General features: G+C 61.3%; 4 protein-coding genes across 19 annotated transcripts in view; 1 reads left to right on the plus strand and 3 right to left on the minus strand.

Annotated features, from left to right (window-relative positions):
- Window positions 1–20,965, minus strand: part of SCYL1 (SCY1 like pseudokinase 1) — a 30,401-nt gene extending 9,436 nt beyond the window's left edge. For 8 of the 13 annotated variants that reach the window (XM_053277445.1, XM_053277442.1, XM_053277440.1 and 5 more), the window contains exons 1-18: window positions 19,006–20,964; window positions 18,464–18,601; window positions 16,874–16,996; window positions 15,813–16,036; window positions 13,640–13,736; window positions 13,221–13,376; window positions 12,195–12,845; window positions 11,020–11,133; window positions 10,499–10,654; window positions 10,157–10,345; window positions 9,790–9,865; window positions 9,249–9,437; window positions 8,951–9,108; window positions 8,726–8,827; window positions 8,100–8,366; window positions 7,069–7,150; window positions 2,407–6,984; window positions 1–1,936 (exon numbers count right to left, since the gene is read on the minus strand). The exon at window positions 1–1,936 is cut by the window's left edge. In XM_053277445.1, coding sequence (XP_053133420.1) covers window positions 6,857–6,984; window positions 7,069–7,150; window positions 8,100–8,366; window positions 8,726–8,827; window positions 8,951–9,108; window positions 9,249–9,437; window positions 9,790–9,865; window positions 10,157–10,345; window positions 10,499–10,654; window positions 11,020–11,133; window positions 12,195–12,845; window positions 13,221–13,376; window positions 13,640–13,736; window positions 15,813–16,036; window positions 16,874–16,996; window positions 18,464–18,601; window positions 19,006–19,113 — 2,958 coding nt within the window. In that variant the 5' untranslated portion in view covers window positions 19,114–20,964 and the 3' untranslated portion in view covers window positions 1–1,936; window positions 2,407–6,856. Of the gene's footprint in view, window positions 1,937–2,406; window positions 6,985–7,068; window positions 7,151–8,099; window positions 8,367–8,725; window positions 8,828–8,950; window positions 9,109–9,248; window positions 9,438–9,789; window positions 9,866–10,156; window positions 10,346–10,498; window positions 10,655–11,019; window positions 11,134–12,194; window positions 12,846–13,220; window positions 13,377–13,639; window positions 13,737–15,812; window positions 16,037–16,873; window positions 16,997–18,463; window positions 18,602–19,005 lie in introns of all 13 variants that reach the window. The other 5 variants (XM_053277444.1, XM_053277443.1, XM_053277435.1 and 2 more) reach the window with 5 other exon arrangements.
- A 16,263-nt stretch (window positions 20,966–37,228) lies between these two features.
- FRMD8 (FERM domain containing 8) lies at window positions 37,229–45,586 on the minus strand. Of its 4 annotated transcripts, none has more exons than XM_053278646.1 (11): window positions 45,325–45,586; window positions 44,958–45,042; window positions 44,619–44,786; window positions 44,205–44,306; window positions 42,552–42,610; window positions 42,290–42,456; window positions 40,784–41,017; window positions 40,376–40,499; window positions 39,721–39,867; window positions 38,697–38,922; window positions 37,229–38,536 (listed from the first exon to the last, which is right to left on the minus strand). In XM_053278646.1, the coding sequence occupies exons 2-11, from the start codon at window positions 45,040–45,042 to the stop codon at window positions 38,418–38,420; spliced, it is 1,431 nt and encodes a 476-aa protein (XP_053134621.1). In that variant the 5' UTR covers window positions 45,325–45,586; the 3' UTR covers window positions 37,229–38,417. The 4 variants fall into 4 exon arrangements, with proteins under 4 accessions (XP_053134621.1, XP_053134620.1, XP_053134619.1 ...); XM_053278645.1 differs by lacking the exon at window positions 45,325–45,586 and adding an exon at window positions 45,180–45,318 and having other exon boundaries at window positions 40,784–40,975; XM_053278644.1 differs by lacking the exon at window positions 45,325–45,586 and adding an exon at window positions 45,180–45,318.
- Window positions 45,587–47,673: 2,087 nt separating this feature from the next.
- SLC25A45 (solute carrier family 25 member 45) lies at window positions 47,674–50,967 on the plus strand. The gene is made up of 6 exons (XM_053278648.1): window positions 47,674–47,710; window positions 48,251–48,294; window positions 48,653–48,724; window positions 49,195–49,380; window positions 49,547–49,817; window positions 50,122–50,967. Exons 1-6 carry the CDS (start codon window positions 47,674–47,676, stop codon window positions 50,406–50,408), a joined length of 897 nt encoding a protein of 298 aa, XP_053134623.1. The 3' UTR covers window positions 50,409–50,967.
- A 756-nt stretch (window positions 50,968–51,723) lies between these two features.
- On the minus strand, window positions 51,724–58,615 carry NPAS4 (neuronal PAS domain protein 4). The gene is made up of 8 exons (XM_053277230.1): window positions 58,379–58,615; window positions 57,951–58,105; window positions 57,647–57,749; window positions 56,911–57,160; window positions 56,599–56,708; window positions 56,343–56,481; window positions 54,245–55,608; window positions 51,724–53,886 (listed from the first exon to the last, which is right to left on the minus strand). The coding sequence occupies exons 1-8, from the start codon at window positions 58,551–58,553 to the stop codon at window positions 53,858–53,860; spliced, it is 2,325 nt and encodes a 774-aa protein (XP_053133205.1). The 5' UTR covers window positions 58,554–58,615; the 3' UTR covers window positions 51,724–53,857.
- Window positions 58,616–65,274: the final 6,659 nt, after the last annotated feature.

Below are 65,274 nucleotides of genomic sequence, written 5' to 3' on the forward strand. Positions count from 1 at the left end.
GGGCCAAGGATAAAATCAGCTCACGCTTGAAGCCTCTATTTGCAGCAGCCAGCCACTGGTTTTGAGACTAATCTTCTGAAAACAAGACCTAAAAGGGTAATGCAGTTTTGCTTGGCATGGCTTGTCTCTTGTCGCCTCCACTGGTCTGTTTTTGAAATCTTTTGGGAAAGAACAAGTTACATAATTTATTTGAAGTGTGAGCAAATCCACGTGATGTTAGAGTATGAGACATTTATGAAGGATGACACCTTAGATTTCCTGAGTAATACATTTTCAGAGTTTCATTTTTATATTCTCCTGTGACAATCGGTATGTAATAAATAAGTATGCTCAGTATTTGTATACATCTTTATATTTTGTATATGTTCTTCAGTTCTCTGATGAAGCCTCATCACGAAAGAGATTGAAACAGCTTGTCTTTGTAACTGTCCTTGCTCCTTAGGCTCTTTCCTGAAATCTGCTGGGAAAGAACAAGTCAAGTCATTTATTTGAAGTGTGAGCAAGACTTGGTGAATATACTTTTCACAGTTTCACTTTTACATTCTTTTGTGATGATCAGTGTGAAAGAAATATGTATGCTCAATATTTACACATATTTATATTTTGAATAAAATTGAAGAACTATAATGAACAAAACTGAATAACTATGTTGAATAGTTCTTCAATTCTCGGACATTGCGCCTCCTCGTCACAAGATTGATCAGGTCAGCTTGTCTTGTCTTCTGTGTCCTCCTCATTCCTTATGCTCTTTCTTGAAACCCACTGGAAGAGAAAAAGGCATGTCATTGATTTTAAAGTGTGAGCAATACCACATTCTTCTGTTAGAATATGAGAAGTTCACTAAGGATGAAATCTTTGATTTCTTGGTAACTAGTTTCACAGCTGTTTCATCTCATCTTGCAAAAATCAATGCATAATGAATACTGGCTGACATCCTGGCCAAATTACCCAATGCGACCCCTATTGAAATTGAGTCCTCCTTTAGAGTAACCATTGAGGGATAACTACTGAGAAACCTAGTCTGCTTGTCAGCCATAACAATACTTATTTGGTATAGATTCTTCAGTGCTCTGCTGAAGAGCCTCATCATAGCAGGCATTAGTCTAGTTCCTGTTCAATTGTCTCTTACACCACCCTGGGAGTTCTATTTTTGACAGGGGTGGGATCCCTTTACCTTGGGTCCAGTCCCTGTCTTTGATCCTGCCTCCCACACAGGCCTCTTGGGAGGAGAACACATTCCAAAATCACCACTCCGGCATGGAGGTCATTGCAAATGTGTGCCAACTCTGTTTCTTCTTTCCAAACATGGCACAAAGGGCTGCTGAGCATGCAGCACACATGAAGTGTGTCCTGTTAAAGGCAGTCTCCATCTTAGAGGATATCCAGCTTGACAAGGCTGTTGGGAGAATGAAGATGCCTGAAGCTTGTAACATACATGAAGCGTGTTTCATTCCAGGCAGCCACAGAATGAGAGATCATGCTGCCTTCCACAGGTGGTGAGAGAACAAAGCAGCCTGAAGTTTCTACTGATGGCCTGTGGATTGACAGAGCATTCAGGGCGGTGAGGAACACAACCCTTGCTTTGGCTATCTTGTGCATCCTTGTCGGCTCTTTTAATTCCTTTGTGGCTTCTGTGTCGCTGCCGGTTGCATATTTGCTGCTGTTTTGTGTTGTGATGTGTTTGTCGTTTTGTATGTGCTCTTATTGGACGTTTTTCAATGTTGTGTTGTGAGCCGCCCAGAGGACGATTTGTTATGGGGTGGCTCACAAATAAAGTGTGTGATGATGATGATGTTTGGGACAAGAGAGAAGCCTGAAGCTTGTACGCAGCCCCTGGGTTGTGGTTTGGTTTGGCTCGCCCTGTGTGTCTGTGTCTTTGGCCCCTTTCACGTCTTCTTGGCTTCTGTGATGTCGCCTGTCAGTTGTTTCTTGAAATCTGTTGGAAAAGAGCAAATTGTGCCACTTATTCTGAAGTGGGAGCAATGTGTCATTTCTTAATCTTATGAGGATTTGGCCAAAGGATTGAGAGCCAGCATGATGTCGTGGTTAGAGTGCTGGACTAGGACCAGGGAGACTAGAGTTCAAATCCCCATTCAGCCATGAGACTTGCTGGGTGGCTCTGGGCCAGTCACTTCTCTCTCAGCCTAGCCTACTTCACAGGGCTGTTGTGAGAAAGAAACCTAAGTCTGTAGTACACCGCTTTGGGCTCCTTGGAGGAAGAGCGGGATATAAAATGGAAAAAATAAAATAATCCATAATATATAATATATATCGGAGGAACATTTGAGGTACCCTTTTTTCAGTCCTCTGAGGAAAGCCTCATCCCAAAAGGCAATGATACAGCTAGGGATTCTATTCTGGTAGACTTTCTCCTGTACAATTAGCATTCTCTTTTTGGAGCCTTACCTGCCACGTTGGTCCCTGGGGAGGAAAAAATGCTCCAAGAGCACCACTCCGGTCCGTGGGTCGTAGGGACACATGCACCAACTCCGTTTCTTTTTGCTAAATTGTTCTCCAAGCGATATTGTGGGGATAGAACACATGAAAAATGTTCAGTTAAAGATAGGTGCTAAATTTGAGATTATCCTTCCCTATAAAGTTGGCAGTTATAAATCATCCTGGTGCTTCTATCATACATACAAGCCAGCCCCCATTTTAGAGATTATGCTGACTCCCACAGCTGTTTTATTTATTCACCCCCTCATCCAGATAGCTCTATGCCATTCACAAATATGAAAAGCTATAACTCATTAAAAAGAACTTGAGAGAATATAAAGAGAACCCTCTCTTCTCTTGAGAGAATTAAGAAGCCTGAAGCATGTTCCATACAAGCCTGCCTGAAAATTAGAGCTTATGCTGCCTCAGAAAAGTGTTCTGAGTATCTAGAAGCCTAAGCCTTTTAATGCGCAGGGAGGGTGTTCCATTCAAGCCAGCCACTCTCTTAGGAATTATGCTGCCATACACAGCTGTCGGGAGCATAAAGGAGCCTCAGGTCGCACCCAGTTTTCTCAGACTAAAAGGGCCAGTCTGTAGTTGCACAGCAGCCCCTGGCCTCAGGGAATTTCCTGCTACAGCCCCTGTGCCGTTGCGCTCAGAAGTCCTGCCCTACGCGGTCCATAGTTCTAGCATTTGTCTGCACAGAGCAAGAACGCGCTAAGAGTGGACAGGTTTTCACCGTGATGCAGAAGACTGTGGCGCCCCAGTGTTCTGAGGACGGGGAGAATCTGTCGCGTGTTGCCCGCGGCAGACAAATGCTACAAGTGTGGGCAGTGAGGTGGCCGGGCTTTTGCACACGTCAGCACGGCTGCAGCATCCACCGAAGGGGTTTGAGTTCTTTTGGCAAGATGAAGCCAAAGCAGAGCGATGAACTCCCCACTCAGAAACTTCACTTCCCCTCAGAGACTGGCTTTTGGCAGGGGTCTTCAAGACCGTGTTCCCACCACTCTCCCACAAAGCATTCTTTTAAAAAGCCCGAGCCTGGCTGAGTAGCACGGCTTGAGTGGTTTCCGCCTCCTTTTTCTGAAGCAACAGAGATTTATTATCCTTATTTTGGTGAGGTCAAAGCCAAGGCTGGGCACAGAGCCCTTCCCCCAGAGGGTCAGAAGCAAGCCTGGAGGCAGCTTTTCCTCCGTGACTATTGATTGATTATTCTCACTAAAATGCTGAGGTGAAAGCCGCTGCCGGGCATGGAGTCCAGCCTTCCCTCAGAGCATTTCTCCGCGGGATGGAAGGAGAGCGGCGGCGGCTGCCCCTTGGAGGCCCTCAGCAGCCGAGTGGGGGCAGTGTGGGGCGTGCGGCCCCCTCGTTCCCTGCGGAGAGCCTCGCCTCTCCCCCTCAGCCCTCCTGCCGCCGCCGCCGCCCCCTCCGCTCTCTCAACTGCTTCGTCAAACGGGGCGCGCTCGAGGCCGCGTCGCGAGCTTCAGCTGCGGGAGGGTCAGCTGTCCAGCTGCTCGCCAATCAGCGATGCGCCTGCCACCCGCCAACCAATCAGAGAGGTGGGCTCGGCTCCCCGGGGCGCGCGTGGGGGAGGGCGTGGGAGCGCAGAAAGCCCGCCAGAATCCCCCCGCGAAGGTTTTGCGGCTCTGCGCATGTCTGCACCGGCTGCTGCGCACGCCCAGTGGCCCGCCCTGCACCACTTCATCCCCGGAGAGCCGCTAAGAGCACGCGGTGGTAGTCGCAGAACTGCCCGCCCCGCGGAGCGCGAACAGCGGCGGGCCCGGACCCCTGGAGACGGAGGAAGGCCGGGGGACAGGAGGGCGGCTGGGCAAGGGGCGGCAGAGCGCGGCGTAGGCCAGGACACTTTCGGTCGCTATGGTTACCTGCGGCCCAGGGAGCCAGGAGCACCGCCCCGGAAACAAACGCGTTTCAACCGCCAGCACAGACGCTCACCTGCTGGTTCTTGGCGGAAGTGACGAAAAGGAAGCGTGTAGAGCGGCTTTTGTCATTCACGACGCCTGGTTTCCGGTGCGTGTGAGCATGCTCAGTAGGGTCAAATGAAGCTCCGTTCTGTTTTCTGCCAACCACCCCTATCCCCACCTTTTAATTCCTTCTTAAAATATTAAAGCAAGGCAATCCAAGTTATCAAAAAAAGCATCAGATGTTGTTGTATGTATTATTTACATCAAGGTAACCGAGAAACCTAAAAAAGAATGACTACACGTACACTAGTGCATCCAAAGGACATGATCTGTGAAGTTCTGTGAAACGCCTGGAGCATGCTCAGTCTCTCCAGTTGAAGCCAATGCCCTTACCCTGAACACCAATCTGTCAGAAACTTGATCTTGTGCAAGGACATTTTGAATGCTGGCAAGCAGAGAAACATCAGAAGCTCTTACCCCTTAAACTTGCATGGCACCATGCTAAATTGCTCCCTGGTTTTATTGAGATAAAATATATAAAGACATTTTAACTTCTCATTTAAATACTGGAATCCTGTATCACATTATTTAAGTAATATAGTGCAGTATTATATTGGAGCAGCATCTTGCAGAGCATTCTTTGAAGGATTCCCTTGTCCCAACAGCACAGCCTGGGTGTTCAGAACTTCAGAGTTAGTGAAGAGACTTGTGTAGCCCCCAAGTTTGCAAGTCATTGTCTGTGAACCCAGCAGAACTTCTTGGGAACACCTTCAGCTATCAGAAGTTTGGCTATTAACACGATAAACATTTAGTGCTCCTGACAGGGCCTGTGATCCTTTATTAGCAGGTGAGGAGCTCTCATTATGTGGGATTACAGCACACGGACCATGGTGCCTGCCTATGGGGAGGAACACCATAGACCAAGCAAGAGTATAGAGGGAGGGCAATACTGCCACAGAGTTGTGGATACAACTAACACCATAGATTTTTATCTGCCTAGACAGAACAAAACCATGGACATGGCACTGCCTAGAGTGGCTAAATAAAACAACCTAGAGAGCACATGACTGCACCATAGAGAAAGCCTAGATCGCCAGCTGCCTAGCTTCCTTCTGTGCCTCACCTGCATATTTAGAACCAATGTCGCTTTCTCCTGCATCAGAGGGGTGGGGGTTTCCCCCTTGCAAAGGCTCTTTCTTTGGCTCCCAGAAGCTCAAGAAATGGGGGCAAACAGTGACTCTACTGGGAAAGAAGGGAGGGGTGGGAGCCCCCACACTGGATAGGGAAGACACGGTGAGATATCTCCCCCCCACCCCCAGGAAGGGACCTTCAGGGCAGTTGGTGACCTGAGCAAATCCCTCTGCAGAGTCCCCCAGTCCACAGTTGGTGGCCTCTTGTGAAAACCAGGCACAAGCTCTGCTTCTCTTTCTGCAGCAGGGCCAGAGCTGAAGCAGTGCCCGGGGGGTGGGGGTGGGGATGTGGGGAGATCAGGAGGGCTTCCACTCTGCCTGTGGGCACAGGACCTGCTCAGAAGGCCAGAGCAAGAATCAAACTACATCTTCCGTGAAACATGACTGGAGGATCAGCACACCCGATTTTTTAATTTTGGAAACAGCAGCTGTGTTGGGTTCCCTTCCACGGATCAGGGCTCTGGCAAGGGAGGGCATCGGCCCTGCTCCCCTCCCAATTTGTGAGCTGCTGCTTCTCTCTCAGGGCACATGGCTGGAGAAGTCAGCCCACAAGATGCACCTTGCACAAGGGGTAACAGCGCCCTTCTTCGGGCCAGCTAAACGTGCACGCACGCTCTCCCCATGGAAAGTACAGCGGTACAGGTGGCCTTGTCTTCTTTCTTGGGGAGAAAGTAACGGAGAAGAGGTCCAAAAGCAGATTGGGCTGTGTTTGGTGGTCTCCTAAAAGTACTGCTGGTAGGAAGAGAGGCTGGCCTGCTCTGAAGCTGGAAACCGGAAGGGTGTGGAAAGAACAGCCCCCCCTGCCCCAGTCCGAAAGGGGGAAAGCCAGCTGTTCATCCCCCCCCCCACCTGCAGCATCTCACCCTCTCCGTCAAAGGCAACCAAGGCCCAGACCAGGGATGGAGCGGGAAGGTTTGGTTCATGCCTGGACCCTGCTCCTGTTACGGTTTGATTTATTTCTGCCATCTGCAGAATCGACCAATAAAAACAAGCCAGAGTTACACCACCACCACCCCCCCCCGGCCGCTCACTGACAGCCACAGAGCGATGCAGCACAACTTGCCTTCGAAGCAAGGAGGCTCCCTTTGGACTTCCTGCACCAGAGGAGGGAGGGAGGGGCCGGCCGGCCTCCTGGAGCCCCTCCCTGGGGGGCACAGCCTGGCCCCGGCTGGCAGCGCTCACTCCCCACAGGCAGGCAGGCAGGCAGGCAGGCAGGCGCTGCTGGCAGCTGCGGGAAGCGAGTTCCGGGCAGTCCGCGCAGAGTCCCCGCGGCCCCTCCTCTCCGCCCTGCTCCCCCCAGCGGAGGGGTCAGTCCAGTTTCCTGGCTCCCAGCTTCATGGGGCCCCTGGGCACCGCCTTCCGCTCGGCTCGCCTGGCCTCCATCTCCTGCCGCCTCTCTTCCCGCTTCTTCCGGGCCAGCTCGGCCTTGCTGGGTCCTGAGCAGGGGGCAAGAGAGACTCCGTGGCAGCGCCTGCCCCAACACTCGGGGGCCCCGGCAGCGGCGGAAGGGCCCGACTCACCTTGGCCGGAGGACTCCAGGGCCTCCCAGGGCTCCTCCAAGCCCCAGTCTCCAAGCGCCTCGGCGGCGGCGGCGGCGTCTCTCTAGAACCCAACAGCGGGGCGGGTCACACGCAGGCACACTCCTCTCCCTCTCCCGGCGCAGAAGAGGGCAAAGGGCAGCCCCAGGAGAGAGGCGGCCAGCAGCCCGGGCCAAGCGGGGCGGCCTTCTCCAGGAGCCCACCCCATTTCCCAGAGGGGCCCGAGGGGGGGGGGGGACGGGCTGGGGTGGCGCATGGGATCCCTGCAGGTCGCTCTAGCTCAGGGCTACTCGGCTACTCAGCCCCCCAGCCAAGGTGGCCAATGGCCAGGGATGATGTAGGCTAACCTCTGCGCAAGCGGAGTAGCCCTGCCTAGCGCCTCTGCTGGGCAACCCCCTTCAGCCACACGCTGCCAGCAAAGCCCTGAGCAGAAGCCGCCCTGCAGCGTCCCGGGCAGGGGCAGGGGGGGAGCCAAGGACCCCCCATGCCTGGAGTCAGCCACGAGGAGGAGGAGGAGGAGGACCTGGCAGTCCAAGCCAGCTGGCTTCTTGATTCCCTGTGGCTCAATGGGGGGGTGGGGTGGGGGGTCTCTTGACTTTTCTACCCCGCTGTCCCCGTCCCCCCAGCCCTTGTTCAAGGCCAGGCCCTCCCCGCTTCCCGAGAATAAGTCACCTTCTGATTTCGTCACTGCTGGTCTGCGCTTGGTCTGCCTGACCCTCCAACTCCCCACAGCCGAGCTTGGAAAAGGGGGTCGCTCTGGGGCAAGCGCTGCCCTACCCAGTCAGGGGGACCCTCTCCCGCCGTTGCAGCGGCCCCAGAAGGGTGGAGGCAGGAGGTAGCCATCAAGCCCAGCGGGGACCGACAGGAGGCCTGTCCTCCATGAGTCCCCCCCATTCACTCTGAAGGCCATTTAGGCAGCAGCCCTTCCTTGGGGTCTCCTGGCCAAAGGCCATGGGGCAGCCTAGCCCTCATTTGAGTTCAGCGGGGGGGGGCCGCGGGGGGGGCTGACACACCTGGCTCTCTGCTGCTGCTGCCGGCGGCTTCTCAAGGAGCAGAGAAAAGGGGTCCGGCTTCTTGCGGAGAGTGCCGGGGCTCTCCCAGTTGTACTCGCTGGCCAGCTTGGTCCCTTCGGGGGCAGCCTTCTTCGGCAGACCCTCTTGGCTGCTGGCCCCGGCGTCCCCCACAGCGGCACTGGGCCCCTTCTTGTGGCTCCTGGAGGACTCCCGGTCCCAGGCAGAGACACTCCAGTCCGACTCCTGCATCGTGGAGGAGCTGCTTGCCTGTGAAGGACGCCAAGGAAAGGCAGGGTGGGCTCAGCCCCAGCAGGGACTTCGGGAGAGCAAGGTGGGCGAGGGAGGACTCTTGATGCTCATAAATATCTGGCGTTGTTCTTGGGCAGAAGTCTGGGCGGCCATTTAAAAGGCGGCTGGCGGGGAGGACAGAGTCTTCTGCTCCGTCCCGATGGCGGCTTCCACAGGCCCGGGGTGGGGCGGGGCAGGCCAGACCTTCAGGGGCCTCCTGAGCAACACGCAGCACATCTGGGCGCCTGGTGGCCGCTGCCTTTCCCCCCTTGGGGGGCTGCTGCTGCTGCTGCTCCCGGGGGGGGGGGGGGGCTCAGGCTCTGGCCACGGAGACTCACCGTCCTGCCTCCAGGCGGCTTGGCCTCCGCGGCTGCCTCCAACCAGCCTGGACTGTTCCAGTCGTCCGGGCTGGCCTGCTGCTCGGGCTGCTCAGCCTCCTGCTGCCAAGAGAAGGGCAGGCCCTCAGGCAAGCGGGGGGGGGGGGACGGACAGACACGCAGCCACAGGGAGCCCCCCCCCTCCCTCCCTCCCCCCCCAGGGCCTGCTGGCCTCCCCCTTCACACCTCCAGGCTCCCCCAGTCCTCCTCGTCCCATCGGTCCACCACGACCTCCTCCTCCTCGGCTGCCACGTCGTCCTGCAGCTCCCACTGGCTGGCGGAGACGGGAGCTGCTGCTGCTGCTGCTGCTGCTGCCGCTGCCTCCGGGGGTGGGGGCTGCCCGGCTGCGGAGGGAGGGAGGCGGCAGGAGGTCTCAGCCACGATCCGCTGCCTGGGCAGGAGACCCCTCCCAGGAGCCCCTTCTCCTCTGGCAGCCCCAGCCTCACCAGCCCAGCCGCCCCGGTGGCTTCCAGTTCCCACTGACCTGGCCGGGGTGGCTTCGGCATGGAGCTGGCGGGGAGCCCTCCCGGCCCGGGATCAGCCGATGGTGGTGCCGCCGCCCCAGCGTTGGTCCGGATCAGCTTGGAGGTGAGGGAGGAGACCCCCGTCACGGCCCAGCCGGCCCAGCCGGCAGCCCCACCGGGGCTGGTGGAGGCAGCCTGGACGTCCTTCTCTGGAGGGGGAAGAGGGGGGGGTCAGTGCTGCCGGCCCAGCCAAGCAGCCCCCGCTCGGCCCCCCTGCTGGAGATGCAGCAGCCTTACTGGACCACACGGGGGGGGGGATGAGGAGCAGAGAGAGAGAGCAGGGGACCCCCCCCCGGCCCCCTCCTCCTGGCCCCAGAGGGTCCGGCCTCCCTCTTCTCCCTCCCCGGACAGACTGAGCAGCCGGCCTGGAGGCGTCTTTCCGCTCTCCCTGACAGGCTTCCTCAGCCCACTCCTTGGCCCAGAACTTTCCCTCCGTGTCTCCTTCCTGCTGTGGGGCAGGCAAGGCACCGGACCCTGACTGGGCCCCCCGAGACCCCTCACCAAGCTCAGAGAGTTGAGACGGGTCTTCCGAGACGGTTTCCAGTTTGGCCATGAAGCTCCGGATGGCCTTGAATGCCTGCAAGGGGGGGGGGGGTTAAGCGGGAGACCCACCGGCAGCCCCCCAACCCCTGCCCCACAGAGTGACCCGTCTGCCTCTCATGGGGTCGGGGCGGAGGCTGCCTTCGGGTGAGGGTGAGGGTGCTCTGACTGGCAGCCGCTCTCCAGGGTCTTCCCAGCCGGCCCTACCTGGCGATGCCGGCCGGGCCCCTTGAAGCGGGGCCCTCCTGTGTGCGGCTAAGGGCCCCCCCCCACTGACCTGCAGCACCCCACGGCTTCTTCCGCCCCCGCCCAGCAGGAGGCCGCTCACCTGCTCCCGGACCGTCTTCTCGGAGTCCAGGGTCAGCGTGCAGAGCGCCGGCAGGATCCTGAAGGCGCAGTCCCTCATCGAGTAGAAGTTGTGGGTGGCTGCAAAGCCCAGGACGCCAGCCGCCCGCGAGGGGCCAAAGGGGTCCTTGGTGGCGCGGCTGAAGGCGGAGATCAGTACACTCTGCCTCGTCTGCAGAGAGCAAGGCCGGCCGCTGACGCACGGAGCCCCCCCCCCCGGACCCCCACGCCGTGTGCAGCCCCCGCCCCTCCCCGAGGGCTGGCAGGGAGCAGAGGGGGAGACCCCGCCTCGCGCCCCCCCCCCCCATCCCGGGTCGCCACTCACACTGGCGCTGAGGTAGGGCCCGATCTTGCCCAGGCAGACGGTGGTGTTGCAGCGGATGGGGCCCTGCTCGTCCCGGGCCTGCAGGCGGGCAAAGTGCTTCATGAGCTCCAGGTTGAGGTTGTGCTCGTTCAGCTTGGGGGCCAGAAGCAGCATGGACTGCAAGGGGGAGACCGGCGAGGCGGCTCAGGAGGGCGGCAGAGGCCCCAGGAAGAGGAAGAGGAGGAGGAGGAGGAGGAGGAGGAGGAGGGGGGGGGCTGGGAGAGCACCACCCTGGCTGCCAGCTTGTCATTGGCCGGGGGTGGGGGGGGGAGAGGCCGGAGGACGCCCGATGGAGCCCACGTTTGGAGGTGGGGGGGTCCCCCTGCCTCAGCCACAGAGAGGGGCCGGGGGGGGGGCCGGGGTGTGTTCCCTGGCGGTGGGAGCTCTCTGGGAGGGGCCGCCCCCCCCCCCGCCGAAGCCCAGCCCCAGAGAGCAGCAGGAGACCCCCCCCCCCGGCCGGGAGCCCTGCCCTGCCCCGCTACCTTCACCGTCTGCTCACGGATGGCGGGGTTCGTGTCCAGGAAACCGTGCACCACGTGGGGGAAGATCTGGGTGTTGACCGTGGGCTCGTTCAGGTACTGGATGAAGTGCTCCATCTGGCAGAGGGAGGCCGGCGTGAGCCGAGGGGTGGCCGGGGCAGCCCACGGCCCCCCCCCAGGGTCTCAGCCCCCCCCCGTTCCCCGCCTCGGGGTGGCGTTTCCCTTGCAGCAGCAGCGGCAGCAGCCCAGACCCACGGCCACAGCCCATGGGGAGCCGGGCCCTGCTGCTGCCCCCGGGCCCTCGTCTTGCGCCGGGGTCACCAACGTCTCCCGACTGGCTTCAGGAGAGAGCCCCCCCACCCCCCGCGCCCCCCACACGCTGCAGGGCTCCCCCCCCCGGGACCCCCCACTCCTGGCTCTTGGCCGATGGATGCTCTGAGCCCCAGAGCCAGGGGGCCCTATGAGGCCCCCCCAGAAAGAGACACACGGCAGCTTCCAGGGTCTTTGGCAGATGCTCTGGAGGCGTTTCTGACTAGATCCTGGACAAGGAAATAATCCCCTTCCACATATGCGAGGACCTCAACCAGCAGGTCAAAGTAGGGTTAGGGTGGTGGTGGGGATTTGGCCCCCCAAGTGCTGGCTTGGGACACCTTTGTGGTCTCCCCTGAGCTGTAGCGGGGCTGTCCTCCCTGCTGTTTTCCACCCGAGTCGTGACATTTAGATGGTGGGGAGGGTCCCCCTTTCTCTCTGGGCAGAATCAGGGCCCATCTCTCCCTCCTTGGGGCAGGGCTGAAGGCTGAGATCAGGTCGCTCCGCCCCGTCTGAAAAGAGCAAGGCCGGCAGGAGGGCCACCTCCGACACGCGAGGGCAAAGGGGCTGCTGCCTCTGGAGAGTTGGCTCGTCCCGCCCCCCCACGAGACACTCACGCAGGGAGGTCTCATCCAGAAGGGGCCTGGAGCATCAAGGCGAAGGCGGGCCAGTCGCGGCAGCGGCCCTGAACTCACCGTTCACATCCTGTGGTGGTGAGTTCCAGCGGCTCAGTCCTCCCCCCCCCCCCGCTGGCTGCTGAATGACCACCCTCTCTCCGCCCCACACAGCGTGCCCCTCACGCTAGCTGGCTTAGGTGCGCCCCCCACCCCCCGGGGGCCCAGTGGCAGAGGCGGGCCGCGCGGCATTACCTGCTGGAGCAGCCGGATCCTCATGGCCCGGTCTGGGGAGGAGAACATCTTCACGATGACGGGGATGATCTTCTGCTGGTATTCCTGGGCGTCCAGGAACTTCCCCACCTGGAGCGTCAGAGCAAAGAGGAGCAAGGAGAGGAGACATGCCGCAAAAACCAAGGGAAGGCCATGCAGGAACTGGGGGCTGGGAGGGAGGGAGGCTGCCGTCCAGCCCCACCCGCAGAGGGTTTCATGGCTGTGTGCCCCCCACTGGGCGGGAGGCAGGGGAGGAGGCAAGGAGAACTGCACTGAGCTATCCCATGGGGGCGGGGGGGCAGCAGGATGGAGCCCAGAAACACACACACACCCCCACTGAGCAGCAAAGGAGGACTCCTGGGGCCCCCTTGCTGGCGTCATCCCTGGCCTGCCACAGGAGGCCAGACCCAGCCCCGGCCGTGGGAGGGGGCACAGCACCACCCCCACCCCCCGGGGGGTCCCAGGGCGCCTTGCCTTGAAGAGCGGGGCGAGGATGACGGCGCCAGCACTGCCAAACTCAAACGCGGTCAGCAGCTGGGGGAGGACCTTGTGTCGGCAGAAGTCCTCTGGGAAGGCATCCAGGCTGGTGCTGAGCTCCTGGAAGAACTTCTGCCGCTCGGCAGGCTCCTTGATCTGCAGGAGGAGGGAGGGCACTGCTGGGGGGTCACACACACACACACACAGACACACACACACACTCGCTCAGGGGAGGACCCCTCCCCCCTCCCCCCCCCCCGATGCTTCCCAGGCCGTTATTTCACTGGTGTCCACCCCAAACCTGCTTCTTCAACGAGCTGCTGAGCCATGAGGGAAGCCCAGAGAGGCCCCTCTGACAGGGAGCGCTCCGATGCTGTTGACCACAACTCCCAGAGTCCTCCGCCCCAATGGCTTTTGCTTGGGGGTTCTGGGAGTCGTAGTCCAGCTCTGCCCCCCCCAAGCCCCCGGGAGAGGGAGGGCGGCTGCCAGGCACGGCCGGCGGGGAGGGAGCCCCAGCTCCTGGCTCCTCACCTGGATCTCCTCCAGGAAGAGGTTGGTCTCGACAAAGCTGTTGTCCATGAAGCTCCCCGGCCCCCGGCAGTTCTGCAGGAACTTGGCAGGATTGGGCCGCAGCTTGGGGTTGGCGCCCACCAGCTCGCAGTAGTGGGGGACCAAGGACTTGGGGATCTGGAGGGGGGGGAGGCGGCAGGCCTGGAAGCGCAGCAGCAGCGCCCAGGGAGAGGGAGAGGGGGGAGGCCAGCCCCAAATCCCCGGCCAGCCCCAGCCCCAGCCCCCCCCCCCACCGCACCCCCCAGGAGCCGGCTGCCAGGCGCCCTCCTGGGGCCAGAACCCCGATCCCTGAGCCGGGGCAGGAAAGCACCCTGGGAGACGAGCCCCGGTCTGGGGGCTGCCTGGGCTCCCCCCCCACCCCGGCCCCTCCCCGGACTCACCTTGCCAAGAGAACGGAGGGAGGAGCCGGAGGAGTGGGGCAGGGGGCCGTTGAAGACCTCCCAGGTGAGGCAGCCCAGACGCCACATGTCCGCTGACCTGTGAGGGGGGCAGGGGGGGGGCCATCAGGCCTGGGGAGGGGGGCCGGCTGCCCCGCGCTGCCGCGAGAACTGGCCGGATCAGGGCCCGGCTTGCAGAGGCTGCACAGGAGCTCTCCGTATTGCTTCAGTCGACTCACTGCCTCCCGAAAAGAAGACCCCCGGCGGCCTTCCACTTCCACGTCAGCCCACTTCCCCCCGGCAACGTCCTGGTGTGAGGTTTGGAGCAGCAGCCTTTCCACCACGCCAGCAACGGACATGTATCCAACCACTTCTCAGCAAAAAGTCCCCAGAGCAGTTGACACAGATACAGATAAACAAAGAGAAGGGCTCCCCGTCCCCAAAGAGCTCACCTTCCTCTAAGAAAGAAACGTCAGATAGACACCAGCCGCGGCCACTGGAGGGGTGCTGTGCTGGGGACGGAGAGGGCCAGCTGCTCTCCCCCTGCTCAACCCAGAGAAGCACCACTCTGAAAAGGGCCTCTGGGCTCAGTGAGCAGCAGCAGCAGCCGCCGCCGCCATGAGCAGAACCGCCCTTCTGGGCCCGCCAGAGGCCAGGCAGGCAGAAGAGGCCGGCGGGCAGGGCTCAGCCACGGCAGAGAGGACCACCCTGGGGCCCCCCCCTCCTGCTGTGGTGGCTTTGAGGCCAAGGCTGAGGACAGCCCCGCTACAGCTCAGGGGAGACCACAAAGGTGTCCCAAGCCAGCACTTGGGGGGCCAAATCCACCACCACCACCACCACCAGTGCTTGGGCTGACGCCTTTTGGCCTGGCAAAGGTCACCCAGGAAACAGCCCCCAGCAGCGCCAGCAGTCTCCGGAGACGGTCTCCAGCAGTGCCGCTGCAAGAAGGTGGGACCCCGGCAACATGGCGGATTTTGTGCACAGAGTGGGGCTCCTCCCCCTCTCCCCAATTCTCAGAAACACGGAAGAAAAAAAGACCGCAAAAAAGAGGCGGCAGAGGAGCAGCCAGGGGACTTCTCAGGACATCTGGAAGCATGTCGCCATCCCTGAGAGAAGCAGGAGTTCCACCAGACGGGACCCTCACAACGTGCTCGTTTGGGGAGATGACCGGGGGGGGGGGGATGTTGCCATTTTCAGATATCTGGCAGACAAACGGCTTAACAGAGAGAAAAGAGACTGGAAAAGCAGGGAGACCTTTCTAGGCGGTGATAAATGCACCAGCACCTAGGAGACAAGTCGAGCTTCAACAAGAGAGACCCTCACAGCACAATGCTTTGGGCACTCAGACTGGGGATGTTGCCGTTCTCAGACAAAATAAAGACTCAAGAAGTACAGGAGGGACCGGAAGAGACCCCTGCCCTTGGTCTGCATGGGGGGTGGGGGCGGCCAAAAGAGGGCCAGATCCGCGTATCCTGGGGTCGGGGGGCAGCCTTCCCTCTAAGGTGCGCATGCACCACTGAACCAATAACCCAGGATTCGCAGTTTCCGTCTCCGCGGCAGTAGCGGAGGGCAGGACCGCGGTGCCTGCTGAGGTTCTCCTGCAGACACCTCTCAGAAGCTCCAGAGGGAAGCTGCTCAGCTCTGACTCGGGAGGAGGGCTCCCTTTCTGGGGCAGGAGGAGAGGAGGTCTGTTTGGGGCCAGTCTGACTGACGCTCGCTCAGGCTCGTTCCCTCTTTAAAGGGGGAATTATCCCTGACCCTTTCCAGTTCCTGCACAGCAGCCTGTAGACCCGCAGAGGAGACGGCTTCCCTTCAGCGGACAGTTCCTTGCCTCCCACCAAGAAGCTGCCCAGGACCAAGCCAGACCCTGGACCCCTCCTGCTGGGTCTTCTCTCCACGGACCGGCGGGAGTCTTTCTCCGCCTGGCCTGGAGCTGCTTCCGGGACCTTCTGCTCTTCCCCTGAGCGACAGCCCCCTCCCCTCCGGGGGGGCCCACAGGCAGCCCAACCCGGCTCCGCCCAGCGGACAATGCCTGCTCACTGCCCCCAGACCAGCTCGCCTCCAGCCCCACAAGACGAGCAGGATCCCCCGTGGCGGGGGTGGGGGGTGGGGGCGCCTCCACACCGCCTCCAGCCCGGACCAGAAAAGCCCCGGCAGTGCTCTGGAAACCGCTCACCATTTCTCGCCGACGGTTCTGCTGCTGGCCGCTGACTCTGGCGGGTCATATTTCTCCAGCTCGGGGAGCCCCTTCCGCGGCACGGGGGCGCCGTCCCCCTGCGCAGGACACATGTGCTCCAGCCCACCCAGCTTCCACTCGCCGGCGCGGTCGACAAACACGGCCGCCAGGCACACGTTGTTGTGGACGAGGTGGCAGTCATTCACCAGGAAGCTGAGGGCCTTCTGGGAGGGAGAGAGAGAGAGAGAGGCGGGCGAGCCCGGAGGGAGGGGCAGTCAGAGCCGGCAGGCAGCGCAACCCCCCCGCCTGACGCCGCTTCCCTGACCCCGAGGACACGGCCCTCCTTCCGGAGCCGTCCTGCCAGGGACCACCCGGCCTCCAGAGGATGCGTGCAGATCAAGCAGAAGGACGCTCAAGGTCTCTTGCGAGGTGCCTCCGAGCTCTCCAGGCTGCTCCCCGCTAAGGACACTCACCTCAGCTCCACTGTGAGCATCTGGACTCATTTGTCCAGAGGGAGTCAAGCTCCCTCCTTCCTTGCTTAACTCCACATCCTTTCCTAAATAAAAGTATGCACATCTTTCCGCTTTAAAATGGTGCGAGATGACGCTCAGCAGTTCACACCCCAACACCATTAATCCCGGGGCAAGATCCAGCTTGCCAGTCACAAGGTGTGCTCCTCTGAGCAGCAGTGTTCCTGGGCACAGGGGTTCCCAGATGTTGTCGACTACAATCCCCATCATCCCCAGCCAAAGGCTACTGCAGCTGGGGGCGATGGGAGTTATTGCCTAGGAATCCCGTGAGGGGGAAACTCCGCTAGTGGGGGCAGCCAGAGAAGAGGCCCCCTCTCCCACATGCCAAGCCAGCCAGCAAAAGCCGGACCTGCGCCTTTTGAGGAACGGTTTGGGTGTCCTCGGGCACTTGTTCTTCCATTCCCACGCTGGGCCAGGGAAAGAGCTTTCCACGGGCTCATCCTACATGGGCTGCTTGGAGATTACCGCTAGGGACAGGCTGCAGCCGGCTCTTCCACGAACCCGTGCCCCCCCCCCCAATCCATGTCTCACCACAATCTGATGAAGACCCCACGAGATCTCTGGCTCGCTCAGTCCTCTCCCGTTGCTCCTGGATTCCAGGTAGGTCCACAGAGGCACGACCGGCTCCGTCACCACATGCAAACATTTCTCCGTCTGCCAAAGCAAACACTGCCATCACCGGACGTGGCCACGTCACAAAACAACAAGACCAGCTCCATTCAGACTAGGGAGTTAGTGCCCCAGGGTGACCGACATCCCTCTTCCGCAGACGGGCCGAGCCACGAGGCAGAGCCTGGTTTCCCAAGATGTGGTACAGGCTCCTAGATAGTGGAACGTGGCGGGGAAATGCCTGTCTCAAGATGCTGAAGAAAACAGTCATGGCACTGACACAGGCCTGGTGCTCAACCTTAGAAGGACAGCCAAAGCCCGCACCACTGTGAATGGGGAAGGCCAGGAGAAAAGCAAAACTGCAGAGTTAATACAAATAAGATGGAGTGGTGCCCTTAGGACCGACTTGCCATATTTTTCAAGCAGTGATTCTAAGAATCAGCTATATTCATTTGCCAAAAAATCATTCTTTCTTGTGGGATCATTATTTATTTATTTGATTTATATACTGCCTGACACCAAAAGCTCTAGGCCGTTCACAAAAACAAATCAAGAAAAACAATATCAAACTACTAAAAGCAGCACTTTAAAATTTTAAAGCATTCAGACGTTACTAAAAGCCTGGCTGAAAATAGTGTGTCTTAAGGGCTCTTTTGAAGGCTGGCAAAGATGTTAGACCACTAAAACCTATAGGGAGCACATTCCATGGCCAAAGAGCGACCGTGGAGAAGGCCCGCCCTGACCCTAACCCAAGCTGGCGGCATAGAGACAGACCTCTCCATCTTTATTTTAAATTTCAAAATAAAGTCCAGCCATGTATGCTTTTCTCAGTATCACAAGTTAGTAAGTCAACAATTTACTCAGTAATTTTTTGCTCATTTAAAAGAGCACTAAGAATAGCCGGCTGGAATTTTGTTTCCTAAGAATCAGAAACATTTATCCCATTCTGATGGGGGGCGGCGGGGGGGCGGAGGGATAACTCTGCTTGGGAAAGGCAAGCATGGTGTAGTGGTTAGAGTGCTGGACTAGGACCGGGGAGACCCGAGTTCAAATCCCCTTCAGCCTCATGAGACTTGCTGGGTGACTCCGGGCCAGTCACTTCTCTCTCAGCCTAGCCTACTTCACAGGGTTGTTGTGAGGAGAAACTTAAGTATGTAGTACACCACTCTGGGCTCCGTGGAAGAAGAATGGGATATAAAATCAATAATAACAATAACAATAATGGGCCCAGGCTGCTCCCAGTCAAGGCAGGCCCCAAGTGGCGCTTAGCAAGAGAAGTGGCAGGCCACACACCTCCCAGCGCCTGGACCCTCCAGTCCCTGCACAGCCCAAGAGCCTGGGGCAACTCGGGGCCCACTTGGGCCACTGCCTGAGGAGACGGCATGGAAGGCGAGCCCTTGGCCAGGGAGTGGGGCTGCCAGGACTGAGCCGCCGAGGTCTCTGGAGCCCCAGAACCTCCAGATCCTTTGGGGACACCCTCGTGCCCCCCCCGCCAGGCGCCCCCCCGACTACCTCCAGCCCATCGATGTAGCACAAGATGTTGGGGTGGCGGAGGGTCTTCAGGTGCTTGAAGGCGGCCTTGGCCAGCGCCTGCTCCTCCGCCGGGGCCTTGGCCTCACACGTGAAGAGGGACACCGGCTCCCCCGTGGCCTGGAGGAGGAAGAGGAGGAGGAGGAGGAGGAAGGGGGGGCTTCTGGGGGGTGGTGGGTGGGAGACCCGGCCGGAGCCCCCCCACCTGCCCACCCCCCCCCGGCAGCAGCTCCCCAGAGGGGCCAGGGAGGGAGCTCCCAGTGGGCGGGGGGCGGGGGGGCAGGACACACACACAGACCCCACAGCGCAGTGGGGAGGCTGCCCCTCCCCCTCCCCCACCCGCTCGGACCGAGGAGGATGATGGGAGTTGTAGTCCCCCAGCAGCACCCGAGGAGCAGCCCCGGCCTGGGCAGGAGCCCCTCCCGCTCTGCTGTCAACGGGGGGGGGCGGAGGGAGGGGCTGGGGGAAGCCGCGGGGGGCCGCGCCGGACGAATGCCTGCCTGCCTGCCTGCCTGCCGCCTCACCTTCCTCCTGCCGCGGTGCAGCTGCCAGGGGCCGGCGGGGGAAGAGGCCGCCTCGGTCTCGGCCTCGAAGGGGAAGTCGCGGGTCGGGTCCCGGGAGAAGAACCACATCGCGGCGGCGGCCCAGGAGGAGCCGGAGCCACCCGGGCAGCCTCACTCGCTCGATCACACGTCGCGGGCTCCTCCCCGTTGGCGGCCGCGGCTGCCCCGGAAGCACTCCCCCCCTCGCCGGAAGGAGCGGCCTTCCGCCTCCCTCCCCTGCTGGGCGGGGCCTAAGCCGCCCCCTGCTGGCTGCGCCCGGAAGTCCAGCATGCGCCCCGCGTCTCCCGCGCAGAGGCAGGTTTGCTGCCTGCGCGTGGAGGCTTCACCGACCCCACAGGCAGCAGCCGCTTTGTACCTAATTGTGCTTTGGCAACGTGCTGTGTGCTTTGGTGGTTTGTTGCTTCAATAAAAAAAATCTTGTCCTAGAAAAAGATCTTGTCGCACAGGCAGCAGGCCCGAGCAAGGGGCTCCTCAGCCTTGACACCCTTATCGCTTTGGCCCAAGGTCGGCTTTTTGCAGGAAGGGTAGCAATGTGTGTGTTCTAGCTGCACACCCCTATCTCTATATAGGCCAGAGAGAGAAGGGTGTGCAGCTAGAACACAAACATCAATATACTTCCGGCAAAAAGCCGAACATAGGCCAAAGAGATACGGGTGAGAAGCTAGAACACAAACATTGCTACACTTCCGGCAGAAAGCCGAACATAGGCCAAAGAGATACGGGTGAGAAGCTAGAACACAAACATTGCTACACTTCCAGCAAAAAGCTGAACATAGGCCCAAGAGAGAGGGGTGTGCTGATAGATAGGGTTGAGGGGAGGAGGGCAAGGCTGCGTCAGGGAGCCAGGAGCGGCTGCCAGACACACAGGAAGCACCTTCCGCAGCACCCAGGCCAGGAGACGCCACCCCAGCGGCAGGCAGCCTCACCTGTCAGGGTCGCAGGTGGCCCCCCCACCTCACCCCACAAGCCTGGGCTCCTCCCTCCAAGCAAGCCCTGGGGGCAGGTGGAGGGGCTCCCTCCGTGTGTACACACACAAACACACACACATCCCCCCACCCCCGAATTACCGCCAGCACCCAGCAAGGGGGGAGGCAGACCCCCCCTGCCGGCCACGCAGCCCAGATGTGGCATCACGAGGTGGGGGCCATGAGGACCAAGGGGGGGGGTAGAGGGGGCTCCGCACAGGAGGAAGCAAGGCTCTGGCCCCCAGCAGGACTCCCCCTTGACCCCCCACCCAAGGAAGGGCAGGCAGGAGAGGCAGCCGGGGAGAGCTGGCCTCCCTGGACCAGCCTAGCCTGCCCCACTGGGGTGCTGTGCAGACAAATCAAGGGGAGGGAGGGAGGAAGAGGGAGGGCGGCCCCCTGGAGGCTGCCCTTCAAGGACAAGTGGGGCTGCGGGGGGGGCATACAGTGCCATGACCAAGCCAGGCCTCTCCGGGGGGGGGGGGTGTCTCAGGCCAGCCACGTCCACACGCCCTGGCTCTGGGGCAGGCAGATGCCCCCCCCACCCCCTGCGGCAGCATCGCCAGGCAGGGCAGGGAAAGACCCCCGAGCGCCGCTGCCAGCCAGTGTTCCCCGCCCTGGGCTGCTTGGAGGGGGAGAGCCAGAAACCCAGGGGGGCAATTGGGGGAGCTCCCTGGGCAGCTTTGGGGGGCTGTCTCTTTTCCTCCCTCCCAGTGGGGCCTACCTCACAGGGCTGTCGTGTGTGGCGGGGGAAGGACACTCTCTACCCCCCCCAGCCCCTCATGGGCCGAGGGTGGGCTCTGAAGGGCCAGAAACAAGGGCAGGTCCTGGGGGGGGGTCGGGGCGGGAGGAGGCCCAGGCTGCCAGGTGGGGGCCGAGGAGAAGGAGGAGGAGATGACCTTCCTCCCCCCCGCGCCCCGTGGCGGGGAGTTCCGCAGGCGAGCGCGGTGGCGGCGACCCGGCGGGCCTCACCCAGACGTCGAGGTGGATGCGGCTGAGGCGGCCGGCGCCGGCGTAGAGGTCGAGGCTGAGCTGCTCGAGGCCGAGGCGCTCCTCCAGGAAGTGGCCCAGGTAGTGCTGCGGCAGGTAGCGGCAGGCGCGCTTCTTGATGGAGCTCGACCAGGGGAAGAACCACCGCGACAGGGCGGGTGGCGGGGCCGGCCCGCCAGGCGCCTCGCCCGGCCTGCGCGCTCACTCGACGCCCCGGCTCCGCGCTCGGCTTCTCCCTGCCGCAGGCCCGGACTCCCCGGCTGTCGAAAGGGCCAGAGCGTGCTCATTGGCTGCGCCGCCCACCCGGACCGCCTGATTGGCCCGCCCCGGCCGAGGGGGCGGGGCCGGGGAAGACGGAAGGGAGAGGTGCAGGAAAACAACAGGCACTGGGCGCGCGCGAAATAAGTCCTCCGGGCGGCGCGGGAGGGCCCGTGAGATAAGTTCCACAACACAAGAAGGCGCATGCGCTTCTCCTGCTTCCGTCCGTCCCAGGCTCGCCGTCCGCAGCATACGCGCCATAGAGGCACGAAAATGACAGAGTCATCACGACCACATCTAGGTAGGGAATTTCCGGGTTTGCAGCATTGAAGCCCTTAGATTTTGCCCAAGGACAGAAGTGAGAACTGCCCATGTCTCTCAAATTCTGCCAGGGAGTTTTCAGGCTCCGCCATCAGGGCTGTGTGTTTGCTACCAGTCCTTATTCCTCCAAGGATGCCAGAGTGGTGTACATAGTTGTGTTTATCATCACAACAAGCCCGTGAGGTAGGCTAGGCAGAGAGAGGAGGGACTGGCCCAGAAGAGTCATCCATTGAGATGAGCAAAAGAAGGTTCCCAGTCCCCTCCCTGGCAGCAGCATCTCCAAGATCGGGCTGGGACAACACACATCGCCAAATATAGGCCAAAGAGATAGGGGTGTGCAGCTAGAACCCACACATGGCTACACTTCTGGCAAAAAGCTGAATATGTGTGTTCTAAGCTAGTTTAGAAAAAAGATGGCTGCAGGGAGACATGATAGAGGTCTATAAAAATCATGCATGGTGTGGAGAAAGTGGATAGAGAGAAATTCTTCTCCAACTCACATAACACTAGAACCAGGGATCATCCCATGAAATTGATTGCCAGGAAATTTAGGATGCCTCTGAGTTCCAGTTGCTGGGAGTAACATGGGCATGCCTTCAACTGCTCCCTGTGGGCTTCCAGAGGCATTTGTTAGGCCACTGTGCAAAACGGGATGCTGGACTAGATGGGCCTTGGGCCTGATCCAGCAGGGTATGACCAGGTGGGGGGGAAATGCCCCATGGAAGGCAGCCACCCTTGGCAGCAGGCTTCAACCCTCCTAGCCCGCCACCCCCCCACCCACCCCAACCATCCTCCCACCTGCGACCAAGGAAGACGCCACCAGAGCTGCTGCTGCTGCTTTATTTTGTTTTATTCCACAGGGCCGTCATCATCATCACACACTTGCCAGCGTCAAGCCATGGTGGCACATGCTCAAGAGACAGAAAAAGGCAGGCAGACCTTCCTCGCTGGCATGGAGGGGATGGCCCAGGCAGGCAGGCAGGGCCCCGCTAGCAGTGCAGGCCAGGCAGCCATCAATGCCCTCAGCTTCATGGTCAGGGTCCAGACCAAGCCAGCCCCCCCCCCCCGAGGAAGGGTCCGACCACGGCTTCCTAGTTCAGGAGGTCAGGGGTGCAGTTGCTGCCTCCATGGCCCCTCCCAACTCTGCAATGCCAAAAGGAAAGGAACGTGATCACTGCCGGTGGCACAAAAAGTGAACCTGCCCCTTCTAGGCCTGACACACATCGAGGCAGCCGCACTGGAGAGAAAGGAGGCAGCACACACCAACCAGCAAGGACACCGCAGGGATTTGAACCCCATCCTGGACACCAGGAGTGCCGACCACCAGTGCCTTTTGCTTTTTTTGGTGTGTAGTGCAGTAAGGCGAAAAGCAAAACCTGAGAGAACAAAAAATGTTCTCTCAGGAAAAGAAAAACCTTCACGCGCTAGTAGGCAGAAAGCTGCTTCACAAGTTTTCCACTGCTGACCACTCACTTAATGCGACCTGGAAAAGTCTGAGCACAAAGTTGCCCCCACCCTCCCCAACGCCAGCTACACTCCACACAGAGGGCCCCACCCAGACAGCCTTCCGAATGCACCCAGCCTTCTTGCTACAGCCCTGCCTGCCACCCCATCAGTGGTACTTGGCCACGCATTCATCCAGAGCTTGGGAAGCTATCTTCCTTCCAAGGTGATGTTACCACCCCATTATTTGGATACACAAAATAAGCTGCCTACTGGATCTGCTTTCAAAATTTGTATTTTACTGTTACCTTGAGAACAGCAGCACTGGACAGGATCCAAACTAGCGTAAGGCCAACACTTTGTCTGAGCTATGTACTGAATAGGCGTTTCTGGAAAATTCTTAGCAAAAAAAGGGTTGTGGCATAATCCCTCCTCCCCCTTATGCACTCCTTAATGACTTTTTAAAACCAACGTAGACCATGATTTGCGATTTAAGGTTTCCATGGCTACAGACCCATTATATAGGAGACATTTACTGTCTCTGCCCACTGGAGAGTTACAGCCATGGGCTACATGGAGGCACAAATGCATCTGCTAGGATGATTATCCTGAATGTGCTTCTATTTCTCAGCACGTTCTTATAAAGCTTTATTTAGCACTGCCTCTGGCTTTCATTTGTCTTCTTTCCTTACAAGAAGTCCACGAGGCTCGCTCCATGGCATCCGTCTCCTCTTGGGATGGGGATACCTGAGTGTCTGAAACAAATCAGGCCTCAACCCATCGGGCCTCAACCCTGAATGAATGAATGAATCAGAGGTTTGCCTTCCAAGCAGCACCGTTTAAACTGCTGTTTCAGCATGAAGCTGCGTCAGGCACTAAAACCTGCAAGAGCAGAATGGAGAGATCGAGTTACGTCTCCCAGTTCTGGAAAGCTCTGAGATTGATGCTTAGTGTCATTGATGCTTATAAATAAATAAAAGATCGTTCACCTGTTCTTTGTCCATTGAAGTGTGAACTCATGTGTCTGGCAGTTCCTCCTACTGGTCTGTGGAGAGCAATCTAAAGATACTGGTTTGCCCCCAATCCCTCCCACTAGCCCCACAGCAAGTTGGAAAAAATGGATGGAAAAGACAACTCTTCTTACTGATGTGACTTCTGCGGCTCATCGTGAAGAGCTGGTTTATGGGGATGTGGTGTGCTCTTGAACTGTTAAGAAACCAGAGAAGGAGAGACCCACACAAAAGCACTGCACTGAACACTGCCACTAGTGGGGTGGAATGTGTCGTCCACTTGCCAGTTAAGCGTCTCGAAGGTGTGCTGGTTTGGAAGGCTTTTAATCACTTGCACCTGAGCTCCTAAGAAGCATCTGGAAGAGACTAAAGGCTTCAGTACCCCCCCCCGCTCCCCCAACTGCCAAAGAGGAACAAAAAGCACGTTACCTAAAGCAGCCCCGTCAGCCAAACACACCTGCCGCGCCTCTCAGCCAGCCACACCAGACTGTTTACACTGCCAGGAGGATTTACTGGGTGGAGAAGGAGCTCCTTGCAAACCACAGGCATGTGTCACTCAGCAGGATGTGTCCTTCCACAATCACTACTCCACAAGAGAAAAGCGGATTCATCTGCTCTATGCACCCAGATCAAACACACTGCATCTTACTTGCCAACTGAACAGATCTGCTTCAGACATGGTAATCTCTGGGAAGTCTGCAAAAAAGAAGAGCTAGAACAGAGTGAGCCCCTCCCCTCACCCCACATGTGGCCAAGATCCGTGGTAACTCCCTGCAGGGGCTGTCTTGGGGCAGGCGCGCGCACACAGACACACACACACACTAGTGGTGGATTAGGGAGCAGTCATGAGATGAAGCCCCTGAGATCTCGGCGGGGACCCCCAGCCCTGCTGTGGTGGTGATGCTATGGGGGCGGGGGGGGAGGTTGTCAGCAGCACTACAGGAAATGAGGCAAGCACAATTAAGGGGGCCATGCAAGGCTGAAATATGCAGGCTGACACATGCCATTTCCAATGCCCACAGACAGACATGTCTACTGACCCTGCATTCACAAAATTTAATTTTGCCTGGGGAAGCCAAGGTGGATGCTCTGGAACAAAACTGATTGAGCTGGGAGACATGACTGAGTATTTTACTTACCCCAAACTAAGTGTGTTTTCCCCCACTGGTCTAGTCTTAAGCATTTTACAAATGGTCTCTTGGTCAGATCACTTCCCTTAGTTATGTGACTTCTATTGCCAAGTGCCTTGATCTACAACTTGTCTCAGTGGAACAGGGAAGGGAGTAAAACATTCTGCAAAGTTTGTCCTGCCTGATTTAGAGAATCGGTCTTCTCTTCCATTTCTGCTCTTGTCCAATAAAGACCAGGTGTTCACGGAGAAAGACTCTGAAAGATCAAGAAGAATGCCCCCCACCACCACCACCACCCCAATGCCCCAGAGATCTATGCACAAAGAAGAAACAGTGACAGCACATTTGATTTTAAAACAAAATGAAGACAAAACTTCCTATTCTTGAAGGACAGCGGGAATTTATTCACCGAGTTTTATTGAGTATGTTATACTGTTTTGTTTTATGCAATTATTCAGAAAAGCTACAACGAAAAGCAGAGCTGCTTTGCTTCCAAGCTCTCTGGCACACTGCTCTGTGTTTCACTGTTCAGTGGCCGAGTGCTTAAGGCAACCTCCAAGAGGGAGGGAGGACGCGTGCCCTGCTTGGCATCCTCACTAGCACCACTTGCAGTGGCCGGCCTGTGTGGAGCGGGCAAGGCAGTCGAGGCCCAGAAGCCCGGGGTGGCGAGGTTAAGGCAGAGCCAGCAGAGCAGTGCGCTCAATGCTGAAGGCAATGGGGACCAGAGGCAGCAGCAAGGCAGTCGAGGCCCAGAAACCCAGGGTGGGCTTAAGGCATGGCCAGCAGAGCAGTGCGCTCAATGCTGAAGGCAAGCAGCGGCAGGGTTAGGGTTAGGCCTGGCTGGTGGTGGTGTGGGGTCAAGGCAGAGCCAGCAGAGCTGCATGCTCAATGCTGAAGGCGCAACCGGGGGCTGGAGGCAGCCCGGCACATGTGCATCTTGCCTAGCAACCCAAAGGGCCAGTGCGGCGGTCTCAGGCTCTTGCTACTTTGGCAACACAACTCTTCAAGCAAGTTTGAAAAACGCACCTTTCCTGGACAGGCAATGCTGGTAGAATGGATAGAACTTATCTGCAACAGACTGCTGCTTGTTTAGACAGCTCCCAGATGGCATGAAGCAAAATTCCTCTCCTTAGAAGTGCTGGGCACCTGTCTGAAGTAAACAATGAACACAGCACAAGCGGCCGCCTCCTCCTCCTCCTCCTCTCAAATCCAAGACAGTGGAATTCCAACACTAGGGCGATCTGCAATATTTTTTTTTCTCTCTCTCTCTCTCCAATTCCATTACGATTTAATGAATATTCACATCAAATATTTTGGTACCAGTTTGGTAGAATGCATTTTGGTGTTTTCCCCTGAAGATTTTTCTTTGAATTTAAATACAATATTGTAGAAATCGGATTTCTCATTGCATAGAATTTTGGAATTTCACAATCAATCCATATACTTCAAATCTGCCTGTTTCAACCTGCTTATGGCTCTGTGGGTTTTGGTTCCCTTTGTGCTGGATGATACTGGATTTTCGCTTGTTAACATCTGGGATCATTTCCATCGAGCAAGAGGTCTTAGGATTTTTCTGCCTTTACCAAGATACGTCTCCCTCTGCTTATAGGATGCTTTTTCCAGGCTCCTGGAAGCTAGTATTCTCAAGGCGGATCTGAAAAAGGTCTAGACAAGAGTTGTTCCCCACGCCACGCCCCACCCAGACAAGACAGACACGTTCAAGCTACAAGCATAACATGGAAGTTTCTCACTTTTAATGGACATCAATCAATTACTTTATGTACATTTAACTATTTAAGTTATGGTCATTAATGTTTTGATTTTTAGTACATTACAGAACCACCCCTACAAAGTATGTGCGTCAATATATATTGTTCCTAAACTCAGACTAATTTACAAAGCAATCAAAAGCAGAATCTTACTTGAAAAATTATACAAGCTACCATCAGAAGGAATCACACACCAGGATCATTAAGCACCTTCTTTCTCCCTGAAGTCTCTACAGTAGCATTAAGATACATTAAGCACCTGGAAAAAATGCCAAAAAGAGAACCACAAACCACCACATTTGAGGGATGCAGGTTTCAATCCCACCCAGTCCACTGCCTAAGAACAACAGCTCCATCACTCCCAAGATTTAAACTGTTTTGTTGGGAATCTGTAAAAACATATCAGTATTTCTCCTATCGTGCTTTCTTTCTCCTCCCCTTTTGAAGGTATGGTGGAGTTTTAGCTCTGTTCATTGATACCCAGGTAGCATACAGCATTTAGCTGGCTGGGACTTTCGTAGACTTTAAGGGCTCATGTTCAGATTTCTTACGTAAGAAGTTGAGAATTACTTGCCAGTCTAGAAGCTCAATATTCTCTCCCCCCACCTAAAGTAAGAGGTATTCTAGGAAAAGAATGTAAGAACGTTATCATGCCCCTGCCCCTGCCCCCACTCATAATCTGGCCCATCAAGATTATCTGGCCCCTCCCTCATGGCACACTCGCAAGCAGAAGGGATCTGCTTTTTCTAAGACAAACTTAACTTTCAAATTCCCAGCTCTTCCGAAACGGTGACTCAATGAATGACCACGACTCCTCAACACACACTCCACTCCAACCATGTGCACTGTCCTTTCTTCCAGGAAAAGCAGCGGCCGGGGTGTTGTCCTTGCCACACAACTGCAAGACCCCACTGCTAAAGCAAGCCACCCAGGGACGCTACCGTATCTGCAAAGAGTCTAGAGAGAAGCTGGTTGCATCCCCTTCCCCACCCGCACATCCAAGGAAGAGCAAGAGCAATGAAGGCAAGTTTGCTGGAAGGAGGTGCCATACTTCACCCTTTGCGGCAGCCGAAGGGGCTCGCCTGTCATCCTGCAAAATTGCTCGCCTGTGCCTCCTCCTGCTCCACTACAGGGGCCAGCCACGGCCACCTCTTCCTAATCACTGCCATCGGCAAGCCAGCCCTTCCTTTGCTTTGACACGGGAACCTTGGGAGGCCTCTGGCTCTACACACACCTGAGGGAACAAAAACTCAACAGTTTGGGTGCCCCCCCTCCCCGCAAGGCAACAGTCGTGGCTACAAGAAAGCAGAACACTCTCACCCTTGCTGGGTACTTTGGCGGCTACCTGTCGTGCTCTGTCCACCAGGCTCTTTCGGCTTGCCCATGCTGGGGAGGCTCACAGCACACAGACGCTAGCTACCCTTCTGAATGCCGGCTGCGTTTCTAAGCTCGGGAAGGTGGGGCACCTTCGCAGACGGCCCATTAGCTTCCCAGCAAGATTAAGTATGCCTGCAAAGAGAGAGACCTACGACACCAACATTCCTCCCGCCGCCCAAGCCAAGCCCAGTTACACGCATGTGCCAATCAAGAAGCCTGCCGCAGGATTAGGTTACCAACTACAGCGACGAAGTTTGCATTCTTCATCCACTGCTTCCCCTTCTTGCTTCCCCCAAAGGGTTCTTGGTCTAGAGCCTCTAAGCTAAGCATCTTCCCACAAGCTCTTTTGCTGGATATTCGGCTTTCATTGCTGGCTCCTTCCTTCCTTTCCTTCCTTCCTTCCTTCCTGCTTCACCAATTGGCACTGGCTCCTGTCTTCCTTCCTAGCTGCAGCACTTGACTCCAAGATCACCTTCTTTAGCCATCTGCCAAGAGGCTGGCTATTCTAGTCCCCTTGGGAAATCTTCCCACTGCCTCCATCAGAGAAGAGCGGGAGGTCTGACACAAATGTCCTTGAGCAGAGCCTGTCACAGGGGGTGCTGCCAGCCAGCCTGCCTTCGGTTTCTCTTAGCAATACATCCTAAGCTAGCTCGCCATGAGCACGCAAGACTGCACGGCTGCTTTCAAGCACCACTTTGCCCTCCATTCTCTCCACTCGGCTGTTTTCTCCAAGTGCCGATAGTGAGCTTTGCTCCTCTCCCCCCCCCCCCCGGCCCCTTTTCTCCTCCTGGATCCTCTTCTAAGTGGCCTTCTAACCTTCTCTCTTCTACGCCATCTCTCAGAAGTCTTCCCAATCTTGTTTTTCTAGCTTCAGTAATATAACCTAAGCTTCTGCTTTTATGAAACTGCTTCTCTAGATGCCTTCCAATTCTTGTTTCCTCTTCATTTTCACTCTGCCTGAAGCAGCCTTCATCTCCTTCTAGTCTTTTACAGACTACTTTTTAGCCCAAGCTCATCTTCAGGTACTCTGAAACACGAACAGAGCTTGAAATGCCCTCTCAGGTCCCTAAGTTGATCTTCGAGATCTTGGTTTTTTCTATCTTCAAGGGTTCCCCCCCCTTTTCTTTTCCCTTCATTCTCTTTAAAGCTCTTCAGTATAGAATCTCTTCCTGTTTTCAGTTTAAAGATTGCTCGGCTACGTTTTCTTTTGGGGGCTCAGCCAACAATGGACTGTTCCTCCCTGTTTCATTTTAAGATTAATTCTTCAGTCTTCGGTTTTCTTTTTTAATTTAAGGTTTCCTCCTCCTAACCCTATTTAGGTTTCTTAATTAAACCCAGAAATCTGATTAACTACACCTTATTAGTTAGAAACTATAGTTAATATTTTAGTAGAGCTAAATCTTCTAGATTTACTTTTAAAATATTAGATATAGTTTTCAAAAGCATACCAAGCTGATTAGATACTTTCCCCTTTTTAAAGTCCGCTTGCCTCCCCCCCCCGCTCCCCTCCCCCTCCCCTGCCTCTCGCTCGCTCCCTACAGCTGCTCTGTCTGCTGCCCAGAGAGGGGTGGAGACCAGTATTTATACACAGGGACAGGCTCACACCCTGGAATTGTGCCTGCTCCTTCCGCCACCCACTGGAGGAGCATAATGGCACGAAACATAGTCCCTCTGGCAACCTGAGCAGAATGGATAAGAACAACAACAACACCCCCCCCCCCAATGGTGGCCGCTTCCTTGCCGCTTGTGGAGTGCAGGCCACGCTGGGGGGGCGGGGGGGGTCAGTATCCCCCCGCCCCCGCCACTACTACTAATAAATAAATTAAACTCTAGAAACCATTAAGGGCCTTGGGTACGGTTTCTTCCTGCCTCTCCTATCTGCCACTGGTCGCCATTTTGTGCAGACAAGCCAGCCCAGCCCAGCCCCACACTGGTCGGGGCTGAGGCCACTAGAAGCCAGCCCTGAATGGGGCAGCGGCGGGGGGGGGAGGGCAGCCCGGCCAGGTCAGGGGGCAACAGGCCCCCCCCGGCCCCCTCCTCCTTCGGGTCTCCTCCTGTCGGGCCCTCCCGAAACCCAGGAGCCGAAGATGGCCGCCCCACCGCCACCCCCTGCAAGCCAGCCGGCCGGGTCTGGCCGAGGATGGGCTTGGCTTCGGGGGGGCCCTGGGGCCGGGCTGGCTGGCTGGCTGGAGGGGGCTCCGCTCTGGGCCGCCCTCCAGGCCGGGGAAGAAGGGGGGCTCCGGCCAGGGGCTTCTCTCCAGCCCAGAGGATGGGGGGGGGGGAGAGAGGCCCCTCCAGGGATGGGCCCCGGAGGCCACCGCACGGCCCCTCCGTGGGCCTGGCTAGGGGCCCTCCTTCCCTCCTGGTGTGGCCCCTGCCGGGGCGTGGAGGGGGCTGGGGGGGCGGCAGGCAAGGGGCCCGGCCCCCCCTTCCTTGGGCAGCCCGTCCCAGGACAGCCGCCCCACGCTGTGGCTGGTGGGAGGAGAGGCCAGCCCCACATGAGGCGGACACAGGGGGCCCCCGAGGGCCAGACCCAGACCGGGCGGGGCTGAGCGGGCCCCGCTCCCCCAGAGGGGCTCCAGAGGACCGGATCAGGGCTGGGCTGGAGGGCGCTCCGGCCTCGGGGAATTGGCGTCTGACCCAAGCCTTGCCCTTGGCCGCCCCTCCTTGCACCCTGGGGGGAGCGGACACCCTTCTCCTTCTCCTCCTGCCGAGGCCCGATGCGCCCCCAGGAAAAGGAGGAATTGGGGGGCAGCGGGCCCTGGGGGGGGGGCACCAGCACCGCCCAGTCTTGCTGGTGGTGCTACTGGTGGTGCTGGGCAGGCTGCCATCCTGGTTTGGCCCCAGCAGGAGCAGCCAGAGGTCAGTCCCAGCACTGGGGGGCTCGGCCCCCTCCCACCGCCCTTCCCAGACTAGGGACCACAGCCCCCCTGGGTCGACCCACACAAGCCAGTGAGGTTCCCCACACACGGCCAGCCTATGGGACTCCCTGCCACAAGGTGTGGGGACCACCCAGCGCCTGGGAGGAGGCGGCGGCCTCTCCGAAGAAGGGCACAGTGAGGGACCCACCCAGGGCGGGGAGCCGAAGGGGGGCAGCAGCGGCAGCAGGAAGAGGCCTCTGGATGGCGGGGGGAGCGTGAGGTGTGCTGCCCCCCCCCGCTTGCCCGTGGGCTGCTGCTGCTGCTGCTGCTGCTGGGGGGGCCTCCCCCCGCCCCGCCCCCCCGCTCTAGGGAGCGCCCCTCCCCCCGCCCCTCCCCCCTTGCAGCTGCTTCTCCTGCGTCACTTGGCTGAGCTTCCTGCCGGGAGGGGCGGGGCCCGCGGAGGGATACCATCCGCCAGGCCGAGCAGGCGATGCGGCTTGTTTTCGTCGTGTCGCAGCAGCAGCCCTCGCGGTCGATGGGAGGGGGGAGTGGGAGGCCGGCCCGATCTGGCTCAAGCCGGTTCCAGCCAGTCCGCGCAAGGGCTTCTGGTCCTGCCGCAGTGGCGGAGTGCGCATGCGCGAGGTCGCCTCCCCCCACCACCACCACCACCCTTAACCCTTTCCTTCCCTAGGGGCGGGAGGAGTCTTCCCCCCCAGCCCGAATTCTGGGCAAGGACCCCCCTCCGGGCTGGGGGCTCTTCCTCCTACTCGCGGGGCAGAGACCCCTCCCGGCCTGATGGGGGGCAGAGGCAGGGAAGCCCGCTTGGGGGGGCAGTGACGCAGCAAGGAAGGAAGGAAGACCCCCCAGGACAGCCCGCGACCACCACCACGACCCTCCTCGGCCAGGGAGGAAGGGAGGGGTTCGCCTTGGGAAGGGCAAAGGTCGGGGGGAGGCCCAGGTGCCCCCCCCATCACGCAACAACAAGCCCCACCACCCTGACTGCGGCTGCTGCTGCCCTAGGCATGGGGGGGGGGGTGATGGGTCAGGGTCTGCCTCTGGGACCCCTAACCAGCTGCCCCCAAGCTCTGCTGCTGCTGCACTACCCCCGGAGGAGGAGGCTCCCCCCCCCACTGCCCCCCTGGGCGCGCTGCCCCTGCTTGCTGGTGGCCTGCATGGCACGGGGGGGGGGTGAGGTGGGGGGCACCCCAAGCCACAAGGCATGCTGGGAAGAGCCTGCCCCACTGCAGAGGGCCGGGGGGGGTGCCTCCCAGTGGAGTGGGTGAGTGGAGGGTGTCCTGCCCTGCGTGCCCCCTCCCTCCAGCCTGCCTGCTTGTTGTGGGGTTCACCTGCGGGGCGGGGGGGGGGGGCAGCAAAGCTCCTCCTCCTCCCCCCTCCTTGGCTCCCTCCCTCCCTGCAGGCGGCTGAGTCATTTCCCCTGCATTGCAGTGGTGAAGTGGCGGGCAGTCAAAGGGCCGCCCGCCCCAGCCTTGCCACAGAAACCAGCTCCACTTCGGAGCTCTCCCACCAGCTCCTCTCTTGGGGGGGGGCCGGGGGGGGGCCAGGAATTCTTAGTATGTCGGGGATTTTCAACATTCCTCTTTTGCACGGAGGAAGCCCCCACAGGGCATCCTCACAGCATATTGTGGGGGGGGGAGGGAGGGAGGGAGGGGGCTGCCCCGGCCACAGTGCCAGTAGTCAGGGATGATGGCAGTTGTGGTCCAGAGTGGCGCCCCAAGCCAGAAGTGCCTCCGGATGGACCGAAATCAGCCACCGGGCAGGCCTGCTGTGGCCAGCCTCTTCCCTTGGCGACGTCTCCCCCCCCCCGGCCACCGCAGCCTGTTGGCCCCCCAGGAGGGGCTGGCCGGGGGTCTTCCTGGCTGGGCTGCGCTAGTCTGCCCCAAAGGCAGCGGCCAAGACGCTCCCGCCACACCCCACGGTCCCGGCCGCAATGTGTTTTCCACGCAAGCCACGGGGCAGGGCCCTTTCTGTGGGGCTCCCAGGCCCGGCTTGCATAACCTCACGCGAGCCCGTTTGGGGCGAGCCAAGCGCCAGTGGGCGGCTTCCTGCTCCCGGGCCGGACGCTGGATCTCGATTCTCTGCGGAGCGCAGCGGCCGTGGAATTTCCCCAGCCCGGCCACGTGAGCCAGGCGGGCGGGCGGGCGGGCGGCGGGAGCGCTTGGCTGGCTCCTCTTCCACGCTTCCTGACTCACCCGGCTCCCGACTGGCTCCGGCAACCAGCCACTGCCCAGATCGGCCAATCTGCTGCTGCTGCTGCTGCCGCCCTGCGTGGGGGGTGGTGGGGGGTGCCCCCCCATTTTTGTGGTGGTGGGGGGTGCTGTGCGACCCTGCCGGGCCGGCTGCCTGGAGGGAGGGAGGCCCTGTGGGGAGCAGGCCCTTGCTCGGCGGCTGGCTTGCCTGCTGCCAGAAGGGCCTCTTTGTAAGCAAGCTCCTGGGAGGCGCAGCCCTTTGCGTGGGCGGGGGGGGGGGGGGCTGGGCAGGCCTCTCCCCCCCACCCCCGCCCGAAGCAGAGGCCGGCTGCGGCCCGACTGGCCCCCCCCCCCAGGTCTCCCTCGGCCTGCCGGTTCCTTCCCTGCCTTGGGCCGGCTGCAGGTGGGCGCCCTGCGGCTGGGGGGGCAGAGACCTGACTGGGGGGGGCAGAGACCTGACCGGGGGGGGGGCTGGCCAGTGTCAAGGAGGCAGCCCCCCCCCCCGCAGCCTGTCTCCAGGAAGCAGCTTCCCCAAAGGGCCCCCGAGCGTGACTGGGGAGCCCTGCCCCCCGTGGAGAGGGGTCCAGCCGAGGGCACTGGCCAGGGGCACCCCCCGCCATCATGGCTGCTCCGGGGCAGGCGAGGCTCTGGGGGGCTCCAGCCAGCTCCCTGCTGGTGCCAGCAGAACCCCCACCAGGCGCCTCCGCCTCATGAGCCTGGTGAGCTCAGCAGCAACCCGGGCGCCGCCGGCCGACAGGAGCTTCCCGGCACTCCGGCCACAAGGAGGGCAGAGAGTGGGCTGCCAGCGGCCTCCAGTGTGGGGCACGGCAAGGGGGGGGGACCCCGGGAGCTGGCCCTGCTCTCTGTCTCTGGACTGCTGGGAACATCGAGGGAGCCCCCCCCCCGCCTTTCCAGGCACCCCGATGGCCCTGCCTGAGCCCGGCCACCCGGCCAGCAGGCCAGGCCTTCCGGCTCACATTGGAGGAGGGACCACCTGCCAGGCCACTAGTGGGCCCACTTGGGCAAACGCCTGCGGTCCTGAGGTGGCCCTCTCCCCCCCCCCTTTCGCGGAGCTCCTTGGAGGAATGCCCCACGGCCCGAAGGAAAGACCCACATGGGCACCCACCGCGCTGCATCCCCTCTGCGGCCACCCGGGCTCGTTTATCCCAACATGCCACTTCAGGCCGAGGAACTCCCTCTCAGACTCAGCTGCAATATTAAGCTGAAGAGAACATGTTGCTAAATCTGTCGTTTACATGCCATCTGTTAAGGCAGTCCAGACAGCCAGTGCACTATTTTGAGTGCAAAGGCCAACAGCAACTGGAATCGGCCGCCAGGGCTAAGCAGGCCGCACACCGGTCTCTTGCCAAGCAGCAGAAAGAGCAGAAGGCCAAAAAACAGGCTGGTCCCGTCTGAGAAGAGGAGCGGGGCGGGGTGCCAGTCCGATGCCCCGGCGCGCGGGCACTCACTGCGCGGCACTGAAATACTCAGGGCAGCTGAACCCGAGACCCCGGACGCTTCCTTTCTGTACCTGGCCCCAGCGAGGCCCTTGGCTCGTCCTCGGAGTCCTCCTGGAGGGCGGGAAGCCGGCGCTCGCCTCGTCGCGTGCTTCCCGCCTTGGCCTCCCTCGCAGGGCAGGCGTGCAGGCCCACCACCAAGCGAGCAGTCCCGCCTCCCACCACCAGGAGGCTCTGCCACCCGACTCCAGCCCAGCGGAAGACCTACGGAGCTCCCGCCGGAACCGGAAGCGCAGCCAGTATAAGGGAGGCATGCTGCTGCTGCCATGGAGACAGCGAACGCTACCGACGCCGGAGAGTGCCGTGCTTGTTTCTCTATTAAAGGGTGCTGGAAGCGGACGAGCCGAGACTTGCTTGTGCCATCGAGGCCTGAAGGGCTTTCCGGGGACCGGGATGGAGCGACGCCCGATCCCCGCTCCCCCCCCCCGCCTCACACGGCCTCCGGTGACCTCAGCCCCGGAGCAGACCCCCACCCCGCGCGGGCAAATCGAGCCAAGAGGGCTCCGGGGTCCTCGCGCCCAACCAGCAGCCAGGGCGGCGGAGGCTTCCGTCTGGTCCTCCTCTCCGCGGATGGCCGGGCAGCCGCTCCCCCAGGAGGAGGGGGGCCCTCTTCCTTGCCCCCCGCAGGGAGCCGAGCAGCGGCCGCCCAGGGCCCCGAGGAGGGGAGCTGCTCAGGCCGGGCACCGGGCTCCTGTGGAGCGAAGCAGAGCTCGAGGGGGCGGCTGGCTTCCTTCCTTCCTTCCTTCCGCGGCTCCTCTTCTTCTTCTTCTTCTTCCTTCAGGGCTCTGCCCCCGAGCCTGGCCAGACCCTCTATTTGTAGTCCGCGCCTCGGCCTCTTGACGGGGCCCCAGCCAATCCCAGGCCGGCTGCCGCCTGTGGCATCGATTGGCCGAAGCCTCCCTCTGCTTCCTTGCCATTGGCCAGGCCCTTTGCGTGTGGGGCTCTCTCATTGGACCGTTTGGGATGCCACCCGACCCCCTAAGCTCAGACAAAACTGCAGCCCGAACCCTGGCTGTGGGCACCGAGGGAGGCCTCTGGGGACAAGAGCCAGCCCCCTGCCGAGGAGTCCGGCACAGGCTCTTTGAGTGGCTGAAGCCTATTACAGGGCTATTCGCCCTATGGCAACACTGCGGTTAAAGATAGCAGAGTTGAGTGGTTAGGGTTGCCTACAGAATTACCCTCTATCCGGTGGAAGCAGCAGGGATACCGGAGGATAGGAACCTCGGAAGCTGCCATAGACTGAGTCAGGCCCTTGGTCCCTCTAGCTCAGGATTGTCTTCACAGACTGGCAGCAGTGGCTTCTCCCAGGTTGCAGGCAGGAATCTCTCTCAGCCCAATCTTGGAGATGCTGCTGCCAGGGAGGGAACTGGGAACCTTCTGCTCTCCCCAGAGCGGCCCCATCACCCCCCTGAGGGGAATCTCTTGCAGGGCTCACAGATCAAGTCTCCCATTCATATGCAACCAGGGCAGACCCTGCTTAGCTGAGGGGACAAGTCATGCTGGCTGCCACCAGACCAGCTCTCCTTGCAGGATGCTGCAGGGCATCATCCTCATCTCAGACTGTGCGGGGGGAGGAGGCCATGGGAATCCCCTCCTGTCTCCTCCCCAAGACACCCCCAACTTTGGCTCGGCCCCAACTCGGGGGCACAACTTTACCTTTTACTGGAGGGGAGGGGGAGCAGCTTGCCCGCGGTCACCTGGCCCATCCCTGGCAGAGGTGAGATCTGAGAGCATTCCTGCCAGGGGGATCCTGCGGCGGCGGCTTCTCCACCTCCAAGGAAGCCACCCCGTGTCCGCGGCTTGCTCTCCATGTGCTCCTTCGCCCATGAAGCAGTCTGAGCAAGCTCCAGCCAGTCAGCATCTCTGGCCTGCGACACGGAAGCCAGAATCAGTCTCTCCCCGCAAAAAGCCCCAGTGCTGCCTGCCACCCGACCCCAAAGCTTTGCCCTGCTGGTGAATCCAGTCCGGCAGCCGCCTGTGGGGAAGGAAGGAAGGAAGGAAGGAAGCTACAACCTGACCCTCTTCCCACGCAGCCGCTGGGTCCAGGATGCTTGGCGCCTGGGTTTGCTCCCCCCGTTTCTGGCTGAAGCAACACAAGGCGTGGGGGGGGGGGGCAGCTTAGCTAGCCCACCCGCCAGCAGTGCCTCCCCTGCCCAGGGGGCCCACGGAGCTTCGACAAGGTGGTGGCATCAGCCTCCCACACCACACTGTGCCCCCCTGGGGTAGGCAGCCCCCCTCCCTTGTGCTTCTCTCTTTTTTTAGACTACAACGGGGGACCGGGGGACTGAAGCATTGCTGCAGCACGCCCTTGAATAAAGACCTGAAAATGCACAACCTAGTCAAATCCACTGACTTTTATTGCAATAAACAATTCCTGAACAGAGTTAGCAAGTGTGTCCACATACACACCCCACACACCCACTGAGAGCCAAAGTTAGTAAAGTACATTGCATAGTGTTGCTTTGAGGAAAGGCACTTTCCCAGGGAGCAGAGGCACAAGGGGTGGGGTGGGGTGGGGTGGGGCTGTGTTAGCCCCAAGCATTTCTCCTGCCCCACTGAGGCTGCCAGGCCTCTGCTTCCCGTGAGAGCCAGTCACCCCAAGGCTGCGGCCTCCTTCCAGGGCGCAGCACGAAGAGACGCTCAGCAGCAGGCTCAGCAAGCGCAGGCCTTGGCTCCGGCTTCAGAGACAAGTGCTTCCAAAGCCGCGGCTCTTCCTTCTGAGGTGGGGAGGCGGAGAAAAGGGCTCCCCACCCACCCACCTCACAGCTGACAGCGTCCCCGAACGGACAAAAGAGCGGACCAGGCCTGCAGTCCCTCCTAGGGCCAGGCTGTGGATCAGGGCCGCCTTCTGCCACCCTCTCGTCGGCCGCACCGCCTGCCAGCAAAGTGGCCTTGATTTGGAGTCAAGCAAACCAGCCCCGTCCCCGTCCCCGCCCCAAAGGCCAGGGGGGGGGTGGTGTTCTGAAGACACAGCCTTCCTCCACGGCCGCTCTGGCTCCCAGGTGCCAGGCTGTGCACAAGAAGGAACAGCAGGCCCGGGGAACTGCCGCCGAGGCAGAGCAAGCAGCAGGGCTTGGCTGGCAGGCGAGGAGGAGGCGGAGGAGGGGGGGGGGTCCAAGGCGAAAGGCCCTCCGGCCACGGCAGGCACACCCGGCCACCTCCCCGCCCCCAGCCCCTCAGAGGCCCCAGCACCTGCACCCCAGCAGGGCCTGCTCCCTCCTGCCCCAGAGGGAGAGCCCGCTGGGAGGCCCGGATGGAGGCGGAGCCCCCAGAAAGGGACAGAGCCCGAGGCCTCTTGCCAAGAAGGGGCCTGGCCCCGGGGGGTGGGGGGCCCCTCCTGCCAGAGGGCAGCCTGGGGTGGCGACCGTGGCTCCGTGGGGCCGGGCTCCGGAGAGCAGAGCGCGTCCCCTCAGGGCAGCACAAGGCACAGCACAGCGAGCCCAGCGGGGGCCGGAGAGACCCACTCGGGACCCTGGAGCTGCCGCTGGGCGAAGGGGGGCTCCAGGCTGGGCCGGCCCCAGGAGGGAGTCAGCCGTGCTCCAGGCTCTCTGCTGCCCGCACAGCCGAGTAGGAGGTGGGGGCGCTGGAGAGCTGGCGGCCGAAGAAGGAGGCGCTGCGCCGGGGCTTCACCCTCCGGATCTCCTTCCCTGGAGCAGCAGAGAGAGAGAGAGAGAGAGAGAGAGAGAAGCAGGCCGCTCACCCGCTGGCTGGGACTCGGCCCGGGCAGGGCTGCGGCTTCCTCCCAGGGCCCCCACCCACCCCCTGCCCGGGGGGCTCCGTGTGGCAGGGGAGGGGGGTCCGGCTTACCCTCTTCGACGTAGTCAATGGTGGAGAGGTGCTGGACGCGGCTGCAGAGGACGCTGTCCTGCCGCTGGAGTCTGGGCGGGAGGCGCCTGCCCACCTGGGAGCCCGGGGGGGCTTCCGAGGAGGGGGCCCCGCTGGCAGCCGCCTCCTGCACGGTCCCCTCAGCAGCCGCCGCCGCCGCCGCGGTCAGCTCTATGCAATACTCGATTAAGCCACTCATGAGTTCAGCCTGGCAGGGAGGAGAGGAGGAGATCACTGGGGCAGAGGAAGCTGCCGTCTGCGGAGTCTGACCCCTGGCCCACCAAGCTCAGTGCTGCCTGCCCCAACTGGCAGCTGTGCTCCAAGATGGGGAGCGCACAGCCCTACAGGGAGATGCTGCCGGAGACCCCATCTGGGACCGCCAGCCCTTCCCAAGACAGCCGCCATCACGCCCCCTCCCCGCCCCACATGTTCTGCACAAGAGCATTTGCAACAGGGGGGCACAAGCCAGGTCACAGTGGCCCCAAGAAGGGGAGAAGGGGGGGGAGGAGGAGGAATCCTGCTCAGAATGGCTGGAGTTGGGTGAGCCTGCAAAGGAGGCGGCCCAGGGGAGAGCCGAGGGCCCTCTCCCTGTCCCTGGAAGGGGGAGTGGGCCTCTTCTCCCCCAAGGGCAGGGCCAGCGTCCCCTCTTCTAACAGGGATCCCCCGATGTTGTGGACTACAACTCCCAGCATCCCCGGCTGCAATGGCCTTTGGCTGGGCATTGTGGTTCAGCACAGCTGGGAATCCCTGTGAGAGGAAACCCAGAGGGCAGGCCGAGGAGGGCAGGGAAGCATTTCCTGGCAGCAGAAATGCCGCCTGCCTCGTGACGGCCCCCGGTGGGCTCTCCCTTGCTGGACGGCCCCCCCCCCGAGCAGGGACTCCGAGGGCCCCCTCCAGACTGGCTCTCTGCGCTCGGCCCAGCACCGGATCCAGGCCTCCCCGGGGCAGAGCACGCCCCCAGCCGCACGCTCAGCAGCCGCCACCGCCCGGGGGGCCCCCCACCCACCTGCTTGGAGTAGACCTTCAGCAGCTTGTTGACGGGGGTGCCCTCGCTGCTCTCCCCATCGAACTCCAGCCAGAGGATGTGCTCCTCCTCGTCGGGGAACGTGTGGTCCCAGGAGAGCTCCTGGAAGCGCAGGCCAAGCAGGACGTGCTGCCGGGATGGGGGCGGGGAGGGGGGGGTGAGAGCCGGTGGCTTCCAGGGCTCCCCCCCCCAGCTGACAAGGCGCCCAGGGAGGCTGCCCGTCAGAGCAGGACAATGCAGCCCCCCACCTGGCTGGCTGGAAGGCTGGTCCTCCTGGGGCCCTCCCAGCCTCGGCAAGGGGGCGGCGGAGGGGGGGGGGGCTCCGGCCAAGCGGCTGCAGACCCCCGGCCCGCTCCAAGCTGCCAGGGCTGCCTCCCCTGCCCACCACCCCAGACATGGCTGCCACAGGCAGGCACCCGCCCGAAAGGGGCCCGGAAGCTGCAAGGGCTCAGCCAGGTGCAGGAGACGGGGGGTGGGGTGGGAGGGGAGGCCTCTCTCACTCCCCCGGGGGCACCTCTGGAGATGGAGCGCTGGGGGGGGGGCGAAGCCGCCCTGTGCAGAGCAAGCCTCGGCCGGGGGGGGGCACACCTTTGGGAGGGAGCAGCCAGCCCCCCCCACACACACACGCACCCCTCACCTTTTCCTTGCTGTCGAGGATGTAGACGCCCTCCAGGCTGATGGCGACCAGCACAGCCTTGCGGCCGCTGCGCTGCAGGAAGCTCTGAGCCGGCTTGTCTATTTCCCCCGAGAAGAAGGCACAGCTGTGGGGGGGGGGGAGTGTGGGGGGGGAGTGTGGGGGGGGAGTGTGGGGGGGGAGTGTGGGGGGGGGAGGAGGAAGAGAAACACACGCCGCACGTGAGCAGGGCCAGGAGGAGGGGCAGAGGCAGAGAGACGGACTCCACTCTCCTCCCAGGAGGGCTCCAGACCCCCCACCCCACCCCACCCCCCCACCCCTGCAAGGTCCACCCTCACCCCACCCTGGGCTGCACGTTTTGTCAGGGGACCCAGAGGCCCGCCCGCCCCCCTCCCAGGCCCGCAGCCCTACCCGTAGTAAGGCAGTTCGTGGCACTTCTGCAGGTAGGCCCGGCCCCAGGTGCGCAGGGGGGTGTGCTCTCCACAGGGGCCCCCCTGCTGCTCCTCCTCCTCGGGCAGCGCGCGGAAGGCCTGCAGCAGGCCCTGTTCGTAGGCAGGCAGCCGGGAGCCCCGTCTCCACAGGCCGGACAGGAGCCGGGGTCCTCTGCGGCAGAGGTGGGAGGGCAAGAAGGCATCCAGCTTCTCTCTGGGGAGGGAGAACCCCGGCGGCAGCGGCGGCTCAGGGCCAGGAAGGCTGCGCGGGAGCAGCACGAGGGGACAGCCCCGCTCCTGCCCCCCTGAGCCAAGCCCCTCTCTGGAGAGCCGAGCCGAATCGTGGGGGCCCTGCCCAAGGAAAGGCGGCTCCCCTTCTGGGAGGGGACGGGGAGCCCCCTCTGCACGAGGCACAGGGCCGCCAAGCCAGAGGGCGGCTGAGTCCGCAGAGCACAGCGAGGCTCACTGCTCTGCCAAGCCGAGTCTCAACACGCGAGGAGGAGGCGGCAAGCAGCCGTGGCCGGTGGCCGGCGGCCGGGAGTGGGGGGTCCCCCTTCCGCCTGAGCCCAGCCGCAGAGGGCAGGCAGGCCGGCCGGCCTCACCCCCTGGGCCTGGCAGGAGTCCCTCGTGTGCAGGTGGATGGCGCCCGTGCCCTGCCCTCCCCTCTGCTCTCCCCACCCAGAACTCCCGAGGCCTCTTCCTGCCAAGATCCCCGGCCTCCCAGCCATCAGACGACGGTCTCCTCCCGGACGTCTCCACCTCCTTGCCCAAGAGACCATCTGGCCGCGAGGGCCCCCCCCCCCCACGCCCTCCTGCAAGGGGCAGTGGCCAAGCGGGCCGGCTGCCTCCCTCCAGGGCTCGCCCAGGTCTCCCTCCCAGCAGCTGCCCAGGCCAACCTCTCAGCACAGGGTGCAGCCGGGCAGAGCGAGGCCCTCCGGCAGGCTGCCCCCAGGGCGGACCAGGCCCCCTCCCCTGGCTTGCAGAGGCGGGGTGTGTGTGTGTGTGTGTGGCTCCCTGGCCGGCCCAGCTCCCCTCCGGGCCAGGGCTCCAGCGGGACGTTCTCACGGGCAGCAGCCCAGCAATCGCCACCACACAGAGGCCGGCTGCCCAGGAGCCCAGCGGGAGGGGAGCAGCCCCTTGGCATGCGAGAGGCCCACCGGGCTGGGGGGGATCCCTGCCTGGACCCAGGAGAGGAGCTGCTGCTGCCGCTGCTGCTGCCGCTGGGCCTTCTAGTTGTTGCTGAACTACAACTCCCACCATCCCCAGCAGCCCAGAGTCAGGGAGGATGGGAGTTGTAGTCGCTCAACAACGGCTGGAGGGCCGAGGCAGTCACAGCCCTCGGGTGAGCAAGATGGCTCCATGACCTGACTCCGGAGAAGGCCGAGGACCAGAGGCTCCCCCCTCCTCCATCGCCTGGGAGGCAGCTGCTTCCAAAGCACCTCCCTCCACGTGGGGCCCCCGCCCACCCGCCCGCCCGCCCGCTTACTTCAGGGAGGCGGCAGTGTGCCGCTCTGGGTTGTAGGGGCCCAAGTCCAGCCGGCAGGCCAGGGCCCCCAGCTGCTGGCAGTCGGCCAGGTCACAGGGGTAGCGCCCTTCCAGGAGGTTGTACTTGGCCTCCTCGTAGAGCAGCTGCAGGACGGCCTCATCCTGGACCTGGAGGGGAGCGGCCGCAGGGTCAGAGCCCGGCGGCCCCAGCAGCAGGGAGCTGCCTTCCGCCAGCCGGCCGGGCCCTGCTCCCCGGGGCTCACCTGCAGCTCCTTCCTCTTTGGGAAAAAGACGCTCCGCCGGAACTGGAGCGACGGCTCATCTGCCAAGGGAAGGAGCGGAGTCAGGACTCCAGGGCCCAGCCAAGGCCGGAAGGGCTCAGAAGCCTCCCCCGACCCCCCAAGCCAGAAGTCCAGCTCCCACAGACACGCAGAGAGCCCTCAAAGCCAGCGGGCAGCGCTGGTCCAAGGAGAGGCCACTCTGGGCCTCCCGGCCAGGCCGGCCGCTGGGCAATGCCCGCACAAGGCCACCTTTGACCTTGGGCTCTGGCAGAAGGAGGGGGCCTGGGCTGGGGCCAGGGAGGACATCAGGCCCCTCGAGAGGTTCACGGGGTCCAGAGAAGCAGCCTCCTCGGCACAGGATTCGTGTCAGCCTGGCTTGCTCCGACTTCCATGGCAGAGAACAATGTGTGTGTGGGGGGAGCTAAGATATCCCAAGTTGTATTAACTCACACAAAAGGACAGCTGGGGTGCTGAGGGAGAGGCCAGCCCCTGAGAACTCCAGGAAAGTTGGGGCTCCGAAGGAAAGTGGCTCCTGCTCCTGCTCGGTCTGCTTTGCCCCGTCCCTTCCATCTGCACCCCAAGGAAGGAAGGGCAGCCCCTTCCCCACTGTGTCCCCATGGCCCCCTTCAGGGCTCTCTCTCATTTTTCTCATCTGGGTGCGGAGTGAGTTTTGTTCTGGGCAGGAGTGTCAAGGCAGGGGCTGCACACCAGAATGGGGCCTGAGTGGGATCCAAAATGAACTGAGTGGACACTTAAAGAAAAGGCCTGTGAGCGCAGGCAGGTGTGTGCAGGCCTGGGAGGGAACGCTGGGCCCCTTTGATATTCTCTGCTTGGTTTTCACGCTTGGCTCAAACCCTTGCATCAGTTTTTGATGTTACCTTCCTTTTCCTACAAGCAACACATTTTCCCCACTTCCCTGTTCTGGGTTTCCCCCTGGGAGTCTGGCTTGTGGGTGCCTATTGCTTTTCTATTCTATTCTCCTTAAAAGTTTTGGAAAACATGAAAAAGTTTCCCTTTTTTCCTTTCAAGCTTCATTTCCAGCAGGAGGGTTTGCCCTTTGTGTTGGTTGGGGGGCTCTTTCCTTCTTTTTTGCAAGACTGCCTTTTCTTTTGATTCTTGTGCCCAATAGAAGTCAACTGCTTTGACAAACTACAAGCCGGTGGGCATTTATCCAGCTCCACCCTATGGGGGCAATATAAGGGCCCGGGGAGTGATGGACGCAGGGAGCTGAGCCAGCTTGGGGGGCGGTGTCCATGCCCCCCTCCAGGGTCTTGGGCCGAAAGGGGGCTTTCCCAGCCCCGCTGGAGATGCCCCTGCAGGCAACGCAAGGACTGTGGCTCCTGAGCGACGGAGGTTCCCGATGAGCACAGGCAGCTGCCTCCTACCGAGTCAGAGCCTCGGTCCCTCGAGCGGAAGGAAGACGGTCTGCAGGGACTGGAGGCCGCAACTGCCCAGGGCTTCAGGCTCAGGGCTCTCGGCCAGCCCTGCCGGGAGATGTGGCGGCGGCTGCTGCTGCCGCCAGGGGCTGCCCGGGCCCCTCCTGCAGGCACAGCAGGGACTCTGCCCCTGAGCTCCCCCCCGCCAGCTCCCAGCAATGGCCGGGCCAAGGCAGAGGCACTGCGCTGACACCCCTACCTTCGAGGGTCTCGTCCTCGGAGCAACTGCTGAAGCGGAAGAGCAGCTCCTGCCACTGCCGGCAAACCTTGTAGGGCTGATGCTTTGGCTTCAGCTGCACCTCTGGGGGGGGCGGGGGGGGGAGAGAGGAGGAGGATTAGCACTCAGCGCAGGAAGCAGGCGGCCTCCTCCCGGGCCAGACCCTGCCCCCCCCCCCGTGCCCTGTGCTGTCTGCACTGACTGGCAGCCCCCCTCCCGGGACCCTCTCCCAGCAAAGTGGGGGCTGTGGCCCTGTCCCCCCCCACTCAGCCCCTCCCAGAGACCCCCACCCCCACTTGCGGGGAAGACTGCAGGGGCCGCAGAGGAGGGTCAGGGAGACGGCAGCGCCCCTCCCTCCCTCCCTCCCCCCTCCCTCCCCCCCTCCCCAGGCCTTACCCAGCAGGGGGGAGGCCAGCCACAGAGCAAAGGCCTCCAGAGCGCACTCGGGCAGCCGCAGGGCGTCCCGGACCAGCCGATGCAACTCGTGGGCCGTGACGGACGGCAGCCCCTCCACCGCCAGCCGCACCACCCTGTCGTTGACCAGGTACACCAGCACGTCCAGAGCTGGGGGGCGGAGAAAGAGGGGCAGGGTGGGGCGGGGGGCCCAGGGCCGGCCTGCCTGCCTGCCCACCAGGAGGCCCCGACTCCCTCCCAGCGTCTGGGGGCAGCCCCGGGCCTCAGCGCCCTCCCTCCCTCCCTCCCTCCCTCGGCGGGGCCTTCCTGCCCTGCACTTACTCCGGTGTCCCGTGGAGGAGACGCTGCTCCGCTGCGAGTGCTCGTCCGCGCTGGGGGGGGGCACGGCCAGCCTGTCCGCCTCCATCTGCGGGGGGGGACGAGGAGCCGGGGGTGGGTGGGGGGTGGGTGGAGGGGTGGGGGGGCAGCACCCCTGGCCCCGCCCCCAGGGCTTCCTCCCGCCCTTGGGTGGCTCGAGCCTCCCCCCCACACACACACACACACCCCGCCTCTCGGACTGCAGCAGGCTCCGCGGGGCAGGGGCCTGGCGGCTTCCGCGCTCCCCGCTTGCCCGACTCTGCGAAGCTCCTTGGCCGGAGGCCCCCCCCCCCAGGTCCAGGCCATCCGGGGGGGGACGCGCCCTTCCTACCTGCCGCTCCGCTCTTCCGCCTTCCTCTTCTTCCTCTTCCTCTTCCGCCTTCCTCGCCTTCCTCTTCCTCTTCCGCCTTCCTCTTCTTCCTCTTCCTCTTCCGCCTTCCTCTCTAGTAACTCGGAGGAGGGCATCGCCTTGCCGCCCGCCCTGACGTCGCGCTGGCTCCGCCCCCCGAGCTCGCCGATTGGCTCCGACGCGGCTTCCTCCGAATCCCGGGTTTTCGCGGCGGGCGGGCGGGCGGGGGAAAGGAGCGCCGGAGTGCGCCGCCTGCTGGCGGGGCGGGGGAAGGGCCTTGGCAGGGCGCCTCTCCTTGGGGCAATACGGGAAAGGGCTGCGGAACGGGCCGCCCCGCGATCCTGATGATCCCACGAAGACGAGCCGGACGTTGCGGCGTGAAAACAAAGACAGTTTCGGCCCTGGGGTTTAATGTAACGTCTGGAGACGAATCTCATTTCGCGGGATCGCAGCGGATGCTTGGAGGCTCTTAAAGGCGCCTTTTAGTGCGGACCAGGGAGGGAGCAGCTGCGGGCGGGCGCGTGTCTGTGCTTCAGACGTTACACCGGCTAATTAACACGGGAGGTCATGCTGGGGTGGGTGGGGGGGCAGGCAGTGCCGAGGCTTAGCAGCGGCTCCCGTGCTTACCTGAATAGAGGATCTCGCTTGGTGCGGTGCAAGGCGCGGAAGAGGCCGGGGGCCCGGCCGGGGGGGGGCGCCCTTGGAAGCGGGGGTGTCGGGAGTCCCCCCACCTAGCCCAGCCCGCCCTCCCTTCCCCCGGTTCTGCCCCCGGAAATCTCCTCCTGCTGGCTCCATCGCAGCTTTGCCTCTGGAAGCCCTCCTGTCGGGCATGACAACTTAGCAGAACCTCCATGTTCAGGAGCAGCAATCAAGCAAATGAAATGCTGAGGAAGACCCACAAAGGAGAGCCATTGATTTTACTCATGAAGCAATATATGCCCGGCTTTTCTCCTCCAATGATGCTGGGGGTGCCCAGAGCTGCTAAAAATCAAATTAAAGCAACAGCAATTTGTTAACATTCAACAATTACAAGAAAGAAAGAAAACACACGCAAAGCCTTTGAAAATAATAATCCCAGCACAGGAGAAGCCTTGATGGGGGGGAGACCTCACAAAATTAAAACTCTTGTCAGAACAAAACAAAGTTTTTAATTGCCAGTGAAACACTGGCAAAGATGGAGCTAGTCTGATGATCTCATGTGGCAGGGAGTGCCATCGGAAATGCCCTTCACCTCTGCTTCTCTGCATCCCAGAGGCTTCTGCTGGAAGCTGGAGCCAGAAAGCAGGGCTAGAGGGGAACCCCTGGGCTGGCCAGCCCTGAGTCCCAGACACTAGAAGATCATGGCAACGCCTCGTGTGCTGTAGTCCTGCCTCCATTTCCATGCCTGCCTTTGTTTCTTCCCTGTGTCCATATCTAGACTGTACACACCTCGGGGCAGGGACCTGATATTCTCTCTCTCTGCCAAACACCCCGCCCCAAGAAGGACAAATCCCCGCCTGCCTGCCTCCCTCCCTCACCCCCATCCCTGCCTCCCCTCCAGGACCAGCCTCCTCTGCCCAAGCCGGCGAGGGTGACCCACCCCAACCCTTACGGAGCCCTTTGCCTCTCAGGGTCCGCCCCGAGTCCCCCGCCTCCCCCCAGCAGGAGGCCCGGGCCCCACAGGTGCCAGCCAGCGGATTCAATCATTACCTCGTGGCCCGCAGGAGAACTTGCATGCCTGGAGGATCCCTGGCCGGGCAACTCAGGGCTCAGTCTAAAGGTTGTCCGGCTGCGGGGGGGGGGGGGAATCGGCGGTCCTGCTGCAGCCCAGAAGCGGAGGAGGGCTGGAAGGGAGCTGGAAGGGCAGCAGCCACCCCCAGCCCCAGCCCCAGGCACTGCCTGCCAGGCTCCCCAGGACCACAGAGGCTCCCAGGAGACAGGTGGGGCTGGGGGGGGGGGGAGCAGCGTGTCTCAAGGGAGCAGCAGAGGCTGGCGTTTTGAGCCTGGGCGGGATTCCTCTTCCAGCTCCCCACCGGTGTGTGCTCATTCAGGGGGGCTCCCTCCCAAGGGGGGGCTCTTCCTGCCAGCCTGCAGCAGCAGCAGGGCCTCACCCAAGGGGGGTGGGTGGGGTGGGGGGTGTCTGGGCTGCAGGGGAGGGGGCACCCCGCCGGATTCCCAGGGCCAGGCAGCCATGAAGCCCTCCTAAGCACGAGTCCTGCAGGCTGCCTCGCCTGGTTGATGGGGGGGGGGAGAAGCAGAGCGGGCTCAGGGGCCGGTTAAAGATTTCGGGGCTTATGTGGGGCCTTCTCCTCGCAGGAGCAGAGCTCTCCCCTCCCCAGCCCGGGGGACGCCATGTCCAGTGCCGAGTTTGCTGCAGGGTGGCTTTCGGGTAAGGCTGGGGGCAGTCTCCGTGTGGGGTGGGGTGGGGCAGGAGCCCCCGAGAGCGGCTGCCAGTCAGTGCAGGGAGTCCTGAGCCAGATGGGTGGGGGGGGGGCTGACCCTCTTCTGCCAGCCAGGCACTCCCCCCCCCGGGCCCTTCCTTCCTTCCTTCCTTGGGCCAAGCCAGCGGTCAGGGTGCTGTGGGCGGGGGCTCTTCTGAATTCAGGGGGTGCCATGGGGCGGGGCCGGGGGCTCCACAGCGGCTCCATGCTCAGGAGCTCCGGACTGGGAGCATGGTGGCAGAGGGGTGGGGGGACCCGATGCAGCCCCCTCCCCTGAGTAAAGAGCCGGCCACAAAACCTGGCCCGGCTGCCTCTTCGGCACTTTGAACCTGCCAGGCGGTGTTCTTGGCACGACTGACTCCCCAGATGCTGCTGCTGCTGCTGCTGTTCCTCCCATGGGGCAGCCGGTGGGGGTGGGGGGCAGCGGAGGCTGGAAGCCACCAGGCCCCTCAAGCAAGCCTGCTCATGCCCCCTTTTCTTTGGCACAGGGGCAGCGGGGCTGGTGCTGGGGCACCCCATCGACACGGTGAAGGTGATTTCCACAGGGCTGGGGATGCTCGGGGGGGCTGGCGGGGGGGGAGCTGTTGGCCGAAATGGGGCTGCCTGCGCGCCCCCCACCCGCTCCGGGGCAGGCTGCGTTGGGCCCATCTCTTGCTAGACCTGCTGGACACACACACACACACACACACACACACACACACACACACACTCTGGGCCAGGCTCTGGGGGGGGGCCCAGCCTGCAAGAGGCTCCAGTGGTGGGGCGGCCTGCAGGGGTCTCTGGGGCCGTGCCGAGCTTGGGGGAGGGAGGGCAGTGTTGGTGGGGGGGCGGGGGGGCGCTGCCCGTGCTGCCCCCTGGCCCTGAGGGGGCTTCCTCTCGCTCTGCTCCAGGTGCGGCTGCAGACCCAGGCTGGCTACCGAAGCATCCCGGACTGCCTGCTCAGGACCTACCGCAACGAGACGGTTTGTGCTGCTGGGACCCAGCTGGCCGCCAACCAGGGGGGCTTGCTGGGAGGGGGTGGCCCCTCAGGAGGCGCCGGGGAGGGAGGGGGGAGGGGGGAGGGCAGCCGCCTGCCCGGTGGGGGCTTTTCCCCGTGCGGGGGGGGGGGCTGGGGCAGCTTTGCCTGGGGAGCTGAGTTGGCCCTGGGCAATCTGAATGAGAGCCCAGTGGGGGGGGGGGCGTGGGAGGAAACGGCTCTCTCTGGGGTTTCGGGGGCTTCTGCATGCAAAGCAGGGGTCCTGCCCCATGGAGCCCCACCCTGGCATCTGCAGGGGCCGCAGCCGGCTTTGGGGGGATGCCCAGTGGGGCAGGTCTCCTGGCAAGGGGGCCACTCGGGGCGGGCTCTCTGTGCAAAGGCCGGTCTTCCCCAGCCATGACCCCCCCAGCAGACCATCTCCTTGTCTCCTCCTCCCCCCCCACCCCATGGCTGCAGGTCTTTGGGTTCTTCAAGGGGATGAGCTTCCCGCTGCTGAGCGTGGCCGTGGCCAACTCCCTCATGTTTGGGGCCTACAGCCACGCCCTGCTCTTCCTCAGCCACACCCACCACCGGGACCGGAGCGCCAACCCCCCCAGCGCGGCTCACGTCTTGGGGGCCGGCTGCTTCTCGGGCCTGGTGCAGGTGAGCGGGGGGGGGGGGAGCCGGGCCGGCTGGGCTCAGAGGGGGGTGTGCAGGAGCCAGACCCCCCCTGGGACGCCAGCCTGAGGGGGGGGAGCCTGAGGGTCCTGCCCGGGACGGAGCCCCCCCCCACTGAGCCCTCCACCCGCTGCTCTCTGTGCCGCTGCAGGCCGTGGCCCTGGCCCCCGTGGACCTCATCAAAGTCCGGCTGCAGAACCAGACCCACCACCGGTGCAGCCGCGGGGCCCCTCCAGGGGCGGCCCAGCCCCGGTACAGGGGCCCGGTGCACTGTGCGGCCAGCATCCTGCGGGAAGAGGGGGCCCGGGGCCTCTTCCGTGGGGCCTGGGCCCTGGTGCTGCGCGACACGCCCACCACCGCTGTCTACTTCCTGGCCTACACGGGACTCTGCAGGGCCCTGACTCCAGAGGGGCGGCAGCCAGGTGAGGGGCCGGGGGGGGGGCCAGGGGGGGCGGGGGGGCCTGGCCAGAGAGCGCCCTCCTTCCCCACAAGGCTGACAGAGGCAGGGCAAGCATGCTCCCCTCCTCCCCCCCCTTCTTAAGCAAGGTGGCTAAGCTACCCCCCCCCCGAGCCAGGCACTGTGTCTCCCCCCCCCATCCCGCAGGGGCTGCAAGGTCCAGCCCTGCCTCCTCCGCCTCCTGGCTCGGGAAGGGCCCCCCCCGCCTCGCAAGAGCCCCCCCCCCCTGACTCTCCGCTCTCTGCTCCCCCCCCCCCCCCCGTGCCCAGGCCCAGGCTCGGTTCTCCTGGCCGGCGGATGTGCCGGGACGGTCTCCTGGGCCCTGGCGACCCCGCTGGACGTGGTGAAGGCCCGCTTGCAGATGGACGGGCTGCAGCCGCCGGGGGCGAGATACCGAGGGGTCCTGGACTGCATCCTCACCAGCGCCCGGCGGGAGGGGCCCCTGGTGCTGCTGAAGGGGCTCTCCCTGAACAGCCTCCGGGCCTTCCCCGTCAACGCCGTCACCTTCCTGAGCTACGAGAGCCTCCTCAAGCTCCTCAGCGGCGGCGGCTGCTGAACACCCGAGTCTCTGGCACTTTCCTCCCTGTTCTGCCCGAGCTCCTCCGCTAGATGGCAGCCCAGGGCAGGCCATGGGGGCTGCGGGGGGGGGTGGCCCCTTCCCCCTGGCCAGGCGGGCTGGCTGCACAGACCCCAAGCGCTGCTGCTGCTGCTGCTCTCCCTTTGCTGCAATCCCTTCTGCTGTGGAGTCCAAGCACGGGCCAGCTTCCCGACAACACAGAGCTCTTGCCCAGCAAGAGGGGCACGGAGGAGCCCTCCCCTCCCCAGGAGCGTCTCCACAGCCTCCAGGTGGTGCACAAGAGGAAACTGCCCCAGGAGGAGGCCGGGCCCAGGAGGGCTCCCTCCCTCCTCCCTCCCTCCCACAGAGACCCTCCCCAAAACCACCAGGGTGCCCCAGTCAGGGCAGAGGGACGTGGCCTCACCTGCGAGTCTCTTGCACACTGGCCACGGAGGAGGACGAGCCTCTCAAGCCCCCAACCCAGCCTTGCCCTGGGCCAAAATGGGACTAGCCCTCAAGGGTTGGGGAGGCTCCACTGGACATCCCAGAGCTGACCACGTGGGGGCGGGGAGGGGAGGGGCGGGGGGGAGTTGGTCACAGCCATGGGGGCCATAAAGCAACCTCCCACTCGGCAGCACTTACGAAAGGAAGAGGAGGTGCCCAAAGGCTCTCTTCTGGGAACAGGGCCCTGCCCCAAGGAGCTTACACAACAACAATCAGGCAGCTAGAGAAAGACAAGGGAAGGAGGGAGGGAGGGAAAAAGCAAGGGACATGCCCGGGAGGGGCAGATTTGCTCTGGTGTTGAGACAGTATATCTGCTGCCCCCACATTGCAGGGGGGCCTCTACCGAGGAGGATCTACCTGCATAAAACAGATCTTACCCAACTGCCATCCGTTTCCAAGGCTCTGCCACCCTCAGCACCTCACCCTAGCAACACCACTGCCCCTGGAACCCCTTGCCACTCAAAGGAGGAGGGGAGCCAGCAACGCCATGTTTTATTGTAAACCACCTAGAGACAGACGTTCTGGGCTATCTACCAATATGTTAAATAAATAAAGCAGGGTCACCCCAAATCCACCGAATTGTCCGGGCTGCTGGCGAGGCGCCCTGGTTCCTTTGCCTCTTCCGTTCTTCACGGTCTGCTGTCTCTTCTCACTCCCTGGTTTTACAAACTGTCAACTGGTTGCATGGTCTGGCACTAACCCTCATGAAAGGTCTCCTTCATCTCCTTTCCTCCATTCTGAGATTTTCGGTAATGGGACCGGCTGTTGTTTGTGCCCCCACCATTTAAAAAACAGAAAACCAAACTCCCACTTTCATCTTTTCTCCATTTTTATTTTAAAATTGTATTCCAAAGTGTTCACATCAAGACCCAATATAGGCCAAGAATTCACAGCACATGACGTCACAGAGCTCCAAAAGCAGACACGTCGGTAGTTGTCTTTTTTAAAAGAAAAAAGCACACCCAGTCTTCCTTTTTTGGTCTGTTTCTACAAATGTACATTAGAGTTGTTTTACAACATTCCACATTTTGACAATGTGCAAATTCATAACAGTTTCAGAGGATTCAATCCCCTTACTTGATCGTAGAGAATTCTACGGTGAGCCACGGCAGCACCACCCGCACCCCCGCTCAGAGGGAGGGGATGGCACCCATTTCGAGGATTTGGTTTTTGAACAAGCCACAAGGAAAAGGGGGGGAGGAGGAGGAGGAGGAGGAGGAGGAGGAAGCAGCAGCACAGATCTCCACTGGCTGACCCACAACGGGTGGGGCAGAATTGTGGAGAGTTTCACAAGGTCCCTTACAAAATCATGGGTTTCAAAAATGGTGATCTAGAGAGCCATCAATCAGTGTTTATATCTACACGCATCCCTCTTCCATCCCGCCCCCTGGCACCACCACGGCTGTGGCTCCTTGCAGGATGGTTTGGGGAAGTCTGGGCTTCCAAGAAGTCATCCCAAGGAGCTCACACTGTGATCGGGGACATTGCAGGTCCTGCTGCAGCAGGACATGCTTTGGTTTGACCAGAAGGAATGAAATCAGGTTATAAGCAAACCTGTTGTGTATAAATCTCGTGGTTTAGAAATCTGCAGAAAGCCACTGAGAAAAAGCTAGGGAGGCTGGAGATGACAGAGAGATCTGTAGTGACTGGACTGAAGAGGAGCTCAGCTGCAGTCTTCAAAGGCACCGCCATCCACAAGGGATCCTTTGGACCAGCTAAGCGTCGCCTATTCCATCAAGCAGCAACATGCTGCTCTAGGTATGAAGCTGCCTCCTACTGAGTCAGACCCTTGGCCCATCTCGCTCTGCACTGACTGGCAGCAGCTCTCCGGGACCTCAGGCAGGGTTCTTTCCCAGCCCTACCTGGAGATGCTGTCAGGGATTCAGCCCGAGACCACCTGTGTGCAAAGCAGGGGCTCTGCCCTTCCCCACCTGTTGGCCCTGAGGCTCAGGAAGAAAGGAAGGCCAGCAAAGAGCCAGCCTTCCTTGTGGCTTTGCAGCCTAGCCTGAAGGCCGGTAACCTCCGTTCCTCCCTGGGCACTGCGTCCACAGACTCCTCAGTTCTCCGAAACAGCCACCCAGTGCCTGCAAGATCTCTCTCGTCAGTTCCGGGACGCATCCCGGCTCAGAAAGTGGATAAGACGGAGGGGGACACAGGTGGCCAGCCACGGGGGAGAGATGGCAAAGTCTCCCTGGGCGGTTCTGAGAAACAAAAAGAGCCCCCCAGGGCAGGAGAAATACAGAAATAAAGAGAGAGATAAAGAGACCACCACTCTCCCCATCGGATCTGGGTGAGCTGAAGGTTGGGTTTTAGGACTCCTTTGGGAACAGCCATGCAGGGGAGGAGAGGAGGGCAGCACGAGAGAGGAGAGAGAGGAGAGGGATGTCGCATTGCCAGCCATGGGCCCTTACTGGAGTAGGTTCAATTACCACCTAGTCATTCTGTTCTCTGCCGGGGGGCGGTGGGGGGGACGACACAGGCTGCGAGGGAAGGGACTCCCCCCCCCACGGCCCCAGGCGGCCCCACAGGGGCTCCGCTCCAACTCAGCGTTGACTGGCGCCTGGGAGCAGCCTGGCGCAAGGCCCCGCCCCAGCCAGCTTAGTAAATTACGTACAAGTTTACTCACTACGAGTGAATACAGTAACATGTGTAAGTCCACTTACAATGGTCCTTCCCTTAGCTCTGATCAGCTACCCTCACTTCGATGTCTCGGAATTAAGATAAAAAATATTTCTGCTTTTGTTATTTTTCTTTTTTGTATAAAACAACAACAACAAAAGTCCTTCTCCTAAAACCCGCATGCCGGGATGCTGCACAGACACATCCTCTCGGTTGATCCTTTGAGCGCGTCCCAGCAGTTTCGGGAGGAGGAGGAGGAAGAGGAGGAGAAGGTCCTTGGGATATGACAATATGCCATACTTGGAGGAGTAAGTCACGGACTTATTTCAGAACGAAGGGTCACTTTCGCTTCCATCTGGAGGAGGAAGAGAGACAAAGCAAAGAGACGCTGGGTGAGTGGACCTGGAACCTTCTGCGTGCACTTTTAGACACACTCACACAACCCTGGAGAGCCAGAAATACACTTTTAAAAACCAGAACTATAAGCAGAGAGAATCCCCCAGGTGGGGAATTCTGCACCCAGTACAGAATTCTGCAGTGGGGGTTGCAGAAGAGCTAAAATATGGAGAATGCCGAGACCCCTCCCTTTCTACAGCCCACCTGTGGCTTTGGGTTATGAGACTGAGCCCAGGACTGCACCATTCCCCCCCCGCCCACTCCCTTCCTTCCTCCATGAGGACCAGCCTCCTGTCCAGCCCAATGGCCATGCTCACCTTCATGGAAGCCGTCTTGCATGTGACTCTGGAGTTGATACAACTCATCTAACCCATCACAGGGAGAGTTTGAGGCACGTGTCTCAAAGGCTGTTTCACAGGAGGCCAGTTCTTCCAAAAAGCATCGCTCTTCTGGAGGCAGGTCCATGTGGGGGGAGGGAGCCAAGGCCGCTTGGCTGCTATCTTCGGCGTCCAAGTGGAGTGGACTACTGACATTCCCACCGCAGAACTGGTGGCGAGGGCACCTCATACCTGCGCCCCCCTTCTCGAAGAGAGAGCTGGACAGGTCTTGGAGAAGGGTCTCGAGAGCATCCTTTCCCAGGAGCCCTTCCTCTGGGCAGGCCAGCAGGGAGAAATCCATCTTCCTCCACTTCCTGGGGGGCTGGAAGTCCAAGCACACGTCCGGCACGGCGACCGGCCCAGAGCCGCCGAGGGAGGCCTGGCTGCCCTCGGCCAGCTCTCTGGAGGCCACGGAGCTGAAGGCCTCGGCCAGGCAGCTGATCTGCTGGGCCAGCCGCTCAATCTCGCTCTTCTCTCTTTCAGAATATCTGAAGAAGGTCTGCTTGATGGGCGAGGCCTCTGGCGTCAGGATCCCCTCGGGCACCATGGGCACGTCGATATAGAGGGGACCTCTGATCTCGGGCAAGGTCATGACGGTACAGTCCCCATTACCAGGGCTGTCCGGGGTAGGCGGTAACTTCTCATAGAGAGCACTGCATTGTTCCTGAGCGTAGAACAACTCGGAAGTCGTGGTGGTGGTGCTGGTGGTGGTGGTGGCGGCGCTGGGGACAGTGGCGGTGGCCGAGGCGGAGGCCGAGGAAGGGGCACTGGCTGCCACCGCCACGGGGGGCGAAGCTCTGGGGACGGTGCTCAGAGCGTGGGCCTCCTGGGCTCCGAAGAGGAAGGCAGAGCCCTGGTGGGGCGTGTAGGGAGGCGTGCAGACCAAGTCTCTGGAAGAGCCGTCCGGGGGGTCCCTCCGCACAGGCGGCTCGTAGCTGGTCGGGAAGACGACGTAGCTGAAGGCCGGGCCCTTGCCAAGGAGGCCGAGGCTGGAGCCGGGCGCCTCCTCCATGGAGGAGATATTTCCGGGCTCTGCCATCACCTCCGGGGGCAGGCCGGCAGCAGAGGTCTCTGCGAACCCCGAGGGGCAGTCCAGAGCGGCAGTGGCCCCAAAGTCAAAGGCGGGGGCCGCAGCGCTGCTGGCCGGGGTGCCCACCAGGGGCGAGAAGACTTGGTCGGGGCTGGAGAGCTGTCCTGGAGAAAGGAAGCCTTCCAGGAAGGGCGGGGAGCTTCCGAGGACATAGGTGGCCACTTGGGTCTCTTCCGCAGACAGCTGCTGCTTGAGGCAGCCGGCTTCAGAGTCACTGCCAAGGGAAGAGGGAGAGTGGGGTTAGCAGCCTCCGGGGGCACTCACTGGTCATCCCACCAGCCCACTTGCACCTTCCCAGCACTCTCCCCACGGCCAGACTTCGGACTGTAAGTTCCTTGCAGGCAGGGGCCCTTGTTGTTTACAAAACCAGAAGGTTTCACAGAAAAGTAAATGAGCCTTCCCCGGCCAGCCTGCCCTCTTTTCCAGCCTCCCACTTACAGCCCTGAATCTTTGGACATGCTATTCCCCCCCCCCCCCCGTTGGCTCTGGGGTAAGTTCTATGGATTTGGATGAAAAAGGGAACCGGGTGGCCATTCAGACTTCCCGAGAGGCCCCTGGGAGGGCATGGAGGTCAGGCCTGCTCCGGTTTCTGGCCACAGGGTGAGCTGACCATTCCCACCCTCGGACGGCTGCTCTGGACTCCCTCTCAAGCTCACGGGGGATGACAGCCCCCGCACCCCCGGTCATCCCTGGCAGCATGGGATCCCGGCAGACCTGACCCCCCCGGCCCCCATCGAGGAATAGGAGGAAGCAGCGTCACTGCTGATCCAAAGTCACGGCCCAGCCTGATGCTCTCAGCACTGGCGACACCTTGCAGAGTTGCAACAGGCCTCCAGTGAGAACAGGGCAGGGGGGAGGCCAAGCCCTGAACTTCTGCCCCTCGCTACGCTCCCGGGAACCGGTCCGTGGCCCAGCCGCCCAGCCAGGGCGGAGCTTCTGGGGACCTACCTGATGATATAGTTGTGGCCAGCGATGGGCACCTCAGCATTCTCCACCCGGAGCAGGGAATAGACCCAAATCCAGCTCAGGCCACCTTTGGTCTGTAGGCGGATGACCATCTCGGCCTGCGTCTCACTCGTGTCGCCCACTGGAGGAAGAAGCACAGCAGAGAAGGTGAGTTCCCTGGAGCCAGCCCCAGACGCAGCGCTTCCTAAACGGGCCGATGTGGCCAAGGCCGCCAGAGGACGGGAGCACAGACACTTACGCAGCCGGCAGTGCTGGGCTGAAGCGTGGCCGAGATCTTCCGGGTGGATCAGGCTATACCACGATTTGCAGAACAGCTCCGTTTTCTCAAATCCCAAGTGGAAGACCACACTAGGGAAGAGCCAAGCACACAAGAGAGGGGTCAGGATTGGGGGCCGGTGTGGTTGGGCTGGCCCCACCCCGGCCAGCTTCTGCTAAGGACGGGCTGCCCTCCCGGGGAGACAAGCACCAGCCCCCGGGCTCTCCCCACTGGGAGCCCCTTCGGCCCCAGCCAGCCCCACCAGGCCCCCTCAGCGGAAGGGCACCTTCTCACCTGTCAGCGATGTCCACAATGGCCAGGTCCTTGGTGTGGTGACTCTCAAAGGAGGACAAGAAGAAGGAGTTCGGGCTGGCCCTGGGCTTGGGGTCCAGCGGAGTGCAGAAGGCCATGAAGATGGGCTTGGTGGCCCAGTAGGAGCCCGGCGGGGGCTGGTGGAACCTCCCACGGATCAGGACCAGCTTATTGCCGGCACTTTGCCGACGGATCGTCTTGGAAGTATTGAAACGGCAGCGGAAGAGCCGGTCTGTGGGGAGAAAGAGAGAGCACGGAGAGGTCAGGGGAGCCCCGAAGAAGAATCCTCCAGAGCAGCAGCAGCCGCCGCAGCGAACCATCCCACTCCTCCTGTGGTCTCAGCCAGCCATCCCCCTTGCCTAGGCCCCAGATCCAGGCTCAAACCTGCCTTCCCAGAAACTGTGCCCTCTGACCTAGAAGCCCCAGTGTGCAGGAGCCGGCTTACTCCGTGGCGAAGGGAAGGGCACTCTGCCCATGCCCCAAGAGACTCTCACCCTCACTTACTGCCCATGTTCTACAGCCAGCTGGAGAGAGCTGCCCAGGCCAGGCCCTGAGGACTCCCCCCTTACGCTGCTACGCCCTGCTGGGCCCCGCCTGAGCCCCCCAGGCTGGCACATGCCACGTCCACCGGCCCTCCTCCCCCCCCCCGTGCCGCCACACTCCCTCCTCCTGCCCCAGCGTGTCACAGCACAAGCCCTGGCTAAGAAGGGACACCTACGGGGGTCTGCGGGAGAGGGCAGGGCCAGCTGGTGCCTCATCACGAAGTGGTCCACGGGGTCGATGATGTCGTAGATGCTGTCTCCTTGGGCGACCAGGTCCACCTGAGGGGGGGGAGGAGGAGGAGGAGGAAGGGCAGAGGAGTCAGTCAGTCCTCCCACCATCAAGTGCGGCAGCCCTGGAGACGCCCCAGCGGCCGGTGCACATTCAGGGCAGCCCGAGGACTGGCTCGGAGAGTTCTTCACCCGAAGGCGGAGGAGGGAGGGGGAGGGGGAGGGGGAGGGTCTCCGCCCCGTCCTGCTTACCATGGAGTGCCCCAGGTGCTCGGCCACGTTCTCGGAGACGTAGATGAGTTTGCCTTCGCCGGTGAATGCCAGCAGGAAGCCGGGCAGCGTCTGCACGAAGTCCTCCAAGTCCTGGCCGGAGAGCAGGCTTCCCAGCGCTTCCCAGGCGGCGGCACCTGTTGAGGGAGGCGAGGCGGGCCGGGCCGTGAGAGGCGCCGCCGCTGGGAAGAAGAAGCCCTCGCCGCCGCCGCCCGCTCCCCCCGGCCCAGGGCAGCTCCGCCGGCCGGGCTGCAGCCAGCCTCTCCCGCCCCGCGCCTGCCTGCCTGCCTGCCCGCCCGCCCGCCCGCCGGGTCTCCCCGGCCGCTTCAGCACCACGGAGAGCGGCCTCTGGGGCTGCGGGCACTTCAGCACCCGGGAGAGAGACCTGTTGGCCGCCCCGCCGCGCTTACCTTTGGGGAAGAAGACGGACTTCCTGGTGTAGAGGCATGCCAGCGACATGATGTGCAGGTAGGAGAGGCGCAGCTTGTCGCCTTCGGGGATGGGCAGCAGGTCCTTCAGGTTCCGGATCTCCGCGTTGATCTGGTCCCGCCGAGCCTTGGAGGCCCCCTTGGTGGAGCGGTACATCTCCGCGGCGAAGGGCGCTGCTGGGTCTCCGCTCCTGCTGCTGCGCTCCCTCTGCCGCTCTCCCAGACGGCGGATCTGGTGGAGAAGCCCCGGCCGCCCGGCCGCTTTTATAGGCACCGGCATGCTGAGGAAAGCGCCGCGGCGGGGGGGGCGAGGAGGAGCCGATCAATGGAGGGCCGGGCTGCAGCGCCGCCGCCGCCCCCCTCCCCTCCCTCCCCTCCCCGGGCTTGGGGAACCCTACGTCACTGGCCCCGGATGACGCGGTGGGGAAGGCAGGCGGGGGGCGGGGGGGCTGGAGGGGGAGGAGGGAGGAGGCAGCAGCCAAGGCGACTCGGCGCCGAATTAGGAGATGAGCGGGAGGAAGGCGCCTTCGGAGCCGGCAGCCCCGCCCCGCCCCGCCGCCTCTTCAGGCGCAGCAGCAGCAGATCCGAATTGGAGCAGAGCCGCATCTCGCTTCGCTCGGGCAGGGCAGGCGGGCTCGCTGCTCCTTCCCTCGTTCTGCCGGCCCGTCTTCCCGCTCGCCTCCCTCGCGCTTCTCCTTTTGTTTTCTTTCACAAAACTGGCCTAGAGGAATCATAGCCCCCCCCCCCGCCGCCCAAGGAGCCTCTTTGATCTCCTCCCCCCCCCCCTCATGTTCAGAGGTGCCCCTCGGTTGTTTGGGAGCCTGGACCGAAAGGCCATGGGGCGCCCCCCCCTCCCCTGCAAATTAAGCAGAATGATGCTCCGCTGGGCGACCCAACCACCCAGGACAGACTAGAGAGGATCTGCGGGGGGGGCGGGGGCTGTGGCGGCCCTGGGCTTCGGCCCCAGAGTCCAGGGGGCAGAGCAGCGCTGCACAGAGATATCAAAAACACACGACACTGAACTGTATGAAAAGCAGCTCAGAACTAGAAGCTGAAAAGGGCTGTCCACACAGTATGTTGTGGGTTTTGCCTAGCACCCTCCTTTCCTATATCCTGTGTACTTTCCTAAGAGTATTCTCATTTTAGGGTCTTCAAAAATGCACCAGCTCGAGGGCTGCGTTTTTCTTTTCCCCTTCTTTGCCGAGTAGTGCTAAGTGGGCTCTTAAAAATACAAACATTGCTGCTCCATTCCAAACCTCTTTTTTGTATGCGTCTTTCTCCCTCCCTCCTCCCCCCCCTGCTTTTTCTCTGCCTAACACATTTTCACTGCCCCCCCATCCAACTTTTTAAAAAAGAAGCCTTGGTCTTGGCACAGTCTTCTAAGAGGATTTCTCTCCAGGAATTCTCTCTCATAGAACCACCAGTAGTAGTCTGCCCCCACCTTTGCATTAAGTTCTTCAGCAAATAAATAAATAAAGTTGGGTCTTAAATAACTGCTTTCCTCTATGACACCAAAAATATACTTTGGAATAGGGAGGGGGGTTGAAAAAGGTGCCTTTCTTGGCTCCATGGTTGCCAGGGCAACTAAAGGGAGAGAGAAATGACAGCTCTCTGTCTCCCATTTTCGGGTTGTTCTTTCCTCTTTTTTCCACAGGGGTAACCTAAATTAGGTAGCTGGCTTTTGCATAATCTCTCATTCCATATAAGGAAGGAAAGCCAAGATTGTGGGAGGCAAATAACCCTTTGCAGCCTGGATGCTCATGAGCTGCTGAGAAAGGAATCAGACCAGCTCGGCTTCATCTTGAGGGCAAGATTTTAAGGGGCAAAAAGAAAACCAGCGTAACCCTGCCACCTCAAGGGATGCATTTTCCTCCTCCTCTTTTTTTGTCTAGTGCTTTGTATTATAAAAAGAATACAGAATGACTCCAGTACTGAACAAGCACCGGTTGCAAGGTGCAAAATTTTCTACACTGTTATGCAACCCACACTTTCTGCAATGCAGACAGCCTGTTTATGCAATCGAGTTATCCTGAGATAACAACTCCTGAAAAGTTCCTTCAAACTCTGAATTATGGGGATCTTCAAGGTGTGTGTGTGTGTGTGTGTGTGTGTGTGTGTGTGTGTGTGTGTGTGTACCCACCACCATTATGTGTTGCTGTTCACTGGCAGGGCGTTGCTCCACAAAGAGGTGTGGGCTTTTCGGGGCAAAGTCCTTGAGGTGGCAACAGCTACCTCTTGCATGGAATCGGGATGGCGGGGTGTGGTGATGGGGATGATGGCCTGCATGGCCTGCAGTTCCCCAAGGGATGGAGGGCTAGGAATGAAGAAACAGGAGGTGCTCGTCAACCTTGCAGGAGGAGAGTAAGGCTCTCTAGCTTCAGCCAGCTTCCAGGAAGGCGCCTCCAAAGCCCAAGCTCATGGCTGGCTCCAGGTCCTGGCTGCTGCTGTCCTAGAGGACTCCCCGCCACCCACCCAGGGCCTCCTGCAGCTTCCATCCCAAAGCTCACCCTCTTCCGTCTGCACCAGAAGCCAGCGTCGCCCAAAGCATTGGCCAGAGTGCCCAGACTGGCCGGCCACTTTTGGCTTAGATGGCTTTTCAAAACAAAAAAACCAACGCTGGAGGAGGATGCAGCTGAGGGGGGCGGCGGGGGGGGGGAGAGAGATGGCCTCCTTGCTAGACCAGCTCAGAACAAGGGAGAGAGCTTTCTCAGCAGCTGCACCCAGGCTGTGGGACTCATGGCCTCCAGAAAGAGGGCTGGCTCCCTTCCTGGCCGCTTTTCATCATGCAGATTAAAGTCTTCTGTTTCCTGAGGCTTCTGCCCTGCTCTGCTGAGATCTTTTGTTTTATTTATGTATTTACTTAACAGATTTCTAGACCTCTTTTCTACTTACATACTCAAGGCAGTACGTTTATTGTCTTATGGCGTCTTATTACTCTTATTTTTGAGGTGGCCTGTTGTTTTCTTAATTGCTCAGCAAATCCTGAGGATTGGGGCCTTTGTATTTGGTTGCTTTTGACCTGGCCAGTGCCACTTCTCCTCTTCTTCCCTTTGCCTTTATTCCCCATTTTCTCCCCCCCACCTCCACCTAGATCAGCCATCTTGCAGCTTCCTGAAAGTGGGAAGGTGGGACATCACATCAAAAGGAAACCCAACTGGCAGCAATTTGGGACAGAAGCCCCAGGATGGAGTTCAGACGGCTTGAGCCGACAACTCTTCCCTCCTTAATGGAAAGGGCAGGCAAAGCGGGGAGTGGCGGGGGGGGGGAGGAAACCAAAGCAGAGGAAGACCCCGGAAGGGGAGGTAGGAGGGGAAGGGGATCCGGGGGGGGGGCTCTGCATATGTTCTTTTTAGAAGCTGCAATCAGGAGGCAAGGGGAGCCCCTCCTTTGGGTTTAGGGGTGGCTTTTGCCAGCATCCTGTTTCCTCCTCAAGATGTGCCCCCAGCGCCACTGCTGGGCGCCTTCCCCACTCATGGTCCTGATCTGTGCAGCAGCTTGAGTGGGCAGGACCAGCAAAGAGGGTCTATGGAGGAGATGCGAGCCCAGAGAAGCCGAGCCCAGGAGGCCGGCCGGCTGCAGAACCAGTGAGAGCCCTGCTGGCAACCTGCCAGGCCCGGCCAGGTGAGCAGGGCCCCCCTGATGTTGCTGACCACAACTCCCACAATCCCCAAGCAAAAGCCATTGCCACGGGGGATTCTGGGAGTTGAAGTCCACAGCGTGGATCTGGGAATCCCTGGGAGAGGCGACACTGCAGGGAAGGGAGCCCCTCCTCCAAGAAGCGCAGCCTCCAAAAGGCACAGCCATTTAGTGCCGGGGTGGAAGCCCCCCCCCCCCCAGCCACCCTTCGGTCCCCTCCACACACTCCCCATTCCAGTCCTTGCTCAGATCAGAGCCACAGTTGTGATGTTGCCGCTAGAGGCCGAGACTCGGCCTGGGGGGACCCGAGTTCAAGTCTGCCCCAAGTCCCGCTGGGTAACTGGGCCTGTCACACTTCTCTCTCCAGGTTGCTGTGGGGGTAACACAGCCATGAACTCTGCTCTGGGCTCCTTGGAGGAAGAGCAGGACAGAAATACAGTAAAGAGACACCCACCCATCGGCCGGTCCCTCTTCCCCTCTTAGGGCCAAGCCAGACCACGGCCTGGTGCATACTGGGAGGCTCTCCTGCTCCACACTCTTCATGGATAGAGCATGTGGCACGGGGGGTGTGTGTCTGGATCAGGGCCATGGGAGGGGGTGCTTCAACCCTTCCTGCTCCATCTGGGTTCCTTCTCCCTCTCTGCAGGAGAAACATCCCCACAGGCTGTCCTTCAGGCAGGGCAAGCTGGGCCACCGCCCCGGGCCCTGCTCTCTGAACCCCCATTAGAATTAACTGGAAGGGCCCCCCCCCGCACACTGGCTGATTGGCCCCAGGCCCCCCACCCCCCGCCAGGGCTCTCTAAGGACAGCCCTGCCTGCAGGGTGGGCCTAGCCTGGTGCTTGATAGCAAGCCAGAGCTTCTAAAAAGACAAGACAAGACAAGAGCACCCAGCATTTGGCAGGACCAGGAAAGCTGCATCCCGCCCCACCCCCCTTAAGCAAGTGACACCCCAGGCAAAGCCAGCGAGGGGCCTTTATATCACCTCCCCAGTCATGCCCAGAGCGCCTGAAGTTCCTTTGCCAGAGGACATGTTGAAACGTCAGACAGACAGACAGACAGACAGACACACACACACACACACACACACACACACACACAGAGCACCCCATTTGCAGAGGAGAGGAGTCCCCCCCGGGCTGGCAGGTGGGACGGAGGGCAGCAATGAGTCATTCAGTGGCCGGGAACTTCATTGGCTTGGCCTGCGGCATTTCCCCTTCTGTGGGAAACAGAGCCCAGCAGATGGCCCCAGGAGTCCTCTTGCTCGGCACCACCGTTTATCTGGACCTGGGGCTGGTCACTACACGGGCAGGGCAGGGCTGGGCCAGCAGGCACCGCTCCTCTGCCTCTTGCTCCTCGGGGTCCCCTCTGTGGCGGCTGGGGCCCCGGGCGTGGTCCCCCGAGGGGCTCCGGGTGGGGTTTCTGATCGAGGCCCCACCGCCTGGGGCTGGCAGCTGTGCTCAGCCCCCCCCCCCGCCCTGGCGCACTCTCCGGCCTCCTCTCCCTGGAGTTCCGGTCCTGGGCCTGGGACAGGATCCCCCCCCCAATAATCAAAGGAAGAAAGCGCAGAGGTGCTGCTGCGGTTGTGGGCTGTGCCCAGCTTCATCCGCTGGCTGTGGGTGTCTGGGCAAAAGGCCGGCTGGGGTGCTTCTAAGCAGGGCTCCTCCTGGGTTTGCTACCCATTGGCCATCGTCTTCCTGTCCCCCTGCATGGCGCTCTTGGGATGGGGCCGGCAGGAAGGGCGGGGAGGGGGCATCACATCCCGGGGGGGGGCAGGGGTGCTATTTGGCCCCCAGCTCGGCCTCAGCCCCAGTGAATCAGAAAGCCGTGTGACCGTGACTCAGTGTGCCCTCCCAGCACCCTCTGTGGACTGGGGCTGGGGGTGTGGGGGGAGAGAGGGGGGCTCTTGCCAGGGGGGAGCTGTGCTGCTGATGACTGAGGGCCAGCTCACAGCCCCAGAGGCCTCCCCCCCCCACTTCCCTGCCTCGGGTCCAGAAGGAGGCTTGGGCTCCCTTCCCTTCACCTCCTCCCTGCTAATTTGGGTTCTGAATCAAGGAGCTAAAAACAGCTGCACCGGAGCTAAATATAGCCGGCCCGGAGTGCGCACACACACACACACACACACACACACACACAGGCTGGGGCCGCTCGCTCCGCCCCCCCCCCCCGCTTGGCAATTCAGCTCCGGTGCTGCTGCTGCTGCTCAGTCCCTTTGCTGCAGTAGTCAGTGTGTGGGGGCGGCCAAGCGCCGAGCGCAAGTCGCTCATCTCATCACTGAACACTGCAGTGGGGGGAGGCCAGTGAGCAAATGCGGGGGGGGGGCGCTGGGGAAGGAGCAGCAGCAGCAGCAGCAGCAGCTCTGACCCCAAGAAGGGATGCTTCTGGGGAGAGATGCCCGAGCACACACACACACACACACACACACACACACACACACACACTGTGGGCACCCCAGACTCAGGACTGCTGCCTGCACAGCTCCGCCACCTGGAAAGGGAGGAACCGAGGAAGGGCCCTCATGCAGAGTCTGCGCCTCGCTCCCTCTAGCACAGGATCGTCTGCACGGGCTGGCAGCCATTCTTCTTCCAGGTTCCAGGCTCCACGGGGGTCTCCACCTGGAGAGGCGGCGGCAGCGGCAGTTGCAAGGGAGAGAGCCTGGCATCTTCGGCATGCAGAGGAGGGGCTCTGCCAACCAGCTGCTACGGCCCCCTCCCACAAGGGGAATCTCCTCCAGCCCTCACAGGTTGCCTCCCATCCCAATGCAGACCAGGGCAGACCCTGCTTAGCCAAGGGGACCAGAGGAGGACCAGCGTTCCCTGTCACAGGGATTCCCAGATGTGGTGGACTTCAGCTCCTACCTTCCCCAGCGAAAGGCCACTGCGGGGGGGGGGGGGGAGGCGTGCTGGGAACCTTCGTTCACAGCCAGTGTGGGGTGGTGGTGGTGGGGGGTTAGTGTTGGCCTAGGACCAGGGAGACCCAAGTTCAAACCCCCACTCAGCCATGAAACTCACTGGGTGGCTCTGGGCCAGTCACGCATCTCTCAGCCTCACCTACCTCACAGGGTTGTTGTGAGGACAAACATTACTATGGACACCGCTCTGGGCTCCTGGAGGAAGAGCGGGATAGAGATGCCAAAGCCACAAACCTCTGGGCATCCCTGAGACTCTTCTCCTGCCCAGGCAGCCAAGCTGCCCTCCTTGTTCGGACGTGCCCCGGCCTGTGACACGGGTGGGCCGGGCCGGAC

The sequence above is a fragment of the Hemicordylus capensis genome, chromosome 14 (assembly GCF_027244095.1).
Source record: "Hemicordylus capensis ecotype Gifberg chromosome 14, rHemCap1.1.pri, whole genome shotgun sequence".
Taxonomy (NCBI): domain Eukaryota; kingdom Metazoa; phylum Chordata; class Lepidosauria; order Squamata; family Cordylidae; genus Hemicordylus; species Hemicordylus capensis.

Coding starts and splice junctions, on each gene's coding strand:
- FRMD8 (XM_053278644.1), bottom strand. CDS start 45,299: ATGGCCTGGACCTGGGGGGGGGGGCCTCCGGCCAAGGAGCTTCGCAGA. Junction 44,787..44,957: donor CTCCTCCACGGGACACCGGA/GTAAGTGCAGGG, acceptor TCCGCCCCCCAG/CTCTGGACGTGCTGGTGTAC. Junction 39,868..40,375: donor TCCTCGACAGCAAGGAAAAG/GTGAGGGGTGCG, acceptor CCATCCCGGCAG/CACGTCCTGCTTGGCCTGCG.
- SLC25A45 (XM_053278648.1), top strand. CDS start 47,674: ATGTCCAGTGCCGAGTTTGCTGCAGGGTGGCTTTCGG. Junction 48,295..48,652: donor ACCCCATCGACACGGTGAAG/GTGATTTCCACA, acceptor GCTCTGCTCCAG/GTGCGGCTGCAGACCCAGGC. Junction 49,818..50,121: donor TCCAGAGGGGCGGCAGCCAG/GTGAGGGGCCGG, acceptor CCCCGTGCCCAG/GCCCAGGCTCGGTTCTCCTG.
- NPAS4 (XM_053277230.1), bottom strand. CDS start 58,553: ATGTACCGCTCCACCAAGGGGGCCTCCAAGGCTCGGCGGGACCAGATC. Junction 56,482..56,598: donor AGCCCAGCACTGCCGGCTGC/GTAAGTGTCTGT, acceptor TTCTTCCTCCAG/TGGGCGACACGAGTGAGACG. Junction 55,609..56,342: donor GGCCACAACTATATCATCAG/GTAGGTCCCCAG, acceptor TTCCCTTGGCAG/TGACTCTGAAGCCGGCTGCC.